Genomic DNA, 72089 nt, shown 5'->3' with positions numbered 1-72089 from the left:
TTTTGGCTCTTGAGAAGTGTAGTAACAAAGTGAGCCAAGACTGACTCTATAAGTTACACTGGCATGTACATTGAAGAAAACAATACGGACATTAATAGCGTTTATAAATTTAGAAAAAGCTTCTGAGAACATTCATTGGAAAGACCTCACTGAAATTCTGACGTTATAAATCATAAACACTGTCATTAGTCATAAGGTATCTTGGACCCTGAACAGAATGGAAACGGTAGTTATTGAGCGTTGTGCAAGCCGCATGTAAGCCACACAGCCGGCCGTTGTGGCCGAGCGGTTCTAGGCGTTTCAGTGCGAAACCGCGCTGCTGCTACGGGCAGATTCGATCCCGCCTCGGGCATGGATGTGTGTGATGTCCTAGGTTATTTAGGTTTACGTAGTTCTAAGTCTAGGGGACTGATGACCTCAGATGTTAAGTCCCATAGTGCTTAGCGCCATTTGAGCCTCACACGTGTGATATCGCAGCTACTGTATTGTTGTAATGTCTACGTCTGGTTGCTGGGTAACTGCACTTCCCAAGGAGGCAGTGATGTGGCTCAGAGTCACGATATATCGGTGAGTATGGCATACGTTAGAAGAGTTGACTTACTAGATCCACAGTGTGCCGTTCGGGTTTCGCTGTTGCTACCCATGTGTTTACCTTCCCGACGGGCTGGTCACGGTAGCCGAAGCGGCAGCCTGGTCTGAGGACTGTTGGTGCTGGGACCCCTGTCTGAACCCCAGCCCCTAGCCAATCAACCACTTGCTGGACCGGAACCTTGCCTGGAGTTTCTTTTCATCCTAAAACTGTTGGAATATTAGTGGTGATCATCTACCTCCGTCACTGGCCAGCGATTTGAGCTACAATCATCACCTTGCAAATGTGTTTTCTGTGCTTTGTATACGACCGGGTTACAGTGCACTCCTCAGTTAATTGTATTAGATTCATTGTGGTAGTTTTGAGCACACTTCGCGAATTGCTGCACGCTTGTGTTTTTTGGTGATTTTTCTTGTTAACTACACTAGGTGCTGAGCACCTCTACTTGCTGAAGGTGTCTAGGTTGTTGGTGCACAAGGAAGGTTTGTGTGTTATATTGTTATTCTTGTAGTGAGCTGTGATTTTAAGATATTTGTTTTGTATTTTATGTCCTTGTCCATGCTGTCAAGATGATTTCTGCATGTGCGTCCGCGTTAGTAGGAAGTGTTTTAATATAATTTCATATGAAGCAGGGGAGCATAGGATCATAATAATTATTATCGCTAATATTATGTGTACGTGGTAAAGAAGCCCAGAATGTGCCCCCAGTGTGTAGTCCTACAGGTTTGCAATCAGTCGCTTCAGGCGACCATTGAGCCACGTTGACTTTCTATTTAATTTCGGAATGCAGTGACTAAAATAGGTATCTGTCTCCTTTCATTAAAACAGCGGGCCAGATGTTTAAATTGTGAGAAAAAATAAAAACACCTACAGCCATACTTATGATTATATTTTATTTTATTTTGCCGCAACCAGTTTCAACGCATTATTTCGTCATCTTCAGGCTGTTTTTGATGCGGTACAGGTCGATATGATCCCCATGCATAACCCATCAGTTGACAGCGTTACTGGATACGCAGGTAACGTGTCAACACTCCAACCACCAACGATTGTAATCGGCCGTCGTCCCAGGGACCTCCTGCTAAAAGAATGGACATACAAGAGATGGTTAAATTTCTGTGACTCTGGAAATTGTTGAGATCTTGGGCCACTTTTTAGGTGAGCTCGACAATGCAGGATAGTGCAAACATTTTCTGTTAATTTAAATGTTCTGTATTTATTGCTTCTGGGCATTTAGTGGCAGCTGTTAATTTTTTTCAGTTGATTAAAAAGAATATCCCTTGATTTTTAAAAAATTTTACTATTGCCGGATTTATTCATTTGGTGCCAAAAGGCGTTTAACTTAAGTACCTAGGTTGTAAAATCCTATTAACGGCATGTATTTGCTGCTCCATTTTTGCTTATATTACTCTAAGCCGCTTGTTCAGAACCTAAGTGTAAGTGGTCATTGATGTCATTTCCCTTTGGTTACATTAAAATGAATCATTTCTAGTACCATCACGATGCGGTTTCAAGTCTATGAAACTGGCCCTTTGTATGTAAAGAACGACTGTGCTCGTAAACTACGTTAATTGATACAAAACTGCTGAGTAGAACCAAACGTACTTATTTTTCTCTTTACTTATTCTGATCATTTCTAAACTGACACGCAATATTTTAGCGCAACGCAATATGACTTTCGAATATCTCTGAGCGCTATGGGACTCAACATCTATGGTCATCAGTCCCCTAGAACAGAACTACTTAAACCTAACTAACCTAAGGACAGCACACAACACCCAGTCATCACGAGGCATAAAAAAATCCCTGACCCCACCGGGAATCGACCCGAGAACCCGCACGTGGGAAGCAAGAATCTGACTTTCAATAATCGTAAAATAGTTTGAAAGTCATAATACATATATCAGTTCATGACATCCTGTCTTACAAATTTCCTTTTTCTGACGGACGCATCCAGATCGTCCGCTCATATTAACTTCTCAAAACTCTAGCATCTCTCTCCCCACATCCACCACTGCTGGCGGCTCACCTGCAACTGCCCAACGCTACACGCTGTTCCAATACAATTGCCCAACACTACAATAGCAAATATTCCAACAATGCAAACCAGCCACAGACTGCACACAGCACAGTTAGTGATTTTCATGTAGAGCGCTACGTGGCGTTACCAACATAAACACCTAAACAGCCTACTTAAAACTTGAAACTGGTGGTTACCAGCGAACTCCGACTTGAGGTTTTCTTTTCCTCCGTGGGCCTCTAGTTGGGCATTCTTTATAGTTGAAGTACTGTTTTGAGCACTCCCACTTATTGTAAACTTCTGTTTCGCTGTTGGCCGTTAATACTGATATTATGTAGTTATTATTTATTCAATATTTATTCATTTGCCAGGAGGCCATGATCATTTATAAAATTTTGAAATCCGCAGTATTTTTAAATTTCCTTGAGGCGTTCGAGTCGATTTTTAGCTTTTACTTGTCTGTGGTGCTCAGAGAACAGTAGCTATCTGTCTTTCTAAATGACATTCTGGGTGGAGAATTGTAATATTTATTTATTCAGCTTTGCAAGGCGTTTTCTCGAGAACTGTAAGAGCTTCCTAATTAAATGTTCACTATTTGTTTATTTGGTGACTTAATGTTAATATATTATTATTAAAATTTTATATGCCTTTATTAGTCCAGCTCCTTACCAGGTCTCTACCGGTTCACTTGTAAAGGTGAAACGTCACTAATGAGCGGAGTCGTTGAGAAGGAAGAGAGATATAATTGTAGCCTATCTCCGATGTTACCCAATCAGAATATATACGAGGGCTATTCGGAAAGTAAGTTCCGATCGGTCACGAAATGGAAACCACTATGAAAATAAAAAATGTTTTATGTACAACACTTACCCACACCTCCCACCCACTTCTCTGCGTAGACATCGCTCCGATTTTGACATTTGTCATAGCGTTATATCAACTTTCCAATACCCTCGTTACGGAAGGCAGCCGCCTGTGATTTCCATCAATTATCTGCATTGATCTACAGCTTATTGTCTGTGCCAGCGATCCAATTATTGGCTGTATTGTGGGTTATCAAACACTTCTCATGCAGTGTCTTCGTTCTCCCTGCAGAGTTTGGCGGAGAATTGTCACAAAGAAAGAATCCTATGAAATGATGTTATATGGGCTCCCTTACATCAGGGGAACTGTCTCACCAAGCTCCCATATTTGGCGGAAGACACTGTTTTCTTGCCGTTTTCAAGTGCTCACCGTGCTCTCAGAACCTAAAAGAGCGACATGAAGCGATAGACGGACACACTAGAGACACTGCCCAATCCATATGTAGAGTGCTTCATCGGATTTTCAAATTGGTTTCCATTTTGTGACCGATCGGAAATTACTTTCTGAATGGCCTGATAGTAAGCACTGAAGGAAACCGAAAACTTTAAAGTTCAAACTACAATAATATAATTGCCGTAAATACGGTTTGAGGTTCTTGATCTTTAAGCTATTCAATTGTCCTTTGTGAACTCTATGCTAGTGCATTCCCTGCAGTTATTGTCCGCCTTTATGCAATCAGCCAGCCGAGACACAAGCAGCAACAGGGAAGTAGCTGATTTTGTGACTTTTACGTAGAGCGAATTTTGTAATATCATCTGCGTGCTTTAATAGTTAAGTTTCTTGAGTTTCTGCGTGTTAATTTAATATCTAATAGCCACAGCCCTCGAGTTTTCGTTTGCGTCGGAAAGTAAACCGATTTTACAAAATTGTTAAGGCTTTCGTGGCCAATTTTTGACAAACTGCCTATTTGCTTCTGTCTCGGGTTCTTCGGCCGACATTCATGTAATGATTTTACTGACGTTTCGTCAACACGAGTGGCTGGCATTGTCAAAGCTTCACCCACCATGGCCGGTGGTGAACTGGAGCCGAGCTCGCGGCCGCAGACTATATGCACGTGGCGCGCCAACGTCCGAGGGCTTCCCCATGGTCATTTCCGGTGAGGTTCTCCTCTTGCTACCTGCGACAGCCGTTCACTGCATTACGGGAAGCCAGGATCCGTTTACTTTAAGGCTTTCCTTTTTCTTGTTGAAGCTGTTCCCGTGTTTGTGTATTTCTACTGCTTCTCTAAACAAGTGGGTGTGATAGTGCTTCTCTACAGCCAGAACCGTGTCTGAGAATTTTATTACGTGGTCGGTCTCACTCAGCGTGCCGATTTCTCCACCTGCCCCAACCTGCAATGTCTCTTACGTTCTTTGATCCTGGTGTTGATTGATCGTCCAGTCTCTCCGACGTACACTTTTTCGCATGTGCATGGTAAGCGCTATATTCCCCACAATGCAAGTGGGTCCCTTTTATCCTTTGTGATCATAAAGCTCTTCCATCCACGTCTCACCACGTGCTATTTCACGTGGAATGGCAATTTCTACGAACAGCTGGGAGGCGTTGCCATGGGTAGTCCTTTTAGTCCAGTGGTGGCCAACTTCTTCATGGAACATTTCGAAGCATAGGCACTGGGGTCGGCGACTTATAAACGTAAGGTGTGGTACAGGTGCGTCGATGATACTTCCGTTGTGTGGAGCCATAGTGAGGAACAGCTCGGTGACTTCCTAAGACACTTGAATAGCCTCCACACCAAAATAAAATTTACAATGGAAGTAGAAAAGGACAAAAAAATTACCATTTCTAGACGTGATGGTCACAAGGGACGGCGAAAACCTGGGACATAGCGTGGACCAAATACCGACACACACAGACCGATACCTGCACAAACTTTCAAACCACCACCCGAGCCAGAAAAGAGACATGATTCATACGCTCGTAATGCGAGCAGGATGAATATGTGAGTATTAGAAGTGTAAGGGATCCAAACACTCGGCGAAGTAAGAAATCAGGAAAAGAAATGTCGGGTACGACCTTTCTGCCATACATTGCCAGAGTGACGGAGAAAATCGGCCGTATATTGCACAAACACGGTGTGAAGACAATTTTCAAATTGACAAGGAAGGTCAAAGAATGTCTTAGAACGGTAGAGGATAAAAGGGACGCACTTACAATGTCGGGAATATACCGCTTACCATGCACATGCTGAGAGGCTTACGTCGGAATGACTGGACGAACAATCAACACCAGGATCAAAGAACATAAGCGACACTGCAGGTTGGGGCAGGTGGAGATATCGTCCGTGGCGGGGCACGCCCTGAGTGAGACCGACCACGTAATAAAATTCTCCATCACTGAAGTTCTGTCTGTAGAGAAGCACTATCACACCCACTTATTTAGAGAAGCTGTAGAAATACACAAACACGGGAACAGCTTCAACAAGAAAAAGCCTTAAAGTAAACGGATCCTGGCTTCCCGTACTGCAGGTAGCAAGAGGAGAACCGCACTGGAAATGACCGCGGAGAAGATCTCGGATGTTGGCGCGCCAGGTACATATAGTCTGCGACCGCGAGCTCGGCTCCAGTTCACCACCGGCAATCGGGAGTGAAGCTTTGACAATGCCAGCCACCCGTACTGGCGAAACGTCAGTGAAATCATCAGACGAACGTCGGCCGAAGAACCCCAGATAGAAGCAAATAGGCAGATTGTAAACCGATTTTGTGACATATTACAAGGTCCTAATCAGGGGCGAATTATTCACCTGAGTGCTTCGGTAGTTAGGTTTTTGAATATCTGCATATTATTAGACGTAGTTGTTGCGCTTTCGTCAGGGTATACAGTAGAGTTGCGCAGCACGTGCCGATAGTCCGTTTATCTGTATAGTTAAGCTTTCCCCGGTCTTTAGTATTCACAGGGACTGCGATTGGTGTGTGTGGATGCGAGCCGAGTTGGTGACACTTCGCTCTCTGCTCCAGGCTTCCATGACCTCGGTTACACAGCTTGAGGCTGCAGTAGAGGGGTACCACTGTTGTGGGCTGGCCGCGGGGATCCAACGGACGTCCAGCACGTCCGCGTCCTCCATTCGATCCTCACCGGTGGCCAGCCCAGTTACTGCTCGCACTGAGGTTGACCCCTCACTTATGGTCCATTGCTAGGTCGCCCGGGGCGGAGTAGGCGGCGAAAGACTTCCAAGGCGGCTGCACGTAAGGCCTCCCCGGCTTGTCCGACAAACAGATTCCAGGTGCTGTCTGTGGCTGACACTGCCACTCAGCCAGATGCAGTCATCTATGCTGTTTCAGAGGAAACCTCTCAACCTGCAATATCTGGACAATCACAGACGGTGGGATTACTGATAGTTGGGAGCTGCAATGTCAGTCACATTGTGGGGCCCATAAGGGACATGGCTGCATTCCGTGTGCGTACCGGGTGGGGTCATTCCAGATGTGGAACGGGTCGTCCCAGGCGCCATGGATAGCACAGGGTGCAGCCAATTGCAGGTGGCTGCTCACGTCAATACCAATGATGTGTGTCACTTTGGACTAGAAGTGGTTCTCTCTGGTTTTGAGGCTAACAGAAGTGGTAAAGGCCAATCTTGCTTGCAAGATGAAAGCAGAGCCCACCTTTTGCAGCATAGTCGACAGGACCGATTCCAGACCTCTAGTATGGTCCCGAGTGAATCAGAGGCTCAGACGGTCCTGCGACCATGTAGGCTGCATATTCTTCGACTTAGGCCAAAAGGGTGGTTGGGTTTCGGGTTCCGCTGAAAAAGGTGTCCACTATACGCAGGAGGCGGCTACAAGGGTAGCAGCGACTATATGGCGTGAACTGGGCGGTTTTCTAGGTTAAAATGTCTCGGGAAAACACGAGAAGGACTAATATGATTAAGGGCGCAGGCCAAGCACAGGACGAACGTACATACAGTAACCATCTGTGTTGTTGTTGTTGTTGTTGTGGTCTTCAGTCCTGAGACTGGTTTGATGCAGCTCTCCATGCTACTCTATCCTGTGCAAGCTTCTTCATCTCCCAGTACCTACTGCAACCTACACCCTTCTGAATCTGCTTAGTGTATTCATCTCTTGGTCTCCCTCTACAATTTTTACCCTCCACGCTGCCCTCCAATACTAAATTGGTGATCCCTTGATGCCTCAGGACATGTCCTACCAACCGATCCCTTCTTCTGGTCAAGTTGTGCCACAAACTTCTCTTCTCCCCAATTCTAATCAATACCTCCTCATTAGTTATGTGGTCTACCCATCTAATCTTCAGCATCCTTCTGTAGCACCACATTTCGAAAGCTTCTATTCTCTTCTTGTCCAAACTATTTATCGTCCATGTTTCACTTCCATGCATGGCTACACTCCATACAAATACTTTCAGGAATGACTTCCTGACACTTAAATCTATACTCGATGTTAACAAATTTCTCTTCTGTGTACCAGTTGTAAATTATCGTAGCTGTGTTGGGAAAGTACCAGAGCTCCGAGAGCTAATAGAAAGCACTGATGCTCAAATCGTTATAGGCACTGAAATCTGGCTGAAGCTGGAGATAAGCGCAGCCGAAATTTTTGCGAAGTACCTCGAAAATTATTTAGAGCAGATAGTTCATGAGCCCACGCGAATAGTAAACGGTTGTGATAACACACTTGACCTATTAGCAACAAATAAACCTGAGTTAATAACAAGCATCAAACAGATTCAGGGATTAGTGAACACAGGGTTGTCGCAGCGAGATTGAATATTGTAATCCCCAAATCACCGAAAAAGAAGCAAAAAATATACCTATTCAAAAAAGCAGATAAAAATTCACTTGACGCCTTCCTGAGAGACAATGTCCACTTATTCCCAATTAATAATATAGGTGTAGACCAGATGTGGCTTAAGTTCATTGAAATTAACAAACGACGGAGCTGATATTCCTTGGTAGAAAAGACGGATTAGAAAACTCTTTCAGAAACAACGAAACAAACATGCCAAATTTAAACTGACACAGAATTCCCTAAAGATTGGCGACCTTTTACAGAAGCTCGAAATTTAGCGCGGACTTCAATGCGAGATGCCTATAACAGTTTCCACAAAGAAACGTTGTCTCGAAACCTGGCAGAAAATCCGAAGAGATTCTGGTCTTATGTGAAGTATATTAGCGGTAAGGAACAATCAATGCCTTCTCTGCGTGATAGCAATGGAGATACTATCGGAGACAGTGCAGCCAAAGTAGAGTTACTAAACACATTTTTCCAAAATGCCTTCACAAAAGACGACCATGTAAATATTCCAGAAATCGAATCAAGAACAGCTGCCAACATGAGTAACGTAGAAGTAAATATCCGGGGAGTACTGACACATTTTATATCACTTAATAAAAACAAGTCTTTCGGGTCCAGACTGTATACTAATTAGGGTCCTTTCACAGTATGCTGATGCATACAATCGTTCGCTCGAAGAAAGATCCGTACCCAAAGATTGGAAAGCTGCACAGGTCACACCAATATTCAGGAAAGGTAGTAGGAGTAATCCACTTAATTACGGGCCAATATCGTTAACGTTGATATGCAGCAGGATTTTGGAACATATACACTCCTGGAAATTGAAATAAGAACACCGTGAATTCATTGTCCCAGGAAGGGGAAACTTTATTGACACATTCCTGGGGTCAGATACATCACATGATCACACTGACAGAACCACAGGCACATAGACACAGGCAACAGAGCATGCACAATGTCGGCACGGTAGTACAGTGTATATCCACCTTTCGCAGCAATGCAGGCTGCTATTCTCCCATGGAGGCGATCGTAGAGATGCTGGATGTAGTCCTGTGGAACGGCTTGCCATGCCATTTCCACCTGGCGTCTCAGTAGGACCAGCGTTCGTGCTGGACGTGTAGACCGCGTGAGACGAAGCTTCATCCAGTCCCCAACATGCTCAATGGGGGACAGATCCGGAGATCTTGCTGTCCAGGGTAGTTGACTTACACCTTCTAGAACACGTTGGTGGCACGGGATACATGCGCGGACGTGCATTGTCGTGTTGGAACAGCAAGTTCCCTTGCCGGTCTACGAATGGTAGCACGATGGGTTCGAGGACGGTTTGGATGTACTGTGCACTAATCAGTGTCCCCTCGACGATCACCAGAGGTGTACGGCCAGTGTAGCAGATCGCTCCCCACACCATGATGCCGGGTGTTGGCCCTGTGTGCCTCGGTCGTATGCAGTCCTGATTGTGGCGCTCACCTACACGGCGCCAAACACGCATACGACCATCATTGGCACCAAGGCAGAAGGGACCCTCATCGCTGAAGACGACACGTCTCCATTCGTCCGTCCATTCACGCCTGTCGCGACACCACTGGAGGCGGGCTGCACGATGTTGGGGCGTGAGCGGAAGACGGCCTAACGGTGTGCGGGACCTAGCCCAGCTTCATGGAGACGGTTGCGAATGGTCCTCGCCGATACCCCAAGAGCAACAGTGTCCCTAATTTGCTGGGAAGTGGCGGTACGGTCCCTTACGGCACTGCGTAGGATCTTACGGTCTTGGCGTGCATCCGTGCGTCGCTGCGGTCCGGTCCCAGGTCGACGGGCACGTGCACCTTCCGCCGACCACTGGCGACAACATCGATGTACTGTGGAGACCTCACGCCCCACGTTTTGAGCAATTCGGCGGTACGTCCACCCGGCCTCCCGCATGCCCACTATACGCCCTCGCTCAAAGTCTGTCAACTGCACATACGGTTCACGTCCACGCTGTCTCGGCATGCTACCAGTGTTAAAGACTGCGATGGAGCTCCGTATGCCACGGCAAACTGGCTGACACTGACGGCGGCGGTGCACAAATGCTGTGCAAGTAGCGCCATTTGACGGCCAACACCGCAGTTCCTGGTGTGTCCGCTGTGCCGTGCGTGTGTTTCACAAGAACGATGTTTTCAAAACCTATGTTTTCTTGGAGGTAATTCATGATGGAAAAAAAGAACACATTGACACCGGTGTGTTAGAAACACCATACTTGCTCCGGACACTGCGAGAGGGCTGTACAAGCAATGATCACACGCACAGCACAGCGGACACACCAGGAACCGATGAGAGTCGCTTCTGCCTTGGATCCAATGATGGTCGTATGCGTGTTTGGCGCCGTGTAGGTGAGCGCCACAATCAGGACTGCATATGACCGAGGCACACAGGACCAACACCCGGCATCATGGTGTGGGAAGCGATCTCCTACACTGGCCGTACACCTCTGGTGATCGTCGAGGGGACACTGAATAGTGCACGGTACATCCAAACCGTCATCGAACCCATCGTTCTACCATTCCTAGACCGGCAAGGGAACTTGCTGTTCCAACAGGACAATGCACGTCCGCATGTATCCCGTGCCACCCAACGTGCTCTAGAAATTGTAAGTCAACTACCCTGGCCAGCAAGATCTCCTGATCTGTCCCCCATTGAGCATGTTTGGGACTGGATGAAGCGTCGTCTCACGCGGTCTGCACGTCCAGCACGAACGCTGGTCCAACTGAGGCGCCAGGTGGAAATGGCATGGCAAGCCGTTCCACAGGACTACACCCAGCATCTCTACGATCGTCTCCATGGGACAATAGCAGCCTACATTGCTGCGAAAGGTGGATATACACTGTACTAGTGCCGACATTGTGCATGCTCAGTTGCCTGTGTCTATGTGCCTGTGGTTCTGTCAGTGTGATCATGTGATGTATCTGACCCCAGGAATGTGTCAATAAAGTTTCCCCTTCCTGGGACAATGAATTCACGGTGTTCTTATTTCAATTTCCAGGAGTATATATATATTCGATTTGGGGGACAATCTGAGCAGATGTGTTAGGTTTTTTTCAGATGACGCTGTCGTTTATCGACTAATGAAGTCATCAGAAGATCAAAAGAAAAAAAATTGCAAAACTATTTAGGAAAGATATCTGAACGGTGCGGAAATTGGCAGTTGACCATAAATAACAAAAAGTGTCAGGTCATCCACACGAATGCTGAAAGAAATTCGATAAACTTCGGTTACACGATAAATCAGTCAAATCTAAAGGCCGTAAATTCAACTAAATACGTAGGAATTACAATTAAGAAAAACTTAAAATCGAACGAAGACATAGAAAACGTTGTGGGAAAGGCTATCCAAAGACTGCGTTTTATTGACAGGGCACTTAGGAAATGTAACGCATCTACTACGCTTGTCCGTCCTATTTTAGAGTACTGCTGCGCGGTGTTGGATCCTTACCAGATAGGACTGACGGAGTACATAAAAAAGTTCAAAGAAGGGCAGCACGTTTTGTATTATCACGGAATATGGGATAGAGTGTCACAGAAATGTTATAGGATTTGGGCTGGACATCATTAAAAGAATAGTTGTTTTTCTTTGCGACAGAATCTTCTCACGAAATTCCAATCACAAACTTTGTTCTCCGAATGCTAAAATATTTTGTTGTCGCTGACTTACATAGGGAGAAACGATCACCGCGATAAAACGATGGAAACCAGAGCTCGTACGGAAAGGTATAGGTGTTTGTTCTTTCCGTGCGCTATATGAGGTTGGAATAACAGAGAATTGTGACGATGCACTTATATGTGATTTCCAGAGTAATGTAGATGTAGATCATTCTATCGAGCCACCCATCCCATCTCGCAATACACAAAGTCAATTTCCGTTTCTCCCAATGTACAGCAAGAGTGCACCAAAGATCTGCCCTGTCTTCATTACTGTAGATCTACGAACCCTTGCAATCCATCTCCAGAACTGGTACATTGGTACATCCGGTATCTCCTCACCCTCCGGAATACCTATGTAATAATTGTAGGGCTAACAACATTAACCTTTTTCTGAGATAAAGTCGATCGCCACACTCAATTAGACAGCACGCCAAAATAGACTGGGCCCACCATCGACTGTAGACTCTCTTAGAAATCCAACCTCCTCACGATAAAGGTAAAGTTTCACTAGAGCCCTAAACTATTAAAAGCACTACCAGTCTGAACCATGGGGTCTACATCCTCCTTACTAAGCCGTGATTTAACCTCCGCTGTGCCCAAATTACTTGAACTCTAGTCCACCTAAATTCTATGACTCGCTCCAAAACGTTCCTCTCTGCTCTGCCCATCCTTCCTTAGTGAAAATCTGAATCAACTTGTACATTTATTTCCCCACACTAATTATTCATACTGAGCCCGCTTCGCCCTTGGCAGTTCACTGAATCGTGACTTCAACAGTCTAACTATTTAACCCTGGGTTAACAATTTGTCAACAATTTTTGTTCTTGTACGCTTCATTCACACCAGAAAATTCCACCAACTTCATACATTACACACTTTTCAAAATGGAATGGCCTCACAACATCTGCTCATGAAATCCCTCCAGATAGCTCCCCATCCTTCTATATACTAAATAATCCCACTTCTTATCTCCCAGTCAGTAATGTTCTCACCACTCTCCCTTTCAAGGCAGCATGCTTACAAGTCCTTTCCCCAATGACCACATTTCTCTTCACAAATATTTCACAGAAAAACTGCACCATCTATCCTTTAAATTAAACCTGTACCTAGTGTTTAGCTCATCCTCAAAAACAGCAAGTGCTACTTGCAACCCCTTCCTACTCTCAGCCACAAAACCAGGCATACTAAATCATCAAATATCAGTACAAGACGTTTTAACACAATTACGAAAATAGAGTTTTTCATGATAAAAACCTATAAACATGCAATCTAAGAAATTGTAAAGGTCTGTAAACCACATTTCCTTATTATATTTTATGGAACTGGGGACCTAGAAGCGACGGAGAGGCTTCGTCCCCGCGGTAGCCCTCAGTGGTTCACACCCTCCCAACAGGCTATAGCAGTCCAGTCCACTCATCCCACCGCCCACCGCCGCCGCCGCCCCAAACCGAACCGAGTGTTATTGTGCGGTTCGGCACCCTTTGGACCCCCCCCCCACCCCCCTCGCACGGGAACGTCTCACACCAGACGGGCGGATAAGTGGCGGGGACCGGCACGCCTTCCCGCCCGGAAAGCAGTGCGTTAGACCGCACAGCTAGCTGGGCGGACACATTTCCTTAACTTAAATATCTTTGACCGGGAAGGTTGGAGGAATGAAATAACTGGAAAAAAGGAACTTGTCTCGTGGCCAGGACATGACTCTGGGTAAGCCACTTCATAGTGCTCATAACGTTGGTCGGTATCAAAATTTAACGATGCAGTGACATAGTGCGAAAGGCTTTTTTTTCTGTTCTATGCGTAATAAGTTATTCGACTAACAGTTTGTCGAAAGCACAAATGCATTGTCATCATTACTTTTTATATATAGGGCGTTAGGATTATATGTGCAGATATTGTTGTCATTGAAAACTTAATATCTACCAACTTAAGTACGTTAGTTGCTTGTAACGTAATTTACTACCTGGTGATGTCAGTATACACTAACCATTTGTCGTCCACGTGTCCTCATTTCAACATCTAACCTGTAGCCCAGGGCAAAATCATAATATTAATCCGTGAGCCAATTTTTAATATTAATTGTACAAGGCCAATAAAACTTATATAAGAACTTTGCCACAGATCTCCACCCAGATAAAGTCATGTTTGTACATAGCCGTGAAGAGTGGTAAAACCAGTAGATGTTTCTACATTCGTAACTCTGATGATACCTGGCAGATGTTTCTATATTCGTAACTCTGATGATACTTGCTCTTTCCCACATTAAGAACTCCAATAAATGAACATCGACAATTCAAGTGCTGCCAACTTCAGCGCTACCTTCCAATCAGGTTCTGTGGTAGATATGACACATGGAAATGCATTTTAGGGACGTTCATGTTTATCTGGTTTATTTGCAGTAAGGCTACTATACTGGACAACTGCTAGTTCGATGATATTGTTAGCAGTGAAAATCAGGATATTGTATTAACGAAAGCTGTAAATAACATTGTGCATTGGCGCCGTTATTTCGCTTTCTTTTCTGTGAAAATTAAGTTTTTGGTCTTTACCATTAAGAGAGGTAAAAGGAAGTAAGCCTGTAAGCGTGCACACATGAGAAAAAAGAATAGTTTTCTTCTGTCTCTCACATTGCTACCAACTTCTACCGCACGTACTGATCAGATACTATGATACAAATGACACACGAAAGTAATAACTTTCATGATTTCTCATTCTACGGATGTTCATGTTTAAATATTAACTTGCAGTAACACGCGCAATGGGCAGCAACAATGCCAGAACTGTTAACTTTGTTGATGCTGTCAGCAGTGCAAAACTAAAACTAGTAATGAAGTTGTAGGGGGCAACAAACGTTGTTTAATGGCGCCTTTTGTTCTGTTTCTTTCGTCCAAGAGTAAACAGAACTAATTTTGTGTCGGTTGCTGCCGTCACCGCAAAATCTGAAGTATTCCTAATTTTCAGTTTCTTCATTTTGAATAGCTGTAGCTTTCCTTATTACGCGGAAACTAAATTTGTTTTGTAGGCTATGGCTCGAAGAAGAATACTGACGAGGTGGACTTGAAGACGAACAGAGAGACAGACACGATTTTTGTTTAGACAAAGTAATAGGAATAGTGTGGACGTTGACACTGATAATCCTGTTCTTCCTTTTAAAGATTCATTTATATGTGCACTGACCTAATTCCAAATAATGTTGAGACCTATAAGTGCTGTCTGATGAATTGCCAGTCCACATTTAGTACTGCAAATCATTTCGCATCTGATGTTACTTTGCGCAATACAACAGCTTTCACATTATACTGTCATAGGTTATTTTGCCGCCATTAACAAATAAATTATTTTTCAAAGCACTATATTAGAACTCACTTCAGACGGTCAAAAAATTAAAGCGAAATCAAAGACTTACCTGAACTAAACTCGTTGCTACACTGCAACAATTGGTATGGGGCAGGTGTGATGCTAAAATTTCTGAGTTCCGCGTGTAGTGTATCATTTTAAGGTAGAAGACATTTTTTACAACATTTCAGGTCCACTGACTCAGTTGGTCGAATTTCGACCACAGGTGGCACTATTAAGCCTTCTTGCCAAATGACGTTGGAGATACTACTCGTAACAGCTATAGTTATTAATCTGCAAATGATTGAAATACTTCTGTAATTTTGTTCGGCACACGGTCCTGTCATCAGATAAATATCCGCACTTATTCTTGTAACAACACTTATATTTAGTGTTCGTGTGTTGTTTTACATACGTTACAAAATGATTCTATGTATCAGTTATGTTGTTTTTATAGATTTTTCTGTAGAAATGTGTTTTCATCATTGTTCATATCTGCATTCTAAGTAATAGCAGTGTTTCTTTGAATTGACGAGCTAATTTGGTGGTCTCAGAGAAATGGCAGGGAACAATCCCTTTCAATCCATTAATTAAATTCTGGATCGAGCATCTAGGCGACATGTACGAGTACTTACATTGGACGTGCTATATTTGCATATGTTCTTCCCTTAGACCTGAAAATTTGATTAAGGCAGTTTGAAAATGTACCACGGAAACAGAAAAATGGTTCCACACATTAACAGTATTGTTTCATCTATGAGCAACAAGAACACCTCATTCATAGGCAGCGCAACTGTACCTTCAACGCGACGATGCTTCAGCGACTCTAAAACTTGATTGCAGGCAAACAGACGCGGAAACTGCGCCGCGGAACCGGCTGGGCAATTTAATTACGCCGCTCCATCGGTGGAGGCTGTAACTTGTTTACCGAGTTGCCGGAAACAGGCGTCGGTATTAGGGTGGCCCGTCTATTTAAGGCTCGACGTGTTGTCAGCCGACGTCAGGCTTCCTTAGACTCTGGACGCAGTCGCTCCGCTCTGCCAATTACCTGAACACAACGCCACCTTCTCTGCCAAAAGCGCGGCTTCTTATTCAGTGGGATGCCGCTGGAGGCACGTCGTTCTTCGCTAAAGAGCCCATTGGGTGCGCACAGCATTTCACTGTTTTCCTTTTCGGCATCAGAACGGTCGGTTCTGTTCAACTACTAAGCATGCTGCGCATTAATCACTGTGACGTATTTTTTCCATTACGTTAAATATTCGCTTATCTCTTCTTTTAAAAAGAAATGTCCTGACTGACCTATCATGGCCGAGACCAAACCTCTACGAATAGAAATATGAAAAATTTGGAGGGTGTCTTGATCTTACGCTGTACGCATAATTTAAGAAAGATTATAGGAAATTCTACCACTACGGGGCTGAAACTGGGCATGAGATTTTTTTTAATGTCTCTATTAGGGCAATTTGAAGCAGGAAGTAGGAAAGTTGGTATATGGTGTCTCGGTCAAAAGTAAAGTAATATGTCCTTCAGCAGTTTTGGAAATTTAAGCACTATTGGATTAAATAGTGGGTGAGTATTTTTTAAAGTAAATCTTTATTAAAGAACTACTAAAGCATTTGTAATGCTTTATCTATGAAAATTGATATTTGAATTCTCATAAATAAAAGAAATACGTTTCAGTGTTTTTGGAATTTCAACCACTAAAATGGGTGCGGCAGCGAAGCAGGGGATGAAAGTTTGTATGGAAAAGTTTCATAATGAAAACACTTTTGAAATTATATCTCTGTAAATTGGTATTTGGCTTCGTTAGAAATAGAAAAAAGTACTACTCTCAGTGCGTTTTGTAAAATGTAGCACCTCGTTGCGTATCTGGTCCTTTTTTAAACTAAAATATATTCGAAATGGCCATGAACAATTTCCATATTTAATGTAAAATCATGAATCCCCAATTAAAAGTAGAGAAAGTAAAATAATGAATACTAAGAGCAAACTGCATTGGGTATTATATGCAAAGTAGCAAGGGGCTTTATTCAAAGAGTATTCAGAGAGTTTCTAACGAGTGTCCCTTTTGTTTCACTAACGTCCTAAGCGTCTGGAAATCCTTAGCATCTGGGCGTCTTCGTGATCGAGAGTTTAGTATCCGATCTTTCAGCATCTGAGTCCTAAGTATTCGCTTTTCGGACGCTCATGCGCCACTGCGTGAAATAGTTGACTTCATTGGGGTACTTAAAAGTAAATTTCTGTTGATTTAATTTATTGTGAAAAGCACAAAAACTGACAGAACTGAGTTAAGACTTACTTCCAGCGAACATCTCAATCGACAAAAGATCGTTATCGTTAATTTCAGACCCTGTTTGGACATTTGTTATCGAGCTAACTTGTGACCATTCATATAGTGAATTATATGCAATAAACTGTGTTAATAACAATCGAATTAAGGAAAAACTGGTGTCCTACGATTCTGAACAAAGTATAATAATAATAATAATAATAATAATAACAATCATAATAGTTTATTCCACATTAATATTAAAAGGAGAAAACATCGTGATGTATTAAATGAACCATGTGTCTTCTGAACGAATTTATTCTATGTACTGTCTTAGCAGAAAATCCTAAGAAATTTTGGTCTTATGTCAAAGCGGTAGGTGGATCAAAACAAAATATTCAGATTCTCTGTGACCAAAATGGTACTGAAACAGAGGATGACAGACTAAAGGCCGAAATACTAAATGTCTTTTTCCAAAGCTGTTCCACAGAGGAAGACTGCACTGTAGTTCCTTCTCTAGATTGTCGCACAGATGACAAAATGGTAGATATCGAAATAGACGACAGAGGTATAGAGAAACAATTAAAATCGCTCAAAAGACGAAAGGCCGCTGGACCTGATGGGATACCAGTTCGATTTTACACAGAGTACGCGAAGGAACTTGCCCCCCTTCTTGCAGCGGTGTACCGTAGGTCTCTAGAAGAGCGTAGCGTTCCAAAGGATTGGAAAAGGGCACAGGTCATACCCGTTTTCAAGAAGGGACGTCGAACAGATGTGCAGAACTATAGACCTATATCTCTAACGTCGATCAGTTGTAGAATTTAGGAACACGTATTACGTTCTACTATAATGACTTTTCTGGAGCCTACTCCATAGGAATGAGCACGGGTTTCGAAAAAGACGGTTGTGTGAAACCCACTCGCTCTATTCGTCCACGAGACTCAGAGGGCCACAGACACGGGTTCACAGGTACATGCCGTGTATCTTCAAAGCGTTCGATACAGTTCCCCACAGTCGTTTAATGAACAAAGTAAGAGCATATGGACTATCAGACCAATTGTGTGACTGGATTGAAGAGTTCCTAGATAACAGAACGCAGCATAACATTCTCAATGGAGAGAAGTCTTCCCAAGTAAGAGTGATTTCAGGTGTGGCGCAGGGGAGTGTCGTAGGACCGTTGCTATTCACAATATACATAAATGCCAGTGTGGACGACATCGGAAGTTCACTGAGGCTTTGTGCGGATAATGCTGTGGTATATCGAGAGGTTGTAACATTGGAAAATTGTACAGAAATGCAGGAGGACCTGCAGCGAATTGACGCATCGTGCAGCGAATAGCAGTTGAATCTCAATGTAGACAAGTGTAATGTGCTGTGAATACATAGAAAGATAGATCCCTTATCATTTAGCTACAATATAGCAGGTATTGCATTAGGAGTGATTTAAAATGGAATGATCATATAAAGTTGATCGTTGGTAAAGCAGATGCCAGATTGAGATTTATTGGAAGAATCATAAGGAAATGCAATCCGAAAACAAAGGAAGTAGGTTACAGTACGCTTGTTCGCCCATTGATTGAATATTGCTCAGCAGTGTGGGATCCGTACCAGATGGGGTTGATAGAATAGATAGAGAAGATCCAACGCAGAGCAGCGCGCTTCGTTACAGGATCATTTAGTAATCGCGAAAGCGTTACGGAGATGATAGATAAACTCCAGTGGAAGACTCTGCAGGAGAGACGCTTAGTAGCTCGGTACGGATTTTTGTGAAAGTTTCGAGAACATACCTTCACCGAAGAGTCAAGCAGTATATTGCTCCCTCCTACGTATATCTCGCGAAGAGACCATGAGGATAAAATCAGAGATATTAGGATCCACACAGAAGCATATCGACAATCCTTTCTTCCACGAACAATACGAGACTGGAATAGAAGGGAGAACCGATAGAGGTACTCGAGGTACCCTCCGCCATACACCGTCAGGTGGCTTGCGGAGTGTGGATGTGGATGTAGATGTAGATTCGGTGTGCATGCGCTACGCTAATCAAAGGCATCGCGAATCGGCCGCCTAGTAAATATTAATGAGCATCTTTGGTGCCAACAGCTTTACAGTGCAGCTAGCCGATAATTTGAATCTAAATTTATTAACGAAAGAGACTTTAAAGACTTGTGTAACCCAGAATATAGACTCAAATTAGTGGAAAGACCGAACATTATCAAAAAATATTGACTGCAATAACTGACAGTGTTGTGTCACCCCTCTTTCACATACATAACGAGGGGAAGAACACTGGCTGGGCATAGAAAAAGGACATTACACTGTCGCTGATGGTCGAAGTGGCAATAGGCAGCAATAGGAGGCGTTACGTGATTCAACCAATATGTAGAGGATGAAGGTTTTCGTGAAAATATTTCGTTACGTTGGTATTTGAGCTCTAGTCAAATAAGTGTCAGGGGATGAAAGTTTCTGTGGAAATATCACCGCAAGAACTCAATATGCAGACCAACTGTAGCTACCAGAATCGCTTTTTCGTCAGAAGGACATTCGGAAAAAACCATGCTTCTATGGCCTTACTTAGCATGAAAAGTTTAGAGATGTCGCAGTTTGTGAACAACATAAAAATTCAATTAAAAACAAACAAACGTATGTGCAGACTCTACGCAAGCGAAGCAGCGGGTTACTTACACATAGTATTTTATAAAATGCCAATGAAAACGTAGAAACGTTTTCCTACTTGTAAATATTAGTCTTGACACGTATAAATGCGTAAAATTTAATGTAGTAGACCGGTGCCGGCGTAAACGGTAGAGGACTTAGACCGCCGCGGGGACAGTAAACGTGCACGTGAACAATTCTTGCCCACTTTCGCTGTCATCACCTGTAATTTGTGCTCCGTGTTTAGCTAAAAAAGGAAAACAACCCAAAGCAAAGCGGAGTACACGAAATATTATGTAATTGCTACCGCGTCTACGTCCTGAGCTTGGCAGAGCCGTGATCGTAGTACATACAAGTCCTGTCTCTACGGATACTTTACACAACTGTTACTCAATCTGATGAAGTGCTTCAATATGATTTTCTGTTTTATGTAAGCTTTCCTTCGCTGATTTTTTAGAAATGTACTTAACCTATATTTCTGTGACTGTTATTATTACAAATTAAGACCGAATGACAGCTTGGTCATCAGTGCGCCTGCACTAGTGCTGTAAATTCTCTAGAAAAGGAAATTACATTAAAGAAACCTACCAGAATAACACAATAGTACTTAAACAACAGCTCGCCGGAGTGGCCGATCGGTTCTAGGCGCTACAGTCTGGAACCGCACGACCGCTACGGTCACAGGTTCGAATCCTGCCTCGGGCATGGATGTGGATAATGGTTCAGAAACGTTTTATTTCCATATTGTAGCTCAGTTTCTGCGACGCTTCAAGACATTACTCGTGGGAAACACAGAGGCCAAAAACGCATCAATACAGTATGAAACACTTTCCTAAATGAAACACTCAAAATGCCCTCCGTAAACAAGACCACCGGCCGGATTTGCCATGCGGTTCTAGGCGCTACAGTCTGGACCCGAGCGACCGCTAAGGTCACAGGTTCGACTCCTGCCTCGGGCATGGATGTGTGTGATGTCCTTAGGTTAGTTAGGTTTAATTAGTTCTAAGTTCTAGGCGACTAATGACTTCTGAAGTTAAGTCGCATAGTGCTCAGAGCCATTTTTAAACAAGACCACAAGCATCAACCAGCCGTCGCGAAGAATCCCTAATGCGCTGATGTACCCCTGGAGAACTGCTTAATGTTTCACAGTCTGCCACAGTGCGGGGAAGAAGAATTTGTGGCTCATGTACCGGGGTTCCATACATAAGAGCTTGCAAACACCCATACATATTAAATTGTAGAGTGTCTGGGGGGGGGGGGGGGCCTCAGATCTACTATCAGTTTTCAGCAAAGAAGGGCAAACAGAAAGATGGAAGGAGTATGTATAGGGTCTAGACATGGGCGATGTACTTGAGCACAATATGTAGACGAAGATGAAGTGGGAGATACCATACTGCGTGAAGAGTTTGATAGAGCACTGAAAGATCTAAGTCGAAACAAGGCCCCGAGAGTAGACAATAATCCATTAGAACTACTGATAGCCTTGGGAGAGACCTCACAAAAGTCTACCATATGCTGAGCAAGATGTATGAGACAGGCGAAATACCGTCAAACTTCAAGAAGAATGTAGTAATTCCAATGCCAAGAAAGCAGGTGTTGACAAATGCGAAAATTACCGAACTATCAGTTTAATAATAATAAAAATACTAACACGATTTCTTTACAGACGAATGGAAAACCTGGTAGAAGCTCGGGGAAGATCAGTTTGGATTCCGTAGAAATGTTGCAACACGTGAGGCTATACTGACCCTACGACTTATATTAGAAGACAGGTTAAGGAAAGGCAAACCTACGTTTCTAGCATTTGTAGACTTAGAGAAAGAGTTTGACAATATTGACTGGAATACTATCTTCCAAATTATGAAGCTGGCAGGGGTAAAATACAAGAAACGAAAGGCTATTTACAATTTGTACAGAAACCAGATGACAGTTATAAGAGTTGAGGAGCATGAAAGGGAAGCAGTGGCTGGGAAGGGATTGAGACAGGGTTGTAATCTATCACAGATGTTATTCAATCTGTATATTGAGCAGGCAGTAAATGAAACAAAAGAAAAATTCGGAATATGAATTAAAATCCATAGAGAAGAAACAAAAACTTTGAGGTTCGCCGATGACATAGTAATTCTGTCAGAGACAGCAAAGGACCTGCAAGAGCAGTTGAACGGAATGGACCATGTCTAGAAAGGAGGATAACAAGATGAACATCAACAAAAGCAAAACGAGGATAATAGACTGTAGTCGAATTAAATCGGAGGATGCTGAGGGCATTACATTACGAAATGAGACATTTAAAGTAGTAGATGAGTTTTGCTATTTGGGGAGCAAAATAACTGATGATGGTCGAAGTAGACAGGAAAGAATATATAAACTGGTAATGGTAAAGAAAGCGTTTCTGAATAAGAGAAATTTGTTAACATCGAGTATAGATTTAAATGTCAGGAAGTCGTTTCTGAAAGTTTTTGTGTGGAGTGTCGCCATGTATGGAAATGAGACATGGATGATAAATAGTTTAGACAAGAAGAGAATAGAAGCTTTCGAAATGTGGTGCTACGGAAGAATGCTGAAGATTAGATGGGTAGACCACATAACTAATAAGGAGGTATTGATTGGAATTGGGGAGAAGAGAAATTGGTGGCACAACTTGACTAGAAGAAGGGGTCGGTTGCTAGGACATGTTCAGAGGCATCAAGGAATCACCAATTTAGTGCTGGAAAGCAGCCTGCAGGGTAAAAATCGTAGAGGGAGATCAGGAGATGAATACACTAAGCAGATTCAGATGGATGTAGGTTCCATTAGGTACTGGTGGATGAAGAAGCTTGCACAGGATAGAGTAGCATGGAGAGCTGCATCAAACCAGTCTCTGGACTGAAGACGACGACAACAACAACAAGTTGTTGAAAGCCTCCATAGATAATGGACCGCAATACACAACTTGTTTTTAAATCTTCGGTGAGACTTTTCGGTAAGAAATGCAGTTTGTGTAGAAAACCGAAAGATGTCTTCGAATCGTCCCTTGACAAGTTGAAAGTATGCTGCAATATTACGAAATCTTTTAAATGCTCGGAACCAGTGTCTCTTCTGAAAATTCTGGGTCTCAAAGCTCTACATAATTGCATAGACGCATGTCGGATTAGAAAACTATTCCATATTCTAACGGCAAGCATACTCGGAGTTAATCCTAAAATACTTTGGAAGACTTTGGACGTCCAGCATCATTCCATAAACGTTTTCGGGAAGTTTGCATTAAAAGCCTGTTGAAGTTAAACTTGAGGAACCACTGCATTCTTGCTTGGTTCGTTCATTTTCTAACACTACGTACACGAACGACTTGCGTACTTATGTCAAACAGACAGACATATCCGATAGTCGTACCAGTCTAAGAAAGGTGTTGCAGGCAGGGTTTTTTGGGTACATTCTCATCGTTGGTTTCTTACGTAGACTTCTTGTGCGTATTAGCAGTGGGGCAGTTGAACAGGACCAAATCGGTTGTGGAGTGGCTGTAACGCACGAGGAATCCAAAGTGCGACAGCCAATAAAACAATGGCGTGCATTGTAGGCGCGAGCTGGACCACTGAAATTTCCTGGGTCTGTGCTGGCAGTTGTGAACAGGCGGTCCCGTGGAGAACGTCTGTGGCTGCTTTCAGTGTCCGTGCACTTGTCGAAGCAACCAGACCTTGATTACATACTGAAACAAATTTTACGATAACTTTCGACAGCTTGTGGGACGTAGAGAAAATTCCAGTTCTGGAGGGACGTGCAGTACACCTCCAGATTTATAGCCGCCTCTTTCTGGCACATTATTATGTACAAAAGACGATGCATTTTTATAGAAATTGAAAAAGATGGTTGACAGTCAGCTGGCTGCTGAACATTACAGCTGCGTCTTAGTCCAAACTATTGAGGCCGTCCGCATGTAAGCATTCTTATATTTCCTTTGTTACGCTGCAAATCAAGTAAAGCTGTGATCGATGCGGAAGTTGGCGCTGCATTGCTTTACTAGGTGCGGTTGCGTGCCCATGACTTCCTCCCACATTTGAGCAGACTTATCCACCCTTTTAAAGGGGGATCTACATCTGTAAACGTACTCCAAAATACGGTGAAACTTGACTTGGCATTGTTGTCATTGTTATAGGTGAAAGAAGCCATAAGTAACAGAGAAAATCGTAAGACCAAAGGAAGATCGAACCCTAAGCCTGTAGTTTTGTAGCCAGCAACTTAAGCTACTGAGCCGAAGAAGCACATTTCCGGACAAAACATTAACAAGTTTGTCATTTTTTCTGTCGTTCCTTACTAGCTTCAAAGTTACTGGAGATATGTTGCGTCTTTGCAACAAAACTGAAGGCAGTTTGTTTTCTCAACGTATGCTTTTCGCTGGGAATTGGCCATCTCTGGGACCTCACACATTGGAAATCGCCAGTAAAGGTGCTTAATAAATAAAAGAAGCAAAACGCGTATGGCAGAAAAAAAACTACCTTTCATTCTGTTGCGAAGACGGAACATACCTCCAGGAACATTAATAAGTTATTTATCAAACAGAAACTGCACTGAGCCAAGGGAACATTAATTACTAATTCTGTGCAAGAAGTATACAGAGAACATATGGTGGCATTGTATGTTATTCGTTACTTAATTTACAGATAATTTATCGGCGAATAAATTTGTTTGAAAGATCTACTTATTGAATAATTATCGAGATAGAAATCAAGTAGAATAACGCTCACGTCTTTTCACCATTATACCTTATGTTTCCTTATTCTTTCTGTTCATATTATTAACTGTAACGAGTTCCACGGGCTCACTTGCTTGATTTACTTAGGATTGTGTAGCTGAAATTTTTTTAAATTATAAGCAATGCTGGCAATTATAGTCTGTTGTCACACTCAACGACATAAATGTTTTCAAATTTGTTGTGCTCAAAACACGCATAAATGTCAGTGCAATTTTAGCAGCTGACTGAAAGCGAGTATTTTGTCACCAGCTATTATTTCAGGGAATCATACAGTTCCACGGCTGAAACAGTGACCTTCAGCTACATTCATTATTCGATTATCGCTTTAATTTTCGTTTTACTGGAGTAAAACTTGGTGAATATAAGGTTTACAGCACACACGCTACCATGGAAAACATGGAAAATCGACAACTAAAAAGTAATTCTGTATGCATTCGAACAATTTGCTAGCCCGTTAGTGCCGCTAGTTGCATCGATACTTATAGATACATCTGTCTATCAAGGAGGAGGCTGGGTTTAACTCCTGGTCATGACAAATTTTAATTCAGTGCTTCAGCTTGTGTCCTTATCGAAGATAACAATTTTGTATTGCTTTCAAAAGGTAGCACATTTTTGGATACGTGCTGGAAAGGAGAAACTGGCAGTCCTAATTGAGAAAGCTTCATAGTATGTGAATCATTTTGAAGTTATAGAAAATACAATAATAGAGAAATCATTCACTAACACTGACCCGGTAGGTACAAAGTGTCCGGTGGATACGACAAGGCCTGGGCAATACCTGGAACACAGAGCAATATAAAATATCTGATTATGGCAATATTAAAAAGATCGAAGTGGGAAGAAAGGTTTAACGACAACGTTGTCACCAGAGGGGCAGAAAAGCTCGCAGACGACTGAGGAAGGAAACTGTTTTTTAAAAGCAACAGTCCTGGAATTCACCTCAGTAGTTCTTTGGAAACTACGGAAGACCTAATGTAAATCTAACTGGCCTGTTGGGTATCCTACTCATACTGACTGAGAGCTGCGTACCTAACCACTACGATATTTGTTTCGGTAAACAGTTGTCCCAGCTAATATAGTTATTACGAAATTGGTGTTCTGTGTAATATGTATGTACATACCTTTTTCCTCTTTTCCTGGTTAGGAAACAAAGTTATTTAAATATTATACTACTTACTTCATTCTACATGTACCTTTCCTGATTTGGAGCTTATGTCACTTAAAATGTATACTGTTCAGTATAAATGCTTGATGTCATTTTCAAACATACCTAATATCGGTTCCTTGTTTCCACAGTAGCTTTGAAATGTTTATGACTAAATGAATTGTCTAAGTTAGTGAATCGCTAGACTCGATATTTCTCAATCGAAACGTAGGTCATCGATCCAGTGTCCTCTCGAATTTTTATATAGAGGAAACTGTACAGAGATATTGTCAAACAATTTTTAATAAGGATGATAGCTACTGCGGACATCGACATTTCCATCAGCAGTTCAAATTGGTTTAAATGGCTCTAAGCACAATGGGACTTAACATCTGAGGTCATCAGTCACCTAGACTTAGATCTACTTAAACCTAAGGACATCACACACATCCATGCCCCATGCAGGATTCGAACCTGCGACCGTAGCAGCGGCGCCGTTCCGGACTGAAGCACCTAGAATCGCTCGGTCACAGCGGCCGTCTTTGTCAGCAGTGCTGAAGTCGCGCTGCACTATGTTCCTCTGCCATCCTGGGAGCCATAAACGTGTAAGTAGGCTGTTTAGGTTTTCTTATTGGTAACGCCATATAGCGCTCTGTATGAAAAATCACTGGCTGTGCTGTGCGCAGTCTGTGGCTAGTTTGCATTGTTGTCTGCCACTGTAGTGTCGGGCAGCAGCAGCTGGATGCTAACAGCGCCTAGCATTGCGCAGTTGGAGGTGAGCCGCCAGCAGTGGTGCACGTGGGGAGAGAGATGGCGGAGTTTTGAAATTTGTAAGAATTGGTGTCATGAACTGATATATATATTATGACTATTAAGGTAAATACATTGTTTGTTCTCTATTAAAATCTTTCATTTGCTAACTGTACCTCAGTAGTTAGTGACTTCCGTAGTTTGAATCTTTAGTTAGCTGGCGGTAGTGGCGCTCGCTGTATTGCAGTAGTTCGAGTAACGAAGATTTTTGTGAGGTAAGTGATTTGTGAAACATATAGGTTAATGTTAGTCAGGGCCATTCTTTCGCAGGGATTTTTGGAAGTCAGATTGCGTTGCGCTAAAAATATTGTGTTTCAGTTTAAGCACAGTCGTGTCTAAGTTTTCTAAGGGGACGTTTCAAACGTAGTAAAGACCTGATACGGCTGTTCTGTGAAAGAGGTGGGTGGTCGCTCCTCTTCCCTCTGGCAAAAGGCCACTGAAGTCTCATCCGCTTGCTTCTAGTCTCCCCCAGTTGCTTCTGGGAATAGGTATCGTGCAGACTAGGCATAATCTGTGGAGCATATCTCTGGCTCCGTTTTAGAACATGAGAAGTAGCAATAAAAAGAAGTTTTCGTATTCATATCTCAGAGCAAACGATTTGCCGGAAACTGTTTCGCAAAGTGCAGATTGAGTGCAAGTCCGATGGGTATGGCATTCAACCTGTAATCGCCCATTTCAGGCGAAGAGATCAGTGCCCACGTCGGCTCTCCCTCCTGTTCTCTAGCCCCTTCTGCTCCCCCTTTCCCCTTACCAATATTGCCTAATCAGACCTTAACGAATCACGGAAAAAGTGTGTGACGAGCGACAGACGGCTGAAGAACAACAACGTATTTCATTTTGTCTTTTACTCAACAGTTCATTAAATGTTTCACTAAAATGAATAAAAACGAGTAATGAGTGTGAGAGGAGGTATGACACGAAATCAGAGGAGATGTACTTTCTTACCAGACAGACTAATAAACGAAGTCGTATGTTTGGAGCCATGACAGACAGCAGAGCGGGCTGATTTTGGAACAACTGCCAGGAAACGTTACAGACTGTAATGACAAGTACAATATGACTGACAATGCCATCACCCACTCATTGTATCGTGACGTAAAATGCTCGTCATAGTGTTTATTGCATTTTCGATCCTCCTAGATTTCCCCACCCACTTGGCTAACGACCTTTAATACTTTAGACACAATTTATTCATTACTTTTCTCTCAGTATACACTCAGTCGAACGCCTTAAGTAGTTTTCTTATTGCCCCTGTTCCAAGGTTCCTGGATCTGCTACCTTAAATATTTAAAGAAACCTTTTCTCTGTAGCTGTATGCCTAGTCTATTTTTCTTCCATAACTCGCATCTGTACAATACTGTTGAAAAATTAGAGGTTTTTTAAAAAAATTCTCTGGTGTTTACTTAGTGAAGTACTTATCCGTTGCTCAAAAGCCTATTTAGCAGCTGGCCAGGGTGGCCGAGCGTTTCTAGGCGCTACAGTGTGGAACCGTGCGACCGCTACGCTCGCAGGTTCGAATCCTGCCTCAGTCATGGATGTGTGTGCTGTACTCAGGTTAGTTAGGTTTAAGTAGTTCTACGTTCTAGGGGACTGATGACCTTAGAAGTCCTATAGTGCTCAGAGCCATTTGAACCACTTGAACTATTTAGCATGAGCACGTAAGACTCAAGTTGTTTTTGCCCCATAATACAAATGAAAACAAAAAAAACTATTTTTATGTCAATATGTGTCTTTAAGATGATAAATAATGAGGTGACATAACTCGTTGGGTACCTCATAACGTATTGTCGGACCTCCTTTTGCCCTGTGGAATGTAGCAACTCGATGTGTCACGGGCTCGACAAGTCCTTGGGAGCTCCTTGCAGGAATACTGAGCCGTACTACCTACATAACAGTCCACAGTTGCGAAAGTCTTGGCATTGCAGTATTTTGGGCAAGAACTGACGTGACATGTGGAATAATCGGGTCTACTGACGGATGTTTGTGTCGCTCTGGCAAAGAAGGTGGCATACCTGCTATATGCTGGACCTATTTCTGCAAAGATCAGCAGAATTCTTTCAAAAAATGATATAAAGAGTATCTTCTGTCCACCCTCCAAAATTGGGACCATGCTAGGGAGTGTGTAGGACGACCTGGGGCTATATAAACCAGGCATTTACAACATCCCGTGCCAGTGTGGAAAGTCATACATTGGCCAGACAACCAGGACGATGGACGTCAGGTGCCAAGGACACCAGAGGCACACCAGACTCGGACAGGCAACAAAATCTCCCAAAGCAGAGTACTGTCTGGACCTCGGCCACTCAATGGACTACAACAACACCAAAATTGTGACACAGATGCCAAGATTTTGGGACAGTGTCATAAAGGAGTCCATCGAGATCAAGGTCACAGACAACCTAATAAACCGAGACAGCGGTTACCAGCTCAGCTCGGTGTGGAGTCCGGCTCTGGAGCTTACCAGGGCCCAACGAAATGAACCAAGAAACTCCTCAAGGAGTAGTAACACCGCATGAGCAGCTCCAGGCGGGTGCAGACTGCGAACGGATCTCGCGACGCAGGACGGGACTCTGACAGCGGTCGCGACCGCAGATGATGGACGAGCAGACCACGGAAGACCAGGGAAGTGCCAACACCTCAGGAGCAGCGCCAGGCGGGCGCGGACCGCGAATGGAGCGCCCAACAAACGACAGGCCTCAGAGACCTGCCACACAGATGGAGAGCAAGTCGGAAGCAGACGTTCGAGGGAGCACCGGGGAACAAACAACACCATACAAGCAGCGCTAGGCGGGCGCGGACCGCGAAGCGACATTAGCATCAGAAAGCTGCCACAACTGCCGATGGTGGACTACGCGGTCGCGGACGTCCGTTGGAGCACCAGGGAAGTGCCAACACCTCAGGAGCAGCGCCAAGCGGGCGCGAACCACGTGCAGAACGCAAAACGCGGGTCCGGCCCCAGACAACTGCCACGACCACAGATGGTGGACGAGCCAGGCGCGAACATCCGTGGGAGCACCAGGCAGGGGCCAAAACCTCAGGAACAGCACCTGGCGGGCGCGGACCGCAGTGGAACGCCCGACACAGGACAGGTCTCAGAGCTGCCACAGATGGCGCCCAAGTCGAGCACGGACGTCCGAGGGAGCACCAGGGAAGAGACAACACATTACAAGCAGGCGGGCGCGGACGGCAGAGAGAGCACGCAGCGCCCTCTGGACATAAATACTGGACAAGATCCTCCAACACGGCAGTCTCAGGTAGAACCTGAATAAGGCAACGAGTTACGTGGCCGAAATATTGTGCCAGAGCGACACAAACATTCAGCAGTAGAACTGATTATTCCATATGTCAAAATCTCGCCGTCTAGTAAGGTCATCCGAAGACCAGTATCAGTTGCAAAGCGATTTAGAAAAGATTGCTGTATGGTGTGTCAGGTGGCAGTTGACGCTAAATAACGAAAAGTGTGAGATGATCCACATGAGTTCCAAAAGAAATCCATTGGAATTCGATTACTCGGTAAATAGTACAATTCTCAAGGCTGTCAATTCAACTAAGTACCTGGGTGTTAAAATTACGAACAACTTCAGTTGGAAGGACCACATAGATAATATTGTCGGGAAGGCCAAAGGTTGCGTTTCATTGGCAGGACACTTAGAAGATGCAACAAGTCCACTAAAGAGACAGCTTACACTACACTCGTTCGTCCTCTGTTAGAATATTGCTGCGCGGTGTGGGATCCTTACCAGGTGGGATTGACGGAGGACATCGAAAGGGTGCAAAAAAGGGCAGCTCGTTTTGTATTATCACGTTATACGGGAGAGTGTGTGGCAGATATGATACACGAGTTGGGATGGAAGTCATTACAGCATAGACGTTTTTCGTCGCGGCGAGACCTTTCTACGAAATTTCAGTCACCAACTTTCTCTTCCGAATGCGAAAATATTTTGTTGAGCCCAACCTACATAGGTAGGAATGATCATCAAAATAAAATAAGAGAAATCAGAGCTCGAACAGAAAGGTTTAGGTGTTCGTTTTTCCCGCTCGCTGTTCGGGAGTGGAATAGTAGAGAGATAGTATGATTGTGGTTCGATGAACCCTCTGCCAAGCACTTAAATGTGAATTGCAGAGTAGTCATGTAGATGTAGATGAAAGCCTGAAGAACTGACCTCTCGATTATGTCCCATAAAACTTCGTGGGATTCATGTCGCGTGATCTTGGTGTTCAGACCATTCGCTTAAACTATCCAGAATGCACTTCAAACCAATTACGAACACTGTCATACATAAAAATTCAATCTTTGTTTCAGAAAATGAAGTCAATGAATTGCTCCAAATGGTCTTTAAGTAGCGATTTCCATCAATGATGCATTGAGATGGATCCGAGGACCCAGTCCATTGCATGTAAACAGACCCCACACCATTATTTAGCCACCACCAGCTTGTACAGTGCCTTGTTGACAACTTGGGTCTAGACTTCTTGGGTTTACGCCACAGCCGAACCCTGCCATCACATCCCGCCAAGTGAAATCGGGACTCATCTCACCAGGCCATAGTTTGCCAGTCTTCTAGGGTCCAACTAATGTGATTACTATCTCAAGTGATGCGCCGTAGGCAGTGGTGTGCTGTTAGCATAGCCACTCGCGTTGCCTCCTACCATAGCTGATTAACGCCAGATTTCATAGCACTGTCCTATTTGTGCTGTTATAGGACGTAGTGTTGCTTGTCTGCTACCACTGATAACTCTACGCAAACGCCGCTACTCTCGGTCGTTAAGTGAAGCCCATCAGCCACTGCATTCTCTGTGGCGAGAAGTGATGCCTGAAATTTGGTATTCTCGGCACAATCTTGGAACTGTGAATTTCGCAATATTGAATTCGCTAACGATGTACGAACTGGAATGTCCCAAGCGTCTACCTTCAACTATAATCCCGCATTCAAAGTCTGTTAATTTCCGTCGTACAACCATAATCAACTCAGAAACCTTTTTACGTGCATCACCTAAGTACAAATGACAGCTATACCATTGTACTGCCCTTTTACACTTTGTGTACGGGATACTACCGCCAGCTGTGTATGTGGATATCACTATCCATTGCCTTTTGTCACCTCAAGTTATGTTTCCCATTTCTCACATCATCTACATAAAATAAAACGGAGATGTTAAACTTTAAACAGTGTCTCATTAAACTTGATGCTGTGCTGGTTTTATGGTGTCTCAAACCCAAAGAAATCGCTTCTTCAATTGTTAACTTTATGATGTAATCATCCTCGTATTTTTACTACAAATATTATTAGTCCTTTCTTTTAGTAGTAACTTGCTAAAAGTTTTTTGCCCTCTGGGCGAAACAGGTGATTAAGATTGTGGAAAGAGCCAAGTAAGTTATCGGTCTGCTTCACCTCTAAAATTGTAATTTATTGTAATTTAATAACAAATTTACAACCCGGCACACGGCCGAACCTTTATAACTACAAGTTTCAAACTCCAAATCTTTCACGGCTCAAGGCCTCCAAACAAGAAATCTTAAAAAATTACAAATAAAGTAATTGTTTTTTCGTCATCAGTCTACTGACTGGTTTGATGCTGCCCGCCACGAATTCCTTTCGTGTGCTAACCTCTTCATCTCAGAGTAGCACTTGCAACCTATGTCCTCAATTATTTGCTTGACGTATTCCAATCTCTGTCTTCCTCTACTGTTTTTGCAATCTACAGCTCCCTCTAGTACCATGGAAGTCATTCCCTCATGTCTTAGCAGATCTCCTATCATCCTGTCCCTTCTCCTTATCAGCGTTTTCCACATATTCCTCTCCTCTCCGATTCTGCGTAGAACCTCCTCAATCCTTACCTTATCAGTCCACCTAATTTTCAACATTCGTCTATAGCACCACATCTCAATGCTTCGATTCTCTTCTCTTCCGGTTTTCCCACAGTCCATGTTTCACTACCATACAATGCTGTACTCCAGACGTACATCCTCAGAAATTTCTTCCTCAAATTAAGGCTGGTATTTGATATTAGTAGTTTTCTCTTGGCCAGAAATGCCTTTTTTGCCATAGCGAGTCTGCTTTTGATGTCCTCCTTGCTCCGTCCGTCATTGGTTATTTTACTGCCTAGGTAGCAGAATTCCTTAACTTCATTGACTTCGTGACCATCAATCCTGATGTTAAGTTTCTCGCTGTTCTCATTTCTACTACTTCTCATTACCTTCGTCTTTCTCCGATTTACTTTCAAATCATACTGTGTACTCATTAGACTGTTCATTCCGTTCAGCAGATCATTTAATTCTTCTTCACTTTCACTCAGGATAGCAATGTCATCAGCGAATCGTATCATTGATATCTTTTCACCTTGTATTTTAATTCCACTCCTGACCCTTTCTTTTATTTATATCATTGCTTCCTCGATGTACAGATTGAAGAGTAGGGGCGAAAGGCTACAGCCTTGTCTTACTCCCTTCTTAATACGAGCACTTCGTTCTTGATCGTCCACTCTTATTATTCCCCTTGGTTGTTGTACATATTGTATATGACCCGTCTCTCCCTGTAGTTTACCCCTACTTTTTTCAGAATCTTGAACAGATTGCACCATTTTATATTGTCGAACGCTTTTTCCAGGTCGTCAAATCCTATGAACATGTCTTGATTTTTCTTTAGCCTTGCTTCCATTATTAGTCGTAACGTCACAATTGGCTCTCCAGTGCCTTTACTTTTCCTAAAGCCAAACTAATCGTCACCTAGCGCATTCTCAATTTTCTTTTCCATTCTTCTGTATATTATTCTTGTAAGCAGCTTCGATGCATGAGCTGTTAAGCTGATTGTGCGATAATTCTCGCACTTGTCAGCTCTTGCCGTCTTCGGAATTGTGTGGATGATGCTTTTCCGAAAGTCAGATGGTATGTCGCCAGACTCATATATTCTACACACCAACGTGAATAGTCGTTTTGTTGCCACTTCCCCTAATAATTTTAGAAATTCTGATGGAATGTTATCTATCCCTTCTGCCTTATTTGACCGTAAGTCCTCCAAAGCTAATTCTGATGGAATGTTATCTATCCCTTCTGCCTTATTTGACCGTAAGTCCTCCAAAGCTCTTTTAAATTCCAATTCTAATACTGGATCCCCTATCTCTTCTAAATCGACTCCTCTTTTTTCTTCTATCACATCAGACAAATCTTCACCCTCATAGAGGCTTTCAATGTATTCTTTCCACCTATCTGGTCTCTCCTCTGCATTTAACAGTGGAATTCCCGTTGCACTCTTAATGTTACCACCGTTGCTTTTAATGTCACCAAAGGTTGTTTTGACTTTCCTGTATGCTGAGTCTGTCCTTCCGACAATCATATCTTTTTCGATGTCTTCACAGTTTTCCTGCAGTCAATTCGTCTTAGCTTCCCTGCACTTCCTATTTATTTCATTCCTCAGCGACTTGTATTTAAGTATTCCTGATTTTCCCGGAACATGTTTGTACTTCCTCCTTTCATCAGTCAACTGAAGTATTTCTTCTGTTACCCATGGTTTCTTCGCAGCTACCTTCTTTGTACCTATGTTTTCCTTCCCAACTTCTGTGATGGCCCTGTTTAGAGACGTCCATTCCTCTTCAACTGTGTTGCCTACTGCGCTATTCCTTATTGCTGTATCTATAGCGTTAGAGAACTTCAAACGTATCTCGGCATTCCTTAGAACTTCCGTATCCCACTTCTTATCGTATTGATTCTTCCTGACTAATGTCTTGAACTTCAGCCTACTCGTCATCACTACCATATTGTGATCTGAGTCTATATCTGCTCCTGGTCACGCCTTACAATCCAGTATCTGATTTCGGAATCTCTGACTGACCATGATGTAATCTAATTGAAATCTTCCCGTATCTCCCGGCCTTTTCCAAGTATACCTCCTCCTCTTGTGATTCTTGAACAGGATATTCGCTATTACTAGCTGAAACTTGTTACAGAACTCAATTAGTCTTTCTCCTCTTTCATTCCTTGTCCCAAGCTCATATTCTCCTGTAACCTTTTCTTCTAATCCTTCCCCTACAACTGCATTCCAGTCGCCCATGACTATTAGATTTTCGTCCCCCTTTACATACTGCATTACCTTTTCAATATCCTCATACACTTTCTCTATCTGTTCATCTTCAGCTTGCGACGTCGGCATGTATACCTGAACTATCGTTGTCGATGTTGGTCTGCTGTCGATTCTGATTAGAACAACCCAGTCACTGAACTGTTCACAGTAACACACCCTCTGCGCTACCTTCCTATTCATAACGAATCCTACACCTGTTATACCATTTTCTGCTGCTGTTGATATTACCCGATACTCATCTGACCAGAAATCCTTGTCTTCCTTCCACTTCACTTCACTGACCCCTACAATATCTAGATTGAGCCTTTGCATTTCCCTTTTCAGATTTTCTAGTTTCCCTACCACGTTCAAGCTTCTGACATTCCACGCCCCGACTCGTAGAACATTATCCTTTCGTTGATTATTCAATCTTTTTCTCATGGTAACCACCCCCTTGGCAGTCCCCTCCCGGAGATCCGAATGGGGGACTATTCCGGAATCTTTTGCCAATGGAGAGATCATCATGACACTTCTTCAACTACAGGCCACATGTCCTGTGGATAGACGTTACGTGTCTTTACTGCAGTGGTTTCCATTGCCTTCTGCATCCTCATGTCGTTGATCATTGCTAATTCTTCCGCCTTTAGGGGCGATTTCCCACCCCTAGGACAAGACAGTGCCCTGAACCTCTATCCGCTCCTCCGCCCTCTTTGACAAGGCCGTTGGCAGAATGAGGCTGACTTCTTACGCCGGCAGTCTCCGGCCGCCAATGCTGATTATTTATCAAAATTTAGGCAGTGGCGGGGATCGAACCCGGGACCGAAGACGTTTTGATTATTAATCAAAGACGCTACCCCTAGACGACGGGTCATCAGCTAGGCTGAAAGCCTCAAGGCAAAAGTGGATAGACAAACATAAACAGGATGCAATACAAACTGCTGAAGGTCCACAATAAAATTCTCCAAACACGCTCCGACACTGCGCAGGTACCGGCAGCGGACCCAGCCGACTGCACTACACGAAGATACCCTTTCTGCTCCGCACCAACCGACTGACTACCCTCAGAATACCGACAATATCTAAAATAGTCGTCAGTGGAAATGACGCTAAATATACACACAACCTGACAAACACTTGCAAGAAGATCTGAACGATACCCAACAGTAACTAAGTACGTACGAAGACAAATCAGGAGCCGATGCACACACACACACACACACACACACACACACACACACACACACACACACACACACACACAGCCGACTCGTAAACTATCGGCGAGCCAAAACACGTCTTTCGGTAGGAAGATTGACCGTCGGTCCACCAAGACCGTGGCCCGGCTCAAGTGATTCGTGGCGGCAATGGTCGGGCGAGCCATGTCGACGCAACGCAGACCTCACTGCTGCTCCAACCCGACTGCACTAGTGCCGCATTGCAACTCCCCGACTGGCAGGTTCGGACTGCACTCCACACGCGTTCGATCTGACTGGCAGCCCGAACTCGCGAGCCGAACTGTCTTACGACAGACAACGACCGGGAAGTAATAGCAGTCGAGCAAAGATACTAAGCGAGGGGAAATATGATACACGCTCCTAGCGCCGCTCACGGTCAGCCAAGGCAGCAACCAAGTGACAGTAGTAATTTAAATTAACGTAGTGAGTTGGACTTACGTTAAAAACAGGGTGTAAAATACATGATGGCAGGAACATGAGCCACGCTCGTCTCATGCCCATTAAACTACACTCCTGGAAATGGAAAAAAGAACATATTGACACCGGTGTGTCAGACCCACCATACTTGCTCCGGACACTGCGAGAGGGCTGTACAAGCAATGATCACACGCACGACACAGCGGACACACCAGGAAACGCGGTGTTGGCCGTCGAATGGCGCTAGCTGCGCAGCATTTGTGCACCGCCGCCGTCAGTGTCAGCCAGTTTGCCGTGGCATACGGAGCTCCATCGCAAACTTTAACACTCGTAGCATGCCGCGACAGCGTGGACGTGAACCGTATGTGCAGCTGACGGACTTTGAGCGAGGGCGTATAGTGGGCATGCGGGAGGCCGGGTGGACGTACCGCCGAATTGCTCAACACGTGGGACGTGAGGTCTCCACAGTACATCGATGTTGTCGCCAGTGGTCGGCGGAAGGTGCACGTTCCCGTCGACCAGGGACCGGACCGCAGCGACACACGGATACACGCCAAGACCGTAGGATCCTACGCAGTGCCGTAGGGGACCGCACCGCCACTTCCCAGCAAATTAGGGACACTGTTGCTCCTGGGGTATCGGCGAGGACCATTCGCAACCGTCTCCATGAAGCTGGGCTACGGTCCCGCACACCGTTAGGCCGTCTTCCGCTCACGCCCCAACATCGTGCAGCCCTTCTCCAGTGGTGTCGCGACAGGCGTGAATGGAGGGCCGAATGGAGACGTGTCGTCTTCAGCGATGAGAGTCGCTTCTGCCTTGGTGCCAATGATGGTCGTATGCGTGTTTGGCGCCGTGCAGGTGAGCGCCACAATCAGGACTGCATACGACAGAGGCACACAGGGCCAACACCCGCCATCGTGGTGTGGGGAACGATCTCCTACACTGGCCGTACAGCTCTGGTGATCGTCGAAGGGACACTGAATAGTGCACGGTACATCCAAACCGTCATCGAACCCATCGTTCTACCATTCCTAGACCGGCAAGGGAACTTGCTGTTCCAACAGGACAATGCACGTCCGCATGTATCCCGTGCCACCAAACGTGCTCTAGAAGGTGTAAGTCAACTACCCTGGCCAGCAAGATCTCCGGATCTGTCCCCCATAGAGCATGTTTGGGACTGGATGAAGCGTCGTCTCACGCGGTCTGCACGTCCAGCACGAACGCTGGTCCAACTGAGGCGCCAGGTGGAACTGGCATGGCAAGCCGTTCCACAGGACTACATCCAGCATCTCTACGATCGTCTCCATGGGACAATAGCAGCCTGCATTGCTGGGAAAGGTGGATATACACTGTACTAGTGCCGACATTGTGCATGCTCTGTTGCCTGTGTCTATGTGCCTGTGGTTCTGTCAGTGTGATCATGTGATGTATCTGACCCCACGAATGTGTCAATAGAGTTTCCCCTTCCTGGGACAATGAATTCACGGTGTTCTTATTTCAATTTCCAGGAGTGTATTTATTTCAAACAACACAATACACAGCATCTACAATTATTTTCATTTTGTTACTCCTAAGGATTTGCATCAATTTGGACTCCAACGTCCAGGTGCTACAGACTACCTATGGACAGAAAATGAAGAGACTACATATGTGGTTCTATATTTTGTTGCATGAAATTCGGAGCATTTTGGGGGAGATCAGATCATTTCCATGCGTTCTAGCATATCTGAACATTTTCCTGGTGCTGCTGGAAGATAAAATGATTGCAGTATTGTCGATGTTCATAACGGCCGACCGCCATTGTGTACCAGTGTATAGTATTGGCCATCCTTCTCAATTATACGCGACACCTTTGAAACTAATAACTGCAACAACTAGGAAAGTATTGCCTCTATAACAGTATAGGTATCATCTCATATCGGATGAAATTCAGCAAAATAACAATTGCTAGCTGCCTTAGTGCTTTGTGAACCTAGCGTGTGTTCCAAACATACTGAGAGTAGTTGCAGAAATGGTTCATGGCTGAAACGTCAGATGTCGTGAAATACTCACAATATTTCTTCTGCACGACTAACTGACATCTTTAAGTGCCACGAACACACTACTGAGCTATGACTGTCGCCTCCTATTTATGACGGTGTAAGTGGGAAATACACTGCCATTCATGCGCCAAATTCAGTGTGCAGCAGCGACAAATTTTCGGTCGGTTACGGTAAGAAAAGCTATGACACCTGTCGGGCCATGAACCATAAGGATCGTCGGGAAAGTCTCAAGCAACAGATATTGGGACTAATCATACCACAGCCGGCTGGAGTGGTCGTGCGCTTCTAGGCGCTACAGTCTGGAGCCGAGCGACCGCTCCGGTCGCAGGTTCGAATCCTGCCTCGGGCATGGATGGTGCGATGTCCTTAGGTTAGTTAGGTTTAATTAGTTCTAAGTTCTAGGTGACTAATGACCTCGGAAGTTAAGTCGCATAGTGCTTAGAGCCAATTTAATCATGCCACTCTTAAAATGAACGAGTTTCCATAGAGAACGTTACGCAATGCAAAATTTGAGCCACCAGTGGTGCACCTATAACGAGCATACATCCTTCGGTTTGTTAATGCAAGACAGAATTGCTCTACTGATGGGAAAACGGTAACTAAGAAAAGATTGAACAGGTTAGTGACCAGTAACAATGAGCGTTTTAGGTATTAGAAACGGTTTTGGATATCTGTGAAAATAATTGGCAACCAATGCTGTACAATCGCAATAAAGTTATGAGACGTTCGATTGGCTCTTCTATCAGAACATGTTACGCGTTTCGGGATTACACCCATCTTACTAGATCACAAACTTGAACTCCTTCCTAACCAACCAGGCATACAGCCTTGACCACTACAGGAATTGTCCAGTAACATATGACTATAGCTGCGACACAAGCAGTCTTGAAGTCTTCGTTGACGGGTTTGATACATCTCTCCACGCTTGTCTATTGTTGGAAAACCTCATTTCTGTGTAACTACTGCCACGTACATCTATTTGAACATGTCTACCGTTTTGTCGTAGTACATGGCTCGTTTATTAAAGATAGAAAGAAATAAGACAGGAAGGAATGCCAGAAACCAAATCCACGCGTAGTCGACTGTGAGCTGTAAGCGGAAATCCTAACAAAACATAAGTTCATCGCAGACGCCGTCAAAGTAATAACAGCTGTTTCATAAACACCGAGCGTTGAGCGAGAACAACACGCAAGTGGTTTTCCTCTAACCGTTTCGACACCTGTATTCTGGATGGGCAGAAACTTATTGGTGCTAAACGGTTTTACGTGGTGCCAGGAGCCGTGCACTTGTTTGTAGTGCCACTGGTGTTGTTTGTAGCGCCACTGATTTTGGGACAATGCAAACCCGATCGCACGTGTCTGAGTGTGAATCGCTGGATGCGTCAGTGAAACCTTGGTTTTCCTCTACAGTTTTTGTCCACCTCACTTCAGTCAGTTACTAATTGACGATTTTCTTCTAGCTGAGAATGTGTTCGATACATGCATGAACGTACGCAGCGTATGTAAAGTGGAGAATGCATTTAATGCGCATTCACTACTTGAAAATTTCCTTCAGAAAAAGGTGGCTTCAAAAATCCTATCCAAATTAAAACAGTACTCTGCTTCCAATGTAGGTGAGCTGTTCGCCATCCATTAAGGTGCATTTCTGATATAGTGCCGAGTTGCCAGACTGCCTTTGTTATGTATTGTCTAGCAGTGCTGCTACCAAACATTGCAGGTTGAAAACCAAATGAGCTGCTCTGGTGTTTTCCGAAGCTGTGTTCTCTTTCCTCTCCACCAAATGAGAGGCTACTTATCTGAAAAAGTAGCGCTGCCGTCAAAGCTTCATCGTACAGGAAAAAAATTCCTGTAGAGTGCGGGCAAGGCACGCCTGTGTTTAGCTGATTGGCTCCCGAATACGACGCATTGTGATTTTAGCTTCAACTGTCCTCGACTGAAGTTTGTCTGTCTGTGAAGGGGATTGTGCAATCTACCTACCTTCCATATATGAGGGACCAGCTACAGGTATTTTTGGGATTAAGAAGTAGCAGTCTCACATCTTGCCTGCCGTATTCTGCTGAGAGCGTAGACCCATCAATACCTGTAGTTTTCACAGAGCCTGCATTGTGTCCAGTGATATATTGCTCTCCTATAGGCAGAATGGCGCTGTCTTCTCTGCATTTTACGCCATTGGCTCTTTCTTGTCCGCCTCCGAGGCCTTCACTGTACAACTTCACAACGTCCTCAAAGCAGATTTTTGCCCTCTTTCAGTCATATGTAACCAACTCCACGCAGAAACCAAAGTCCTGTGTTTTCATTACATTTTCCCCAATGTGAACCTTGCTTCTCAAAATATAAATAAAAACTATGAACATCCCCTCTGAAAATGACAGCAATCCTTGAAGTAAATAGTAAAATAGGGCAGAATCAATCGTCGTCCTTTTGACAGAAATTCCTCGTTGTGCAAGAAACCGTTTGTTTTGAATTACTCAGGTATTTTTCAGCACTTTGTCATTTTCAGTGGAAAATTGTTATTACATGATACCATATTGTGAATGCTTATGTGACTGTTTATGTACACAAAGAAGTGTTAGTCAGGATTTAATTTTTGTGTTCGCTTACAAGTTGGTATTACATAGTTAAGCCATTAAATTTTATACGTGATGTAAACTGGTCTTAGAATTTGAGAGAAAATGATAGTTATACAGTTTCTCACATACCTTACAAAATGCTCTGAGTTAAATTATATGTACCACACATTAAACAGCATGTTATCTGTAAATTTAAAATGTGTATCTTTCTGTTCTAAGTCTGTTTCAGACCATATATTGCTCTATCATAAAGCGTTTTTAATGCGGTTTCTGCAGCTATAGTCTATTTTCCCAACGTTTTAATCGTGTTGAAACATATTTTCTGTGATATTATTTTTAACGAATACACACGCATTTTATTTGTTCTATCAAGGAAACACAATGCTTGTGCCATCAGCTAATGCATTATTGAAGCTCTATGACGACCATTTGTATCACTTCATGCTTATTTCCAATGTGGTTGAAAACTATAATTATGGATAAAGGGATGTAAGGCGAAAGGTTACGACCTGAGTACCATCATGTATCATTTCCTGTTACTACCTTATTCCCATAAATACCTCTGAAACAGGCAGGTCTTTGACAATCACAATTTCAGTTACTTACAACAATGTTTGGGTAAGATGTAAGATCTCAATAATAGGACAATAAAAATAGGCAGGTAGGTCGGCCATGATTCACCTAACCGAAATTATGAAAAAGCTCTTAATTTCCTTAGAATGAAACAGGCAGGCCTTCAGTAATAACAGCTTCAGCTAAGTAAAATTACCAAATAGAGAATGGGTAGGCCTTCAATGATAACAGCTTCAGTTAAGTAAGGTTACCAAACAGAGAACAGGCAGGCCTACAATGGTTACAGCTTCTACTACTACTGCATTGGCCACACAAACCACAGACGGTCTCTGGCCTCACCAGTCAGTCTCCTGCAGCGTCCTCGATCCATGTATTCTCCTTCAGACACCTCCAGCGTACTCATGTCCTCCCTGACCTGATAAATCCATCAGAGTTGTGGTCTCCCCAGTGGTTTTTTGCCTCTAATTATCTTCCTCCAATACCTGCCTGACGATCTGCCCTTCTGGACGCGTTACATGTCCATACCACTTCAATCTTCTTTTTTTGATCACTGCCACGATGTTCATCGAATTGTATAGCTCCTGCAATTCACAGTTGCTTCTTTTCCTCCATTCATCTGCATCCTTCACTAGCCCAAAAATCTGTCTGAGGATGGCATTCTCAAATGTCAGGAGTTTTCTTTCCATCGTTTGGATAATGGTCCAGTTCTCTGCTCCATGTAGGACTACAGGTTGCATTGTTGCCTTGTAGATCTTGGTCTTTGAGGATCTTGATAGAAGCCAGGACTTTAACAGCTTTCCTAGGGTAAACCTTAACCTGTTTCCTGCTTGTATTAGTGCGGTAATTTCTCGGTCTATCTCGTTCCTTTCATTGAGTATAGCCCCAAGATATTTAAAATCTTTTACCCTGTTAAAGACTTTGTCCTTCACCTTTGCCGACCGGGGTGGCCGATTGGTTCTAGGCGCTACAGTCTGGAACCGCGCCACCGCTACGGTCGCAGGTTCAAATCCTGCCTCGGGCATGGATGTGTGTGATGTCCTTAGGTTAGTTAGGTTTAAGTAGTTCTAAGTTCTAGGGGACTGATGACTTCAGAAGTTAAGTCCCATGGTGCTCAGAGCCATTTGAACCATTTTGAACCTTCACCTTCAGGGGTCTGTCATCATTTTCTCTGCTGACTAACAGATATTTCGTCTTATCCATATTCAACTTCAGGCCTGCTCTCATTGCCTCTTCCATTAATGTTATTGTCATCTTAACCAGTGGTTGCTCTTTCTCCGCTATGTAAACTACATCATCCGCAAAGGCCAGGGTGTTGATCCTTCTTCCCAGCTGTATTCGTGTCTCTAGGCTTGATACCTTTACCAAGGCTCTCTATAGTATCAGGTTAAACAGGGGAGGCGAGAGATAGTCTCCTTGTACCACTCCAGTCCTCACCTTGAACTTCTTTGATATGTTTCCATTTACTTTCAGCATGCATGTTGCATATCTGTGTAAGTTTTATGAGTTTTCTGCGAACTCGAGCCCTTTAGGGATCTTGCCATACTGCTTGTCTGTTCACACTATCATATGCTTCTTGGAAGTCTACAAAAAGTGAGTAAACATTTTTGCGGAATTCTCAGTTCTTTGCTAGCACTTGTCGTATTGTATGTAAACGGTCTACAGTTGACTTTCCCTGTCTGAAACCTGCTTGTTGGACTCCCAGTACTTTCCCTACATGTGGTGTTAGTCGCTTCAGTAACAACATGCTCAAGATATTGTAAGCTGTACATAGTAGTGCGATTCCTCTATAGTTGCTATATCTCATTGGATCTCCTTTCGTTAGTATAGGCCAGATGACAGACTCGTTCCATTCTCTGGGATCCTTTCCTTCTTCCAAATGAACCAGATTAAGTGGTATAGTCTCACATGTAGAGTAGCTCTTCCCTTCTTCAGCACCTCTGCAGGTATGCCATCTATTTCTAGTGCCTTCCCCGTCTTCAGCAGTTTTATGGTCGCTCTTACCTCTTCCATGCTTGGTTGTTCATACTCCCCCCAATGGTACAGCATCTCTGTTTTCTCTGTATGATTCTTCTTATTCATTTTCTGGTGTAGCACTCAGTTTGTTTACATGCACATTCAGGATGTTTTCGAAGTCGTTTATCGACTCCTCGATAGCTTTCATTTCATCTGTGATTATCTGTCCTTGATCTCTGATCATCTCAATCCTTAGGTTCTATATTTTCTTGAAGAACCTGACTGTCCTGTAAAAGTCTCTTGATTTCCTACTGTCCGGTCTTCTTCTGACAGTTTTATTTTACTGTTTATGAGCTCTCGCTTTTCTGTTCGAAGGACTTATCTTGCTTCTCTAGCTGCTTCCATGTATCCCAACCTTGTTCTTTCATCCTGTTCGTTTGTCGGCTATAACAGTTTCGCTGATTTTGTCTTGGTGATCATTAAAACACCCTCTGCTCTTCCTCCTTTTCTCCATTGGTTTCAGCACCTCACTTGCAGCATCTTTTAAACCTGTCTTGATTTTCGACCAAAACTTTTCAGTATCATCTTCGTCTTCTTCTTCTATGGAAGCAAACCTGTTTCCAGTTTCTAGTACGTATCTTTCTTTAATGTGGTCCTCTTTCAGTAGGTCTGCATTTATTTTCGGTCTGCTTCTCTTCTCCTGCTGTTACCGCTTAATATCCTCTCCTGTATTGTTGTCACTAATGGTCTGATCCTATTTCTGCACCTCTTTGAGATATTACATTCTTGGTAGCACTTCTGTATCTCACATCCACAAATATGTAGTCTGTTTGGTTCTGAGTCTCTTGGTCAGGTTACTTCCATGTTATCTGACCGATGTTTTTGCGAGGAAAGTAGGTACTCATAATTCTGAAGTTTTTCAAAGCTACCAGATTGCCTAATCTCATTCCATTGTTGTTAGAGGAATCATGCAGACTGTGAAGGCCAGCGTAAGCTCTCAAAATATCTTCTCTTCCTATTTTAGCACTGGCATCATCAAGGAAAACCGTCACGTCGTATGATGGTGTATCTTCATACACTGATTCTAGGTCTTCGTAGAAACTGTCGTTTTCTCTGCCATCTTTATCTTCTATAGGTGCGTGGAATGAAATCATGGTTACGTTGTAGAATTTTCCTTTTATTCTTATCCAGCATATTCTTTCATTAACAGCCTTGAGAACCATGTGTATTTCCCATTACGTCGTTGGGTACTGCAAAGCCTACTCCAAACTGATGTTTACCATCTTTATTTCCACTGTAGAAGTAGCTATACCGCCTCTTTTACAACAGCTTCAGTTATACAAAATTATTACATAGAAAACAGGAAGGCCTCCATTTGTAAGTGCTTCGGTTAAATGAAATCACCAAATAGAAAACAGGTAGCCGCTCTTTAATAACAGTTGCACTTAAGTTACTGTACTGTATCTCCTGAGGTGGTCATGGACTTGAAATGTGTAAATGCCATGTATCGATAATTATTGTATCAACAGCTGGCGAAGTACGGCAGCGAGTAAACAAATGCATTACATTTCGTCGTCTTCTTCTGTTGTTGGACTAGAAGAGTAAAGAACAATTGTCTGAAGTTCATCTTGCTATGATCGTCTATGTAAGTTGAAAAAGAAGGAAAAAAATGTAGTTGTTCATAACTTAAAAATTTGTGTACGATATCCAGTATTCTTCAACCTTCAATATTCTTCAGCCTTACTCGTGCTGAGCAGACGTGGTCTTAACGGAATATTGACCATTGTTAGGCGCTATACTAGAAAATAATTAGTAATTTTCTTTCAGCTCATCTTTCCTTCAGATTCTACGAGCTATGTGGCCGCTACCAATAATTAATATATTTCACTTTCAGATTTTCTCAAGGTTGCAACGTAACATCCTAGGCAGAAAGGCCTGATCGTAGGATTCTAGTTCTAATTTAAGATTTCATCTGCAAAAGATTATGCTTGTTATCTTACATTGGTATTCGAGCCGAAACCACGACCTGGAGTTACGGATTTTATTACTTCAAATTGAACTGTCATGAGAAATATTATCTAGTGCCATAAGCACATGAGTTTTAACTATATTTGTGATACATATATATTGAGAAATATGTGTGATGAGTCAAGATAGAGACAATTAATTATTTATAGTCTCATAACCACCCTGAGTATTGACCTAGTTTGCCGATTGCTGATTCGCGTCGGGCTAAATTAAATTACATTACACTGATCATAATATTATTGGATTTATTTCTCTTTGGTTTTGATGTCACTTTATTAAAAGCTATCAAAGCAGATGTAATAAATTTAAAAATTTTATTAAATTACATTATACTGGTCCCGGTAGTAGGTGGCTTGCAGTGTCTGTAACCGAATTTTGAAAGATAATTCCTATCACTGCAGAGTTTGTGTTTTACATTTAAACAGCTCGGTTCACATACACCAACAGCTGATTGTACTGAACACTTACTCGTGGGGCCGAAATTGAAACTAGAATCCTGAGACCTAATCTCATTGTGAAACGTCCCCTTAGAAAAATTGTACAAGACTGTGCTTAAACTGACACAATATTTTTTAGCGCAACGGAATCTGACTTTCAATAATCCCTACAAAAGAACGGCCCAAAAGTCGTAATGTATATAGCAGTTCATGACATCCCGTCTTACAAATTTCAAAACTCCGTCATCTCTCTCCCCACATCCACCACTGCTGGCGGCTCACCTCCAACGGCGCAACGCTACGCGCTGTTAACAGCCAAATGCCCAATACTACAATGGCGAGTAATATAACAATGCCATCCAGCCGCTGACTGCACACAGCACAGCCAGTGATTTTCATACAGAGCGCTACGTGGCGTTACCAATATAAAAAAACCTAAACAGCCTACTTACATAGCCCCCATGCTCCCCCCAAAAAATTTTACAAATTGTTTTGGGCACTGGCCAATACAGATTTGATATTTTTTTAATAATTACAGTAAGAATGATATCAAATGCACACACTTATTAATACAATGTTGGTCAAAAGCTAAAATTTCTCACAGTCCATAAAGACAGTCTTGATCGTTCATCACAGTAAAATAGCAGTGTTTTTTTGTCTCAAAGTCTGAGCAGTAAAAGAGAATGCACACGGAAGTAGTGGATTTCCATGCAGTCTTGAAGAAGTAGTGTTGTCCTTCCAACGGAAAGACAGTGCTGACTCTCGACATGCTGACAGGTAATGGGCCACAACAGAGCAAACCCACCGCAGAGTCAGTCGAAGTTTGGAAGTATATTGGTATTACAACAATGCCAACCAGTCACTGACTGCACACAGCACAGCTAGTGATTTTCATACAGAGCGCTACGTGGCGTTACCAATATAAAAAAACCTAAACTGCCTACTTACAATTGTTGTCACTGATTAATTGTATGTATAAAAGCATTTAGTGAATGGTAATTTATGAATAAAACGTTTCTGTTACATGTATTATACGCACGGGAAAGACGACAATTGGTCTGAAAATCTGGAGCTAAGTCTTGTATCAGTCGATTTCGCGGAACCTCTACCCACTGCTCGAGGTGTGACTTGTTCACGAAGTATGTGAAACTATATACCTTAAAACGTACAACCTGTATCTCTATTATCAAGCGGATAGTAACGTAATTTGTTCCACAAGTGGGCAAGCCTACGGCTATCCTATCGGATAATGCTTCGTATTTTAATGGTACGAAATGGAAGGGGTTCTTAAGTGATCGAGAGATCAAGCACATTTTGATATCACGCTTTAACCCACACACAAGCCCAGTGTAAAGAATTTTTAGTGAATTTCATATATTCATGAGGACATACGGTGCAACTAAGCATACGAAATGGAGTGAATACCCCAATATTTTTGAACAAATATATAACAATTTGCCACATGATGCCACTGGATATACACCATAGGAATTGAAGTTTGATCTTCCCTAGAAAAACGAATGGCTTCAATGCCTACCTCGTCTACCTAGAATAGAAAGTCACGAGGATAAAATGAAAGAGGCACTGCTGGCGTTGAGTCAACAGGCTAATCTGAGAAAACGAAGATATGACCGACAATTAAATAATGTTGAACAATACAGAGAAGGAGATCTCGTGTTGTTAAAGGAGCACCCGAAGGCTTCGGCATTAAAGAAAGTAAATCGAAAATGGCAGATGACCTGTACAGGACCTTACAGAATAATGAAGATTCCGAATGAAGGATGCCATATTCTGGAGTATCCAGAACCAGGCAAAATACACGAGTTACATCCACAACATGACTTAAAAATGTACATAAAGGGAAGGCTAAACAGTTAAGAAAAGTAATTTTTGTACTTGAAATGTAAGGTAAGTAGTAAATATTTTAGTGATTAATGAAGTTTTATATTCATGTGTTAAATATCATTGATAGCTTATAGTTTTATAATTAATAAGACCTTCAGTATTAAGGGTGACCGTGACACAGAAACAAAGTATAAATACCAAGAAATAATTACATTGAAAATATAACTAAGAGAGAGCTTTCAATTTTATGTGAATATAGTAGGATAAGAATTTCGTTTGCTTTTTTTGTGATTAACTACTCTTAGTAAGTAGGAGAATGATGTGATTTAATAATATGACCAAGTACTTATACGAGTGCATACGACGTATCAATGCGTAATCGTGACTGTTGGTAGACTTCTCGGAGTGAGAATGTAAACAGGCTTGTTTCAATTACTTAAGAACTCTGTTGAGATCTAAGTAACAGTTTTTTTCTCCAGTAGCGGCGTTCAGCCATGTAATTGCACGCGTCCAGCGGGGTACTATTAATAATTAAAGGAATATATGTTCTCGTGAAGAGAAAGTAACTTCATGGCATAAAGTTTAGAGCCACAGTATATGAGAAATGAAGCGAGCGTAAGCGTGAATGGCACACATGCAACTGAGAACTTGTCTACCAAATATAAAACAGGTAGGCCTTAAGGAATAATTGTTTCAGTTAAGTAACCAATAGTACGAGTTGCCTCCTCATAAGTGCTGCACCAGAAGTTTACAAGCAAGGAGCACAAGACTACACCCAATATCAAGGCCAAGAAAGGTTACGAGAGAAACAGCCTTCTAAGGCCCTTTTCGTTGGGCACAGATCAGCAAATGGATCAGCAAATGTAACATTAAAACGGAACGGTTAATTACGTGAAAGCAACAATAACTAGCCAAAAGGTACGTCCGCGTCATTGCACTCTCTCACACTGACCTCCTCGGTCCGTTACCACTTTCCAACTCGTCACGTGACAGCACGACCCCTCCCCATCAAGAACCTCGAACAAGCATCTTAGTAGTCTCAAACCAAAGGGACGTCACACGAATGAAGGAGTTAGTCGTGCCAGGAATTCGAAAGACAACGCCATGGCTTAAGTTCCGCTCCTTAAGCCAATGGACGGTGGTCCAGCCTACAGAAGAAGATGAGGAACGTAGTTAGCGGGCTTAGGTTGATTAAGGTGCACCCTGAGGACCTTACCAGTGGCCAGATGCCTGACAAGCAATTTAACTGGACCTAGAATTTTGGTGATAGAGCATGGGCCTATGGAAGGGGGAGTGAACCAAGCTGGGCACCATCCCTCACCCGACCGGCACAGCTCTTCACGAAAACCCCATCTCCCTCGCGCTGAAAGGGGCCTCTATTCCTATTATACGGCTGAGCCTGGCGGCAGTGGGCTAACCTAATGTTATTCCTGGTCCCTTCCCAATTTTCCCTAAGATATTCAGGAGTAACGGACGAATGCAGGAGGTCGTTGATACCCCACAAGTTAGGCAGCAGGGAGTTGATGGGATAGGCAAATGGCAGGAACTGTCTTGGATGCTTCGTGCCGCGCAGTGATAAATGTAAAACTGAGCCAGACCATGGTGGCATTCCACTTGCTCGGAGACTTACGATGGTAAGTGATGAATGCTGACTTAAGGTTACGATTCACTCTCTCGCTAAAAGATGTCTGGGGATAATATGGCGTGGTGTTTAGGTGATTAACAGCGTTACGATAGCAAAATTTCTTAAACTCTTCCGAAATCGACGCCAGAGCGTTATGGCTAACTAGAGCCTTACGGAGTCCAAACCAGCTGAAGATGGTCAGATGTGCAATGGTAATGACCGCTGTGACCCCACGACTAGGGATTAACCATATAAATATGGTTAACGAGTCGACAACCACCAGAATATATCAATTCCCCTTCTTGGTACTAGGAAGAGGCCCTACCTTATCGATAAAGAGTTTCTCCATAGGGTTCTCCTCGCGCTCTGATTTTAACAACACCTTCGGAGACCTGTTAGTTGGTTTAGCCTTCTTACAGGCTTCACACTCACCCACTATTCACCTGATATAAAACGTCGCCCATGTGAGGTGAGCCTTAACATTTTCCAAAGATTTATAGAGGCTCAGATGTCCTCTCACTAGAGAATTTGGAAAACGATAAAAAAAGGGAGGCACCAGCTACTGAGACAAACAAATTTTAAAGTACCTTGCTTCGTTAACGCGTTTACATGGTATGACATTCCTGATGTAGTAGTCGCTAACCTCACCACCGGATAAGAGGTATAAGAGTTGCTTTCTTAATGGACCCCATAACGGATCTTGATATTGTTTGGTTTTAAGGTCCACAAACAACTGGCGAACTTCAGCTAAAAGGCGGACACAACCGGATGAGACTCTCTAACGGCCTTATTCTCGACAGCCCCCTCCCCCTGAAAGAGGCGACTGAAGGCATCGGCGACTTGCTTGTCAGATCCTTTTATGTGTCGCACCTTGCAATGAAATGCGGAGATGCGGATCTTCCACCTGGCAACGGAGATGCGGATCTCCCACCTGGCAATCGTACTAGTTTTCCTGGATCGAGCCAACACCCAGCTTACGGCCTGATTGTCGGTCTAGATATCAAACTCCCTATGCTCAAGACAGAAGAGAAACTTCCGTAAGGCGAAAAGCACAGCTAGAGAGTAGAACTCATAAACGGAGTAATTTCTCTCGGGACCAGACAACCTTCTAGACGCGAAAGCTAATGGGCGTCTTATACCTTGATCCTCCTGCAACAACAGTGCAGCAATACCGGCAATGGAGGCACCAGTTTGATGTGTAAATCATTTGTCGAAATCTGGGACGGCTAAGACTGATGTGTTGGTGATAGCGGTCTCGATAGCTCACACCAGACAAATTTATCCCCCTTCCTACGTAGTTTACTCAGGAGAGCGGCCATCTAGGCAAATCAGGTACAAAACGCCGAAAATAAATCACCATCCCAATAAATCTGGCCATCTCCTTCCAATTTCGAGGCTGAGGAAATCTCGGTAACACATTAGTTCGTTCCAGGTCAATCTTAATGTCGGCCTGGAAATTAAATGGTCCAAATGTACACTTGTTTCTTAGAGAGTGCAATCTTGCAAGGTTTAACGGTCAACCCCGCATCCAGAAACTTGTAGAGGACCATCCGAAGATGCGAAAAATGATCCTCAAACGACTGACTATAAATGACAACATCATCAAGGTAATTTAAGACATAAGGAAACTTCAAGTCAAATAGGATACGATCTAACAGACGAGACAAAACAGCCGCCCCAGCGAACAAGCCAAAGGGTAATCAGTTGAACTTCCACAGAACGAGGTGACATGTTTAGACTCTTTGGTATCTGAGGAATCTGATAAGTTTTTTTTTTATTTCAATGTCAATGAAATTCACCAACAACCATGCAACTTAAGATGTTATTTTATTTTATTTTTAAAGCTGCCAATTTCAGCATTTCATGATGCTTGATTAGATAATATACTAGTAGTTGTACATCAGGGTGTACAAATTAAGCTTACAGAAAGTGACTGGTAAACACAATAGCGCTTAAGGCTTAAAAATGAAAACAGTGGTTCTAAAAAAATTTCTGTGTACATCCAGCACAACATATTAAAACATATGTACATGTTTGTTAGTCATAAGACTATTGAACACCACAGATTTACAAGAGAATGTGCCAAAACATTAAAAAGATCAGAACTGGACAGAATACAGTCAGGAGCTCCATTGAGACAAAGCATGTCTCTTTTTAGTGGTTTTGGCTGTGAATACCTAGCTTGCTGTCACTTGTTAGGCTTCCATCATTTCTTTGACGATGCATTTTTGCCGATACTAGGCTTCAGAGGAGTTCCACCGTGATACTGTCCGTTCTGTGAGCGAGAAGTGTAGTTCGTTAGCGGCTCTTTGTATGCCATCGGAGCGTGTTCTATCATAACTGTATCACTGCTTTAATTTAGCTAGAATAACCCATTAGGAATTTGGAACGTCAGTGTCTTGTCATACGTCATTCTTGGAAATTAAAACTTCATATTGGTACTTTGGGGGGTTTTTCCTTAGATGACAAGTGTTACTGTTGTTCAGCAATATTAATACACATCTTTATTATTTTAAGCCTTTGAATGTGTCACCATTGTTTCTGACAATATAAATTTTTCTTGACATGTAATCTTGCTATCTAAGAATCTTAGAATGAATATCTCTTTTCAATCTTACTCTAACGCACTGATTTGTTTGGCTCAAGTTGTACAATATGTCACCTTAATGTGAGCTCGAAGATCTCGTTTATTTTCTACAGCTCTTTGTATCCCGCTTTGTAGCAGTCTACTCTCTAAGTAGGCAGCATGTTTTCATTAGCGACCATGTTTTCGGGTTCTTGTTACCTTATACGCTGATTTTATATTTCGGAAAATAAGGTGTTTTAGTGATTCCTTATGGTGGGAATTGGTGTCAGCTTCCAACTTTCATCCAGTTGCATTTATAGACCCAACCTGACACATTGCCCAGTTCGTTTGTAGGGATTCGGTATGTCTTATCTGCATCATATTAGTATGATTAGGACCTGGATAGTTTATTAGCGTGTCAGCGTTTTCCTTACTTCTCCAAAATTCAAAAATTAACTGAAGTTCACGAATCGAAGCTGAAGCTTGCCGGTTCCAAAGGGGGCCCAGAACTCAGCACGGCGAATCTGGCTTCAACTCTCTGATCAATATGTCACGTCCCATAGCTGGCTGGCCAGGTTACACAGGAAGACGGCACTTGAAGTCAGCCTGGGATTCAAAGCCACCCATAAATATGCCCACGAACCACTCGCTAGACTCCCTGCCCAAAACTCTTGCGCAACTGCTCGCCTTACTTGCCGAGAGACCATCCTCCACGCCCTGATACCACTGCCCATCTCGCCAGGCCACAACATGGCTCGAAAAATCAACAGCCTCGAGCAAAGATCTCACTGCCCTCAAACAGGAGGGACGTCACGCGACAGATCGAGCTAGTGGCGCCAGGTATTCCAAATGCGTCATAAGCAACCTCGCCACAGCTCAGTAGTGAAATATGTTAACGTCCTATTGACGTCTGAGATAATCAGCTGATGTGTGTGTGTGTGTGTGTGTGTGTGTGTGTGTGTGTGTGTGTGTGTGTGTGTGTGTGTGTATAGTGGAGAGACATTGAGGTGCACAGTCAGGGTGAATGACAGTGACAGGGCAGAGAAGGGGGGAAGGGAAGGGACGGAAGTGCTGACTTTAATGTAGAGAACAATCGTAACTTCTTTGGAAGGGGTGGGGATGGAATTATTCTGTAGCGCGGATGGGTGCGAACGTTTAGTTGCGTTTGTTTCTTTATTCGGTTGTTCTATATGGCAAATAATGCTTTATTGCAAATTTGGTGTGTATTCTTTTAGCACGTTTCTCTCTCTCTCTCTCTTTCTCTCTCTCTCTCTCTCTCTCTCTCTCTCTCTCTCTCTCTCTATCTCTTCCTTCGCTATTGATTTTTGCATATGATAACTCTCTTCTGTTATTAATTTTTGTGGTAAGCTATCGCTAAGTTTAAAAATTATTAAATCGATTTCAATGTTTTCGCGATTCAGTGCTATCAGGTGGGCAGCAAATGTTGAGTAGGTGATGACGATGATGTTTGGCTTTTGGAGCGCTCAACTGCGAGGTCATCAGCGCTGGTACAAAGTCCCAATGTTCTCACAGTCAAGTTGTTTTAACAGTCTAATATAAGCACTGTCACGATTGATGATGATGTGGGTAAAGTAAGGCATCGCCTTTGATTTTACAAAATCATTAATGGTAAGATAGTCGTCCCTACTGTCAAGCAGGTATTTCACATGATCTTTTTTGGTAAACAGCTCTCAATTGGCCGACAATGAGCCGCTGGAGCTCAGTGTTCAGTTTCGTATAGTTAGTGACGTTATAGACCAAAATGGGGGGTATCTTCTCTTTTTTCAGAGGACTTGGCGGGATCTCTTGAGAAGGAGGGTCGGGAGCATGATCCATTTCGTCATCCACAGGGCCCTCAGGTGCGGCGTCCCCCGGCAGGGGGGTATCGGAATACGATCCGCTGCCACCATAGCCCGTGTGGGCGGAGAGGCGTCTGGAGCGACGGCCAGAGGACTTTCCGACTGGGTCAGGGTGTCCAGAAGACTCGCCACGGTGGTGGGCCGGCGTAGAAAGAGCTGCAGGTACAGCCGGGTGGTGGTCAGGCAGAGTCGTTGTGTTCGCCGCCTCACTACGAGAAAGATCAATTACTAGGCGTTCAGGTGAATCGTCGGACGACGACGACGACGCGGATGAATGGACCCTGACACGCGGCGGTGGACAGTCTTCATGATGATCGGTTTCAGTGCCGGTGGTGTCCACCGGCGATTTGTGGCGGTTGGCGCGATTCATGCGATCCTTCGGCCGTTGCGAGGTGGGCGGAGGCCGTGACGAGCGGCGTTTCCGACGCGGATCTGCCCGAAGGACGGGGGTGCAAGATTCGGAGAGTCGCGAAGGTTGCTCCGCGAGCTTCTCCTTAGTGGACACGGGTCCGCCTGACATGGCCAGGGGCCCGGCACGAGAGGACTACGAACACCAAAAACGTCCCAGCTATCCTGGGGTAATAACTACTAGGACACCAACGCCGAAATAGCAAGTATACCAACGCTGTTAAACGGTACAAAACTATAACGATACGACACGGTAACGCACTCGTATTAGAAAACACTTTCAGGGATCCAACCTGAAACACATGATGTGGACAATACAAACACTCAGTCCCTGTGCAGAGAAAATCCCAAACCCGACCAGATATTGAGTAGGGGCTACGAGTAGTACTTTCTAGTGTTTTCAGATGTTACACATATCTAGCCCTAAAATCCCTATATATTTTGCCCACATTGACACACTGACAACAGTTCCAACTTAATTGGTAGATATCAGACTAGCTCTGTTTAATAGTGTTACTGACTTACATTGCTAGTTTGTTCTGTAGAGCTCTGTTAGTTCAAGATGCTACATTGAGTCTCTGTCTTTTTAGTATGTTACCCACCCCGTGTGTGACTTTGTTGCTGTATGTCCTTATATGGCATTTATGAGTTACTACCTCGTGACACGGCGTGTGTTGTTTCCTGTTGTGTGTTTCTTTGTGTTTCATGATTACGAATTGGCTGTCTCTTTATTTTGTTATTTACTTTCTCTGTTACTTATGTATCATAGCAGTGCTCCAGTATTATTCACTTTAATATCTTCCTTTCATCATGCAATTCTGTTTGTTCACAGGTATTCTGTTCACCTGTAATAAGAATATTAATTAATCTTGTTTATGTCTGATGGAGGAACTCAACTGGGTGTGGACAATTGTGCAAATGTTTGTGTGCATAATGTGTATTGTGAACTCATGTTTACTGATTTACATGAGCGTGTTGTGGTCTAGGAAATGTTTTTATCTCCCTGTCAGCTGTTATAATAATGACATTTTTGCACTGTAGTTACTTCTATTGGTGTTTCCTTCTGTTGTGTTTTTTTCTGTTTTGGATGACAGCATTGCATTTTTGTTGCGTTTAGAATCCTTCTAAAGTAGCCTCTTTCCCCGATCAGATATTCTTATGTCTTTTATAAGTCGTTTGCTGATGTTCTTCTGGGTTAATCATTGTGTTATGTAACATTCTCACATGTAACATTCTCACATGTAACATTCTCATCATCTTTATATGCTCTAATACTGTGCAGCAGTCGATCAAAAATCTTGATATTTTATGTAATTGGTGAATTATACGCGCTGTCTTCATAAATCAATACTTAAATCTTGTTTTCTTTCTGTTATTCTGAGAATGGATATCCTGATATTCCCATATTATATTAATTTTGACGTTTTGTCTCTTTTGCTGCAGATGACATGTTGCTCACATAACAATACTGGCCAAACACTGAAAATTTATAAAAGTGTTGCTTCTCGACGTTTTATGGTTGTATTTCGGGATTTAAAGGCCTTGAGGGAAATACTTAGACTGGCGTTGAAATGGTGAGTGTTCTCGATATTTTTTGTGTATTAAACAATGATCTGTACGTGCACTTCAGGCGCGGATACACACTAGAGCTACTACCATCAGAAAACTATATTCTCCCTAGGAGTGCAAAGTCCTACATACTCGTATAGGCCTCCGAAACAGGTTTCGAACGAACAGTAACATTAGTTGATGTTTAAAGAACGAGGACAGAAATTGTAGCAGATAGGTCTCCATAATACACTTCGGCCCTATATCTACCAGGTCAGAACATCAAACCGTGGATCATATACGCATGTGTTGAAATGTTACGATCCTACGGCAGACTACGGAAACAAAATTAATAATCACACTGCCTTTAAATGAAAAAAAAAAGAAATTATTAATACTTTGAAGTTTTCAAAATCTTTGTGACCACCGATTTAAAATGTACGAGTACACATCGACCGAACTACAGTATATATATATATATATATATATATATATATATATATATCAGTTATACTCACACAGTTCGGAGACTTTATCTCTTGTTACCTTTCACCTGAAAGGAATATATTTCTTTAATAATGTCACTATAAGCGATCAACTGACGAGAGCAGTTAAGGATATATAATTAATGTGGATCAAAGCAATCAAAGCAGTGAATAACTTCCTTGCGGACAACTGAATTTTTCGTGTTGGTCAGGCGGTGAGGCTAAATAATTAATTAAATGCGGAAATAACGAGGAGACCTCAGAGCTCCCAGTATACATTTCCACGCTCGCTATATTCCGCATATACCACAGAGACCGTTTACGGTGTCTGACAATCTTCAAAGGCGTCCCATTCTTGTTGTTACCGTTCTACTCTCCAAGATATTATCTTAACGAGCTGCGTATTTCGGCGAATTCTGTCCACAATAGGAGTTCTTCCGGTACTCTGCAGAAACAGCACGCCTCCTGAAACTACACAACTCACTTAAGAGTCTCTGTTGTCTCCGCACGTTCTAGAGGTACAATCTGCATTGTGGTTTTTATTACGTCAGGTGCCCGACCGACTTACGACAAACCACTGCTCAGTCTGACTTCCTGCCGTAGTTTCTTGCACGCGTTCAACCGTGACTTCCGTGAATTCTGCTAAGGCTTTCCTGCAGGCTTTTATGAGCCACGGTGTGTGCTGTCACCTATCCAAGGGAAATATGCTTTCATAGCGGCTTATTATTTAGCTGTACATGCAGTCCAATGTGGGATATTCTAATCTACATGGTTAAGTAGTGGCAGTCACTAATACCGATTCATATTTCATTTATCAGTGGAGATTAATTTATTCCCATTTCATTTTTTTTTAAATTTCGGGTTTTTACATCAGTTAGTTTAGGAAAAACTGCCGCACTGAACTTGCCTGCACTGTAAAGTAGATCTCACTCCAGAGTACAATGCTGGTGCCGGCACCAGTGGTTAGGCAAGCACCATTTATCGCCATATTGAGGAATATGCGGCCCTGCAGCAGATGACCACCATATGTTGACATGTTTACCCAATGGCTTTCTCAGTTACGACTGTAGTGGGCAGTCTGGAGCTGGTGGTCCAGTGGTTAGCGCTGTTGTCTCTGGATCACTGAGTCCTGGGTTCGATTCCCGAACGAGTCGGGGATTTTCTCCGAACGGGGACTGGGTATTTGTGTTGTCCTCATCATTTCATCATAATTCAGGACATGGAGGGACTGAAAAGTGGAAAGGTTGGGAATTTGTACGGGCGCTGATAACCGCGCCGTTCTACTCCACTCAAACCGAAGATTATCATGAACATAATCACTGCAGTGGGAACCGGATCACTGAGACTGGTGTGGCGTCACCTGAAGGCCTATCTGATGTATGACGCGATTTATTCAACTGATTTGAATGGAATGTAAAAAGACAAAATAATGTCTGTAATATTACAAGTCATTTTGTCTAGTATGATAATATTTTGTGGCAAATATTGTAAATATTTTGCATTAATCGAAAAGATAAAGAATACCATATTTCAGTATGTTCAATGAAAGCATGCAACACAAGAGCCTTGTTGCTCACCCCTCTTGGTTCTCTGTTTTTCGCTTGTTCTCTCTCCCCTGTGGATCGATATTATGTATAACTAGCTATCGGTATGAGCTTTAAGGTTACAATATATTGTTAACTGGAAGTATCTTAAGTTTCCTTTCAAAAATACCTCTCCCTCCACGTGACATTTATGTAAAGATAGTAATAATATTGGTGTCGATTGCCTACCTGGCTTCGACTGTTTCGGTGGTGCTGAGTCCGCCAATACGTCTACAAAAAAATAATTCACAGTTTGCGAGCTTCACTCGCAAAGGAAAGTAATTCTAAGAGCTTTTATGAATTCTTACAGTCAGTTCGCAATATTAACGTTAGTTAATATTTTTGATTACGAAATTTGTTCAGAGATTTAACACCACAAGGCTTAGGTGAGGCTTCACCTCTGGTTTAACATATTTTCAATGACCAGAATGAGTTTTTCACTCTGCAGTGGAGTGTGCGCTGGTATGAAACTTCCTGGCAGATTGAAACTGTATACCGGACCGAGACTCGAACTTGGGACCTTTGCCTTTCACGGGCAAGTGCTCTGCCATCTGAGCTACCCAAGAACGACTCACGCCTCGTCCTCACTGCTATACTTTTGCCAGTATCTCGTCTCCTACCTTCCAAACATTACGAAAGCTTTCCTGCGAACCAGAATTCGAGTCTCGGTCCGGCACACAGTTTTAATCTGCCAGTGAGTTTCATATTTTCAGTGAATTCAAAGGATTAAAAGTTATCTCAGTTCTTAAAGGGATGAAGATAGAGAAATTCCTGGCAATTATTTCCACTATAATACCATTCATTCCTTCCGTGCAACATTAGTTTAATTTGCTGGGAAAAGAAATCATTTCATGTTGCGTATTATCGCTGGGTTAGTTGCAGGTTACATTGCAATTCATTCTTTAAAAGAGAGCGTAACATTTTCATTAATAATAAATAAATTTTTGTCTGCGTATTGAGATTAAGTCACGTTACGTATATTTAAGACGCATTTACTGGCGCTCAAAGTATACGTGGCGTTCCAGAAACAATATTCAGAATATGAACTAGTACGTTATATTATCATCGCTGTAGGTTGCGACTGACGCCTGCGTGCGTATTTCAAACCGCACGTACCAATCTGCACCGTCTTATACGGAACAGCTAAATTAATTCAACACCACAACAATTACTCGGAAACGAGGTAATGGTACACTTAACCGTAGATCAGTGGATACGTTTCATCACGTTCTATGGCTCACGTATCTAGTAATACCAGGTCGGTGATCGTGACCGAATGTATCGTAATTCAGGTGAACAGCTAGTCGATTTACGCAGCGTGCCGCAGTTGCATGCTTCGATGACACCTGTGTTGAAATCGTAATAGGTACCATGATGACGTGTGACTAGGGCCTCCCGTGTGGTTGAGCGATCACCGGGTGCAAGTCTTTCGATATGACGCCACTTCGGCGACTTGCTCGTCGAGGTACCATGATAGTTGTGGAGTACGTGCACATTACTGCGGACCACCTGAATTCCTTCGTGTTTCTACATCTACATCTACATGACTACTCTGCAATTCACATTTAAGTGCTTGGCAGAGGGTTCATCGAACCACAATCATACTATCTCTCTACTATTCCACTCCCGAACAGCGAGCGGGAAAAACGAACACCTAAACCTTTCTGTTCGAGCTCTGATTTCTCTTATTTTATTTTGATGATCATTCCTACCTATGTAGGTTGGGCTCAACAAAATATTTTCGCATTCGGAAGAGAAAGTTGGTGACTGAAATTTCGTAAAAAGGTCTCGCCGCGACGAAAAACGTCTATGCTGTAATTACTTCCATCCCAACTCGTGTATCATATCTGCCACACTCTCTCCCCTATAACGTGATAATACAAAACGAGCTGCCCTTTTTTGCACCCTTTCGATGTCCTCCGTCAATCCCACCTGGTAAGGATCCCACACCGCGCAGCAATATTCTAACAGAGGACGAACGAGTGAAGTGTAAGCTGTCTCTTTAGTGGACTTTTTGCATCTTCTAAGTGTCCTGCCAATGAAACGCAACCTTTGGCTCGCCTTCCCGACAATATTATCTATGTGGTCCTTCCAACTGAAGTTGTTCGTAATTTTAACACCCAGGTACTTAGTTGAATTGACAGCCTTGAGAATTGTACTATTTATCGAGTAATCGAATTCCAACGGATTTCTTTTGGAACTCATGTGGATCATCTCACACTTTTCGTTATTTAGCGTCAACTGCCACCTGACACACCATACAGCAGTCTTTTCTAAATCGCTTTGCAACTGATACTGGTCTTCGGATGACCTTACTAGACGGTAAATTACAGTATCATCTGCGAACAGTCTAAGAGAACTGCTCAGATTGTCACCCAAGTCATTTATATAGATCAGGAACAGTAGAGGTCCCAGGACGCTTCCCTGGGGAACACCTGATATCACTTCAGTTTTACTCGATGATTTGCCGTCTATTACTACGAACTGTGACCTTCCTGACAGGAAATCACGAATCCAGTCGCACAACTGAGACGATACCCCATAGCTCCGCAGCTTGATTAGAAGTCGCTTAAGAGGAACGGTGTCAAAAGCTTTCCGGAAATCTAGAAATACGGAATCAACTTGAGATCCCCTGTCGATAGCGGCCATTACTTCGTGCGAATAAAGAGCTAGCTGCGTTGCACAAGAGCGATGTTTTCTGAAGCCATGCTGATTACGTGTCAATAGATCGTTCCCTTCGAGGTGATTCATAATGTTTGAATACAGTATATGCTCCAAAACCCTACTGCAAACCGACGTCAATGATATAGGTCTGTAGTTAAATGGATTACTCCTACTACCCTTCTTGAACACTGGTGCGACCTGCGCAATTTTCCAATCTGTAGGTACAGATCTATCGGTGAGCGAGCGGTTGTATATGAGTGCTAAGTAGGGAGCTATACTATCAGCGTAATCTGTCTTCCAGGACGGCAATGGTAATTAACAGCAGGATAACTGTCCATTTCCAAAATCAGAACTGTGAAACATTGATTAGTGGATAATGACCTCACACTCATGTCTTGGCTCCCTAGTTCGTCTGACCTGTACCTGACGGAACAAAAATTGCGATGCTACCGGGCGCCACTTCAACGCCCACAAACCGCTCACATCTAATTTACGGGAACTGCACCACCCGCACATGGACATCTGGTGCCAGATACCTCAGGAAACCTAACGAGTACTTGTCGAAACCTTGTCATCCGCAATTGATTTTATATTGTGTCCCAAACATGGACCATCACGCTATTCGTGTTACCTACACTTTGACTTACACATGGCAGTAATACATTGTGTGTTTGATACAGCAATAGGTTTGCAGATTTTCACATTTTTACAGCTGTCTATCTGTAGACACAAATCCGTAGGACTAGAATTAGGACTTGAACTCTTGAACTTTCTAACGAAGGATGCAGCCTAGATGCCAAATTCTCATGGCAGATGTCGAAGAAACGGTGGGAGTCCCCTGTCAGGAAGCAGCGAAGGTGTGCACAATAGAACTGCGACAGCGGCGCCGTGCATCTGCAGCTCTGGCTTCCCACTGCAAAGCAACTATCGACGTTCCCAACTCTCCTCGCTTCACCGCTGCTCATCCACTCCCCGTTTTCTCGTGGGCTGCACTGCTTCCTTTCCACTGCGAGCGCCATGCTGTCGGTAGCTTGGCAGCAGGGGCACATTGAAAGCCTCCTGTGCCTCGTCTGCGGCACAGCTAGCGGAAACGAAATCCTTTCCTGAACAAGACGGGAGTTACGTGCGTTTCGAATATACCCGCCACAAAGGAAAGAAACCTTTTGTTGTTGAGGCTATCGACTGTTGCCGCCGGTGGCGTTGCTAAGACTCCGCTAAATTTCAACGAAGCTGCCGCTCGTGGTCTCCTCCCAGAGGACTGTTGGTGGAATATCCATCACAGTGGTAATGTCCTATGTGTTCATACACGGTTAGAGCAGCTGATGAAATGAGTGCCATTCAAGCATTTCCAAATGGAGGACACGGTGAGTAAAAATGAAGGATGGGAGGAGGATTAGGGTTTACATCTACATCTACATCTACTTGAATACTCTGCGAATCACATTTAAGTGCCTGGCAAAGGGCTCATCGAACTACTTTCACTACTCTCTATTATTCCAATCTCTTATAGCGCGCGGGAAGAATGAACACCTATATCTTTCCCTTCGAGCTCTGATTTCCCTTATTTTATCGTGGTAATCGTTTCTCCCTATGTAGCTCGGCGACAGCAAAATATTGTCGCATTCGGAGGACAAAGGTGGTGATTGGAATTTCGCGAGAAGATGCCGTCGGAACGAAAAATGCCTTTCTTTCAATGATGTCCAGGTCCAACCCTGTATCATTTCTGTGACACCCTCACCCATACTTCCCAATAATACAATATGTGCTGCCTTTCTGTGAACTTTTTCGATGTCCTCTGTCAGTCCTATCTGGTAAGGAACCCACACCGCGAAGCAGTATTCTAAAAGATGACGGACAAGAGTAGTGCAGGCAGTCTCCTTAGTAGGTCTGTTACATTTTCTAAGTGCCCTACCAATAAAACGCAGTCTTTGGTTACTTTCCCCACAACACTTTCTGTGCGTTCCTTCCAATTTAAGTTGTTCGTAATTGTAATACCTAGATATTTAGTTGAATTTACGGCTTTTAGATTAGACTGATTTATCGTGTAATTGACTTTTAACGAGTTCCTTTAAAATGCATGTGGATGACCTCACACTTTTCGTTTATTTAGGGTCAAGTGCCACTTTCGCACCATTCAAATATCTTTTGTAAATCGTTTTGCATATTGTTAAACCGAAGACGGCTGCTCAGATTGTCTCCAAAAGATAAGGAACAGCAAAGGTCCTATGACACTAACTTCGGAAACGCCAAAAATCACTTTTGGTTTACTTGATAACTTTCCGTCAGTTACTACGAACTGTGATCACTCTGACAGGAAATCACAAATCCAGTCACATAACTGAACCGATTTTCCATAACCACGTCTTGTCACTACGAGCCGCTTGTGTGGCAGTGTGTCAGAAGTCTTCCGGAAATCCTGAAACACGGAATCGATCTGAAATCGTTTGTCAATAGCACTCAACACTTCATGTGAATAAACAGCTAGCTGTGTTTCACAGGTACGATGTTTTCTAAACCCATGTTGACTGTACGTCAATAAACCGTTTTCTTCGAGGTAATTCATAATGTTCTGACACAATATATGTTCAAAACTCCTGCTGCATAACGACTCAACGATATGGGCATTTAATTTAGTGGATTACTCCTACTAACTTTCTTGAACATTGGTGTGACCTGTGCAACATTCCAATCTTTGGGTGAGGATCTTTCGTCGAGCGAAAGGTTGTATATGTTTGTTAAGTATGAAGCTAATGCATGAGCATACTCCTAAAGGAAACGAACTGGTATACAGTCTGGACCAGAAGACTTGCTTTTATTAAGTGATTTAAGTTGCTTCACTACTCCGAGGATATGTACTTCTACGTTACTCATGTTTAATATACCGTCGACGACGAGGTTGTTAGAGCCGGGACTTAAAAGTAATGTGGCTCCTCGCCATTGCTTCCTCATTTTTGTGTTGGTAGCAAATGTTGATTGTCAGCCTGGATAGTGTCTCAATAAATTGTGGGATTAACCGATGACTGTTGACTCTGAAGACGCAGAAAGGCCGAGTTTCATCGCGTTTTTTTCATTATACTCTGTTGTCAGTCTACTGGAGTTCAAATTATCTTTTTTTTCACGATTGCGAGTTCTTGCGCTGCTACGATAACCAGTGTACTAATGACCAACAGCATCATCATCTGATATCGATATGCTTCGTTAAAATGTGGCAGAGCTTTAATGAAGCCAGGAAGCTCAGTAATATTTATTACTTCAGCAAAATCTTAAACAGTACAGAAATGAATGAAATCTATTAATAGACATACCTATGTGCAACAACACCTATTGTATTCTTAATCAATACCATCTTACTATTATTGTCATTATCGTCACCATTCTGTGAATCATATGCCTTCTTATCAACGAATATTGATAGTAGTACACAAATATTTCATTACGTCCAATACTTACTTTTGATTAATGAAATAAAACGTTACCTCTAAATGCCGCCGCTGCCAGTACTACTATTCCCCACTATACCTTGTCAAATTTTAATGTAGTTTATACAACAAAATAGAATATTTTGCAATTATTCTGTTGTTTCACATGTAAAGATTTTCTTCGTCTTTATCTTACCAGATTCTTTTACGATGTACAAAGAGAACCAGTAAGAGGCCATAGGTAAGATATAGCACGTAGTGGACGCTGCGAATTACCAGCGCGGATGATCGTTTCTGTTGTTGTGTCTTGACTTATGGCATGTCCCACATGTATTTTTACAGTAAATCAACGTCTACGTAATGCATTGTAGGTGAGTAGCTACATTGAAACAGTTGTTAGAATAACTCGTCGACGCGTCTAAGATTTTCTCTCTTCCACCCAGGTACGATATCTCGCCGAAAGAAGAGCTTCTAGGATCGAATTGCAGCACCTGCTCCTCCACTTATCAGATCAGTTAGCGACTGCTGATGGCTTTCTTTCAGGAGCTTAATTCTCTTCAGTATCAGTCTGTTCTGTCCCGCTTTCAGCTGTAAGTAGTTCCCTTTGTAACGCGAAGTATCATAATACATGAAAACTAATATCTCCTTAGCTTTTTTCGTAACTTTCTTTTTATTCATGCGGCCGGCCACGATTTCCTCTCCAGTTACAACCTCTTCATCTCAGAGTAGCACTTGCAAACTACGTCCTCAACTACTTGCTGGATGTATTCCAATCTCTGTCTTCCTCTACAGTTTTTGCCCTCTACAGCTCCCTCTAGTACCACGAAAGTCATTCCCCGATGTCTTAACAGATGTCCTATCATTCTGTCCCTTCTCCTTGTCACTGTTATCGACATATACATTGCCTCTCCGATTCTGCATAGAACCTCCTCTTTCCTTATTTTTTCAGTCCATCTAACTTTCAGCATTCGTGTATAGCAGCACATCTCAAATGCTTCGATTCTCTTCTATACCTGTTTCCCCACAGTCAGTGTTTCATTACCACACAACGCTGCACTCCCAACGTACATTCTCAAAGTTTCATGGTCAAATTAAGGCCTATGATTGATATTAGTAGACTTCCATTGGCCTGGATTGCACTTTTTGCCAGTGCTTGTCTGCTTCTGATGTCCTCCTTGCTCCGTCCGCCATTGGTTATATTGCAGCCTAGGTAGCAAAGTTCCTTAACTTCACATTTACTTGGTCACCATCAATCACGATATTAAATTCGTCGCTGTTCTCATTGCTGCTACTTTTAATGAATTTCGTTTTTCTGGGATTTACTCTCAGTCCATATTCTATACTCGTTATACGGTTCATTCCATTCAGCAGATCATGTTATTCTGCATCACTCAGGATAGCGATGTCATCAGCGAATCATTGATATCCTTTTACCTTGATTTTTAATTTCGCTCCTGAACCTCTCTTTTATTTCCATCATTGGTTCTTCGATATACAGATTAAACAGTAGGGGCGAAATACTACATCCTTGTCTTAGACCCATCTTAATCCGGGCAATTCGTTCGTGGTTTCTACTCTTCTTATTCCCTCCTGGCCGTTGTACATATTGTACATTACCCATATCTCCCTAAAGCTTACCACTATCTTTCTCAGAATTTCGAAGCATCTGGCACCATTTTACCTTGTCTAACGCTTTTTCCAGGTCGGCAAATCCTACGAACGTGTATTTATTTTTCTTTAGTCTTGCTTCCGTTCTAAACCTCAACGTCAGATATGCCTCTCTGATGCCTTTACCGTTCCTAAAGACAAACTGATTGTCATCTAACATCTACATGACTACTCTGCAATTCACATTTAAGTGCTTGGCAGAGGGTTCATCGAACCACAATCATACTATCTCTCTACTATTCCACTCCCGAACAGCGAGCGGGAAAAACGAACACCTAAACCTTTCTGTTCGAGCTCTGATTTCTCTTATTTTATTTTGATGATCATTCCTACCTATGTAGGTTGGGCTCAACAAAATATTTTCGCATTCGGAAGAGAAAGTTGGTGACTGAAATTTCGTAAAAAGGTCTCGCCGCGACGAAAAACGTCTATGCTGTAATGACTTCCATCCCAACTCGTGTATCATATCTGCCACACTCTCTCCCCTATAACGCGATAATACAAAACGAGCTGCCCTTCTTTGCACCCTCTCGATGTCCTCCGTCAATCCCACCTGGTAAGGATCCCACAACGCGCAGCAATATTCTAACAGAGGACGAACGAGTGTAGTGTAAGCTGTCTCTTTAGTGGACTTTTTGCATCTTCTAAGTGTCCTGCCAATGAAACGCAACCTTTGGCTCGCCTTCCCGACAATATTATCTATGTGGTCCTTCCAACTGAAGTTGTTCGTAATTTTAACACCCAGGTACTTAGTTGAATTGACAGCCTTGAGAATTGTACTATTTATCGAGTAATCGAATTCCAACGGATTTCTTTTGGAACTCATGTGGATCATCTCACACTTTTCGTTATTTAGCGTCAACTGCCACCTGACACACCATACAGCAATCTTTTCTAAATCGCTTTGCAGCTGATACTGGTCTTCGGATGACCTTACTAGACGGTAAATTACAGCATCATCTGCGAACAACCTAAGAGAACTGCTCAGATTGTCACCCAGGTCATTTATATAGATCAGGAACAGTAGAGGTCCCAGGACGCTTCCCTGGGGAACACCTGATATCACTTCAGTTTTACTCGATGATTTGCCGTCTATTACTACGAACTGCGACCTTCCTGACAGGAAATCACGAATCCAGTCGCACAACTGAGACGATACCCCATAGCTCCGCAGCTTGATTAGAAGTCGCTTGTGAGGAACGGTGTCAAAAGCTTTCCGGAAATCTAGAAATACGGAATCAACTTGAGATCCCCTGTCGATAGCGGCCATTACTTCGTGCGAATAAAGAGCTAGCTGCGTTGCACAAGAGCGATGTTTTCTGAAGCCATGCTGATTACGTGTCAATAGATCGTTCCCTTCGAGGTGATTCATAATGTTTGAATACAGTATATGCTCCAAAACCCTACTGCAAACCGACGTCAATGATATAGGTCTGTAGTTAAATGGATTACTCCTACTACTCTTCTTGAACACTGGTGCGACCTGCGCAATTTTCCAATCTGTAGGTACAGATCTATCGGTGAGCGAGCGGTTGTATATGAGTGCTAAGTAGGGAGCTATAGTATCAGCGTAATCTGAAAGGAACCTAATCGGTATACAATCTGGACCTGAAGACTTGCCCGTATCAAGCGATTTGAGTTGTTTTGCAACCCCTAAGGTATCTACTTCTAAGAAACTCATGCTAGCAGATCTTCGTGTTTCAAATTCTGGAATATTCCATTCGTCTTCCCTGGTGAAGGAATTTCGGAAAACTGCGTTCAATAACTCCGCTTTAGCGGCACAGTCGTCGATAACAGTACCATCGGCACTGCGCAGCGAAGGTATTGACTGCGTCTTGCCGCTTGTGTACTTTACATACGACCAGAATTTCTTCGGATTTTCTACCAAATTTCGAGACAATGTTTCGTTGTGGAACCTATTAAAGGCATCTCGCATCGAAGTACGTGCCAAATTTCGCGCGTCTGTAAATTTTAGCCCATCTTCAGGATTTTGCGTTCTTCTGAACTTCGCATGCTTTTTCCGTTGCCTCTGCAACAGCGTTCGGACCTTTTTTGTGTACCACGGGGGATCCGTTCCATCTCTTACCAATTTATGAGGTATGAATATCTCAATTGCTGTTGCTACTATATCTTTGAATTTGAGCCACATCTCGTCTACATTCGCATAGTCAGTTCGGAAGGAATGGAAATTGTCTTTTAGGAAGGCTTCTAGTGGCACTTTATCCGCTTTTTTAAATAAAATTATTTTGCGTTTGTTTCTGATGGATTTGGAAGAAATGGTATTGAGCCTAGCTACAATGACCTTGTGATCACTAATCTCTGTATCATTCATGATGCTCTCTATCAGCTCTGGCAAGTGTGTTTTCGCAACCATTTACAATTCGCGTGGGTTCGTGGACTAACTGCTCTAAATAATTTTCGGAGAATGCATTTAGGACAATCTCGGAAGACGTTTTCTGCCTACCACCGGTTTTGAACAAGTATTTTTGCCAACATACCGAGGGTAGGTTGAAGTCCCCACCAACTATAACCGTATGAGTGGGGTATTTATTTGTTACGAGACTCAAACTTTCTCTGAACTGTTCCGCAACTGTATCATCGGAGTCTGGGGGTCGGTAGAAGGAGCCAATTATTAACTTAATTCGGCTGTTAAGTATAACCTCCACCCACACCAATTCGCACGGAGTATCTACTTCGACTTCACTACAAGATAAACCACTACTGACAGACACCAACACTCCACCACCAATTCTACCTAATCTATCTTTCCTGAACACCGTCTGAGACTTCGTAAAAATTTCTGCAGAACTTATTTCAGGCTTTAGCCAGCTTTCTGTACCTATAACGATATCAGCTTCTGTGCTTTCTATTAGCGCTTGAAGCTCAGGGACTTTTCCAGCGCAACTACAACAGTTTACAACAATAATTCCGACTGTTCCTTGATCCAAGCACGTCCTGTAATTGCCAAGCACCCTTTGACATTGCAGCCCATCCCGCACTTTCCAGAGGCCTTCTAACCTAAAAAACCGCCCAGTCCACGCCACACAGCCTCCGCTACCCGTGTAGCCGCCAGCTGAGTGTAGTGAACTCCAGACCTATTCAGCGGAACCCGAAACCCCACCACCCTATGGCGCAAGTCAAGGAATCTGCAGCCAATACGGTCGAAAAACCGTCTGAGCCTCTGATTCAGACCCTCCACCCGGCTCTGCACCAAAGGTCCGCAGTCGGTTCTGTCAACGATGCTGCAGATGGTGAGCTCTGCCTTCATCTCGTAAGCAAGACCGGCAGCCTTCACCAAATCAGATAGCCGCTGGAATCCAGAGAGAATTTACTCAGATCCAAAGCGACACACGTCATTAGTGCCGACATGTGCCACCACCTGCAGCTGGCTGCACCCTGTGCTCTTCATGGCATCCGGAAGGACTTTGAGCGAGGGCGTATAGTGGGCATGCGGGAGGCCGGGTGGACGTGCCGCCGAATTGCTCAACACGTGGGGCGTGAGGTCTCCACAGTACATCGATGTTGTCGCCAGTGGTCGGCGGAAGGTGCACGTGCCCGTCGACCTGGGACCGGACCGCAGCGACGCACGGATGCTCGCCAAGACCGTAGGATCCTACGCAGTGCCATAGGGGACCGCACCGCCACTTCCCAGCAAATTAGGGACACTGTTGCTCCTGGGGTATCGGCGAGGACCATTCGCAACCGTCTCCATGAAGCTGGGCTACGGTCCCGCACACCGTTAGGCCGTCTTCCGCTCACGCCCCAACATCGTGCAGCCCGCCTCCAGTGGTGTCGCGACAGGCGTGAACGGAGGGACGAATGGAGACGTGTCGTCTTCAGCGATGAGAGTCGTTTCTGCCTTGGTGCCAATGATGGTCGTATGCGTGTTTGGCGCCTTGCAGGTGAGCGCCACAATCAGGACTGCATACGACCGAGGCACACAGGGCAAACACCCGGCATCATGGTGTGGGGAGCGATCTCCTACACTGCCCGTACACCTCTGGTGATCGTCGAGGGGACAGTGAATAGTGCACGGTACATCCAAACCGTCATCGAACCCATCGTTCTACCATTCCTAGACTGGCAAGGGAACTTGCTGTTCCAACAGGACAATGCACGTCCGCATGTATCCCGTGCCACCCAACGTGCTCTAGAAGGTGTAAGTCAACTACCCTGGCCAGCAAGATTTCCAGATCTGTCCCCCATTGAGCATGTTTGGGACTGGATGAAGCGTCGTCTCCCGCGGTCTGCACGTCCAGCACGAACGCTGGTCCAACTGAGGCGCCAGGTGGAAATGGCATGGCAAGCCGCTCCACAGGACTACATCCAGCATCTCTACGATCGTCTCCATGGGAGAATAGCAATTGCTGCGAAAGGTGGAAATACACTGTACTAGTGCCGATATTGTGCATGCTCTGTTGCCTGTGTCTATGTGCCTGTGGTTCTGTCAGTGTGATCATGTGATGTATCTGACCCCAGGACAATGAATTCACGGTGTTCTTATTTCAATTTCCAGGAGTGTATGCCTGCCTTTACTTTTCCTTTCGCTCGACGAAAGATCCGTACCCAAAGACTGGAAAGTTGCACAGGTCACACCAATATTAAAGAAAGGTAGTAGGAGTAATCCCCTAAATTACAGGCCCGTATTGTTAACGTCGATATGCGGTAGGATTTCGGAACATATGGTGTGTTCGAAATTTATGAATTATCTCGAAGGACACGGTCTATTGACACACAGTCAACATGGGTTTAGAAAACATCGTTCTTGTTAAACACAACTAGCTCTTTGTTCACATGAAGTTTTGAGTGCTATTTAAAAGGGATTTCAGATCGATTCCGTATTTCTGGATTTCCGGGAGGCTTTTGACACTGAACCACATAAGCGGCTCGTAGTGAAATTGCGTGCTCATGGAATATCGTCACAGTTATCTGACTGGATTTGTGATTTCCTGTCAGAGAGGTCACTGATCGTAGTAAGTGACGGAAAGTCATGAGTAAAACAGAAGTGATTACTGGCGTTCCAAGGTAGTGTTATAGGCCCTTTGCTGTTCCTTACCTATATAAACAATTTGGGAGACAATCTGAGCAACCGTCTTCGGATGTTTGCAGATCACGCTGTCGTTTATCGCCTAATAAAGTCATCATAAAATCAAACTAAACTGCAGAACGATTTAGAAAAGGTATCTGAAAGGTGCGGAAAGTGGCAGTTGACCTTAAACAACGAAAAGTGTGAGGTCATCCACATGAATGCTAGAAGGAATTCGTTAAACTTCGGTTACACTATGAATGAGTCTAATATAAAAGCCGTAAATTCAAGTTAATACCTAGGTATTACAGTTACGAACAACTTAAATTGGGAGGAACACACAGAAAATGTTGTGGGGAAGGCTAACTCAAGACATCGTTTTATTGGTAGGACACTTCAAAAATGTAACAGACCTACTAAGGAGACTGCGTACATTACACTTGTCCGTCCTCTTTTACAATACTCCTGCGCAGTGTGGGATCCTTACCAGATAGGACTGACGGAGTACATCGAAAAAGTTCAAAGAAAGGCAGCACGTTTTGTATTATCGCGAATATGGGAGAGAGTGTCACAGAAATGATACAGGATCTGAGCTGGATATCATTAAAAGAAAGGCGTTTTTCGTTGCGACGGTATCTTCTAACCTAATTCCAATCACCAACTTTCTCCACCGAATGTTAAAATATTTTTTTGACACTAACCTACATAGGGAGGAACGATCACTACGATAAAATAAGGGAAATCAGAGCCCGTACGGAAAGATTTAGCTGTTCATTCTTTCGGCGCGCTGTATGAGATTTGTATAATAGAGAATTGTGAAGGCGGTTCCTTTGGCAGGCATTTAAAATTTGATTTGCAGAGTATCCATATAGATGTAGATGAACAGAAAGCCTATGTCATAGCTGAATGCATCCGATAACTGGATGTAAGTACTTCAGAAAGTAATTTAGACATGTCTTCCCACAGTACGAAGATTGCACATGTGTGGCGTGTTTTCAGAAGTGTGGAAATGGTCTGTATTTACTTCAGACACAGTTGTGATGCAGTATGCTGACATTTACACCACAGTGTGCGAATACTAGGGCTCAGCAGCTGGATAATAACTCCCAAGTAGAAGTGGGCAGAAAACCTAAATTGCAAATAGTTTCACCGGGATATTTTGGGTTTCTGAAGACCGAATGCAATGTCATCTCTAGTCATAGTGATATGGTGCCAACAATATGATCAAAGCCACATAGACATGAGTGATG

The sequence above is a fragment of the Schistocerca gregaria genome, chromosome 6, assembly GCF_023897955.1.
Source record: "Schistocerca gregaria isolate iqSchGreg1 chromosome 6, iqSchGreg1.2, whole genome shotgun sequence".
NCBI classification, from domain to species: domain Eukaryota; kingdom Metazoa; phylum Arthropoda; class Insecta; order Orthoptera; family Acrididae; genus Schistocerca; species Schistocerca gregaria.
Note: the sequence above shows the minus strand (reverse complement) of the source record.